At 37.4% G+C, this 72,089-nt stretch overlaps 1 long non-coding RNA gene across 1 annotated transcript; it reads right to left on the bottom strand.

The window, feature by feature from the left end:
- Positions 1-17,354: 17,354 nt before the first annotated feature.
- Positions 17,355-40,714, bottom strand: LOC138752705 (uncharacterized). The gene is made up of 4 exons (XR_011350856.1): positions 40,562-40,714; positions 40,011-40,058; positions 20,404-20,452; positions 17,355-17,813 (listed from the first exon to the last, which is right to left on the bottom strand). It is a non-coding gene; the product is annotated as an uncharacterized lncRNA (long non-coding RNA).
- Positions 40,715-72,089: the final 31,375 nt, after the last annotated feature.

The following is a 72,089-nucleotide window of genomic DNA, read 5'->3' as shown; positions in this document are numbered from 1 at the left end:
AGAACAAATTACCACAGCAAGCCTAGTGTTCTGTGGGTAGCATGATAGGACCAACCAGGTTTCATCTCAGAAATCTTATTGTAAACCGTACTGGATAAATCTTGCAATCGCAGTCATCAATCTTTTCTGCTCATGAGTGTGTGCAACTGTAAGGATTTGTGACTGGACGGTATGGTTTTGGAATTAACTGAGAATGTCATGAATCCTGATAAAGAAAAACCATGGCGTTTGATTTTGTTTATTTGGCAAATTCAGTAGCACTTTCTTAAAATGATGCCAAATTTCTTTGCAATTTTATCTATTAGTGAAGAAAATAAATGATGTAGTTTAAAACAGAAAAGTATCATTATTAAATAGTTAATAGAAATATCAAATTGGTAAGATGTTTTTGCATAATAATTTCTACTGGAAAATAATCATAATTGACAAAATATTATTTTCAAAAATTTTAAAAGAATCGTAAGCTTTATGGACAATTTACACACTGCCTCTAATAAATTTTTCTCAGTAGCAGTGTCCTTATTGGCACAATAACTCATTCTTGCTAAATGGTGATACATCTGATTCACCTCAATTTCCTCAAAGTATTAACGATGTAAGTCATCTGATTTTATTCATATGCAGATACTTACTTAAAGGAACAATCCTGCCTTCAGCCCATCTCTTTTATATATAACAAAGAATGCTCTTACTGGGATTTCAAAGGTGATACTGGCTGTCATTAATTACAAGGTTTGTATTAGCCCTATTTCTTGTATTCAACAGAGAACAAAATGAACCGCCTTATGTTTCCACCACACCTGAAGATGTGAAAACAGGACTGGGGAAATTGATGTAAAATACTCCAATCGCCACTCTAGTCAGGTCTCTTTTACCTGACACATTGCGACCTCAGTTCAAAGATACAACACCCTAATTTAAAAGCTTTAAAAAAATGAATGCAAAGAATTAAACCAGCGTCACCATCAATGACTAAGATATAAAATGGCCACTTCCTCAAATTGCAATTCATTATTCAAAATCAAATTATAGAGTTTAATGTACATTTAAATATATACAATTTAAGTGTCTGAAAGTCTATAATTTGACCTGCTTCGTTAAAAGAGAAGAGTATGCATTGTGTATATCTGTCAAAGTGACAGCATTAAAACATTTTTTTTTGTCAGAGAATGAGCAACTTCTGTATTTTTAATAACAATTAGTTGACTACAGACAGTGGCCATTTCAATGAGTGTTGCAGTGGGAGGCAGGAGACTGCACATTAAATGAGACTCACATCTGCTTGTTTAACAAATTCAGTGCCACAGGGGTATTAAAAAACAGAGCAGGCAGTGAAGGTATAACCTGTGAACACATCTAAAATAATATGAGATTTTTGTTCCTGGAAAAGGTAAATTGCTATATTATGGATAATATATTGAGATGGAATAATGTTTCTTTTGGTTTACATATTCACCTGATAAATAATTATGTTGAGATACTAAGGAAAAATATCTCTAACATAACAGTACTCGGTCTGAAGCAAAGATGCCAAGCATCTCAAAATTCATCAAGCAAAAATGACAATGCTAGCTCAGCATGTGCACAGGATGAAGGATGGCCACATCCCTAAGGATATGCTGCAAGGGGAGGTAGCCCAAGTCAAAAGACCGGTAAGGTGCCCAAACCTCCACTTTAAGGATGTTATTAAAAGGCATATGAAAGTCTTTGACATTGTCTATGATATGGGAAATGATAGCTGATGACAACATTGACTGTGGGTAAGAATGCACCATAGTACAAGCCACTGCCATAAACAAGAGCTCCAGAATTATACATCACTCTATGTCACTTCCAGTTCCAACACTTGCAACAGACTCTGTTGTTCAAGAATCTGCTTATTTAGCCATCAATGGAAATTTTGTGTGCGTGCGTGTGTGCGTGCGTGCGTGCGCGTGTGTGGTGTGTGTGTGTGTGGTGTGTGTGTGTGTGGTGTGTGTGTGTGTGTGTGTGTGTGTGTGTGGTGTGTGTGTGTGTGTGGTGTGTGTGTGTGTGTGGTGTGTGTGTGTGTGTGTGTGTGTGTGGTGTGTGTGGTGTGTGTGTGTGCGTGCGTGCGCGTGTGTGTGTGTGGTGTGTGTGTGGTGTGTGTGTGCGCGTGCGTGCGCGTGTGTGTGTGTGTGGTGTGTGTGTGTGTGGTGTGTGTGTGTGTGTGTGGTGTGTGTGTGTGTGTGGTGTGTGTGTGTGTGTGGTGTGCGAGTGTGTGCGTGTGTGTGTGTGTGTGCATGTGTGTGCGCGCGCGCATATATATTTAGATTTTATAAAATCTCTCTCTCACAGGGACAGAAAAATATCAAACAATCAACTGCCTTCCTTTGTATTATATGATAGATGGTTTTTGCCACCTTCCTCTAATCTGGTTCTACAATGTAAATTATAGCATTTGGGAATGAAAGTTAACCTAGCAATGACATAAAGTGGGCAGTAATGAACTGGTTGCCTATTTCAACCCTATCCTCGATTTCCCTTTTAAACAAGCCTTGCAGTAAAGCTGCCTGTTATTTAGCCATTGCTCATTTTAAGCTGAGATCAAAGTTGAATTTCATACTTTTTAATTATTACTTGCATCAACATGTTATTTTCCAATGAAATATTCCATTAGTTCTTGTGGTAATTCAGTTAATTCTTCAGCTGTGTTTAAAACATCATTCTAAATTTTTCATATTTTACACATCAACAGCATGCTGAAGAAACATACTTTTATCAAAATTATTGTTTGTTGTCAATGCTCAATGAATAAGCTGCAGACTAAGTAAATAATTTAGAACTTTTATGTGTTATTCATCTTGTGTCGATAGTTTTATAGAACAGGCTTTCAGAGAGTTGATTGAATGAACATGCATTTCCACATACCTGTTTTGTTCGGTGCCTCTATGAATTGCTTACTAATATTTCTGGAGAGAAAGGATTTTAGTTAAATTAGTTTCAACATTTGTAATTCCATTTTTGTATGAACTTTATATATTATAACCTATTCTGCTATATTAATTGAATGAAAGATAACTGGAATGCTATTTTTTTGAAGAAAAAATATTTTTTTCCATGTTCACAGAGATGATCCATCAATTTCATCCAATACCATTCTTGCACAGATGAAATGTCATAGTTTTTATGCCTCTGTTCGCATTTCAGGGTAATTCACAAAGCAAGTCTTGCAATCAGATACAAATGCCAGATGAGAAATGCTTGTCTTTTTTTGTTATATCAAAAAAATCTTAATGTGGACAAAATAATGTGGTTGCAAATATTCTGAAGTATTGCCTCTTTTTTGCCATTGTCATAATTTTCTTTTGGAAATAGGGAGTGTTCATATGAAATCCTTTTCAAACCCCACCTCCTCTCTCGCACAAAGGGAATTGAAAGCAAGAAAATTATGGGAGATCAAATCACCCATCAAAATCATGTCTTTTTTAACCAGGATTATTTTTAGTGTTACTTCTGCCTTTTACTGGAGGGAAGAGTTGCCTGCAGGAGCGCATCAAACATAAAACCCATATTAATTGTTTCTGTGATCTTTGCTGAAATGACTTCCTCCATGGTTACAAATTTAAATTTTAGGTTCTGCTTTTGTTTGAGGAAGGGTCAATTATTTTTTTCTCTTTTCAATATTTTTATTGATTTCATCAAGTAAATGTAACATAGGTACATAATAATATTGTGTTGAGACCTACATTACATTGAAAGCAGTAAAAAAACTAAATTAAAACACTATTGCGGTAATGCACAAAGTTGCAGCAGCAAATTGGCCCTGCTTGTCACATGCGGTCAGATGGCGTCGCAGACCAGAAGAGCGCATGCGCGCTTATGTGAGCATGACGTTAGTTCCAGAACACAAGGGGCGGGCTGAGGACAGCCTTAGCTGCAGCGCGAACTTCAAAGTAAATCAGTTGTGCTAAACAAGCTCACAGCCTGTTGTCTCAGTCTTCCTGCTCCGCTTATGCACAACACACTACACTATACTAATTATCAACCCCCTCTCTTCAGAGGCTACTGGCTAAACAGAAGCAGTCCACTACCTGATAATAAAAATGAAGATAATGTTACACCTAAAGCATGCCACAACAGAAGACGCGATTCAAAACGGTTAAATTTTAACTCTAAATTTATTAATGACTATTACCAATATAGCATTTTAACCCAATTATCCCCACTATAAGTAACTATAACAAATATACAAATATCAAATCTTCATAAACAGTGTGTATGTAAAAAAAAATCCAGATCATTATAGTCTGCGTCCAATATTTAACAAGAAAAAAATCCCCAAATAACCCCAGGTCAGTCAGTCCAAACACATAGACCACAGAATTCAATTCCAAAGCTAAAGGTCCAAATTCAGCTCTGCCAACTGAATAACAAAAGGATGTCATATTGAACGTTGGAGAGAGAAATGACTGATGTGGAGTTGCCGTAAGTTTACGAATCCTTTTATCTTATGAGCATAAGTCTTTCACACAGCTCTCCTGCTCGGTCTCCGATGCTCCAACTGTTGCAATTGGGCTGTTCCAACTGCCATTCCAAACGTTCCATTCTCTTTCTGTCTGCACAGCTCGACCCAGCTACACCACAAGTCACACAGAGTTCCCAGCAGAATGCCATCCTTTATGATGACAGTCCAGTCTAAAAGGTCAGTCCATGGTCAATAACAATAATCAAAGGGGTAAAAAAACCCAAAAGTTAACTAATCTTATGAATTTTGAAAATAATTAAGAAAATAACCCCATAAAGAAACAAAATTAGAAGTGAAACATTTAATTTTCTCCGAAGTCAAATATACCATCTTTGCATCTCATTAATATGGCCCTTCTCACGATGAGAAAACAAGGGCAACTACGTGGGATTGTGACGCAGTCAATGTCAGACCTGTTGGCTTACTTATTCCAAAAAGAGCAAGAACAAGATTTGGAGTCAAAGTAATGTTAAGAACTAAAGATAGGGGGTGGGGGTTGGCGGGGTCACATGACGCTGTAGGTTCATGAGGACCTGACTCCCTTGGTAGATTAGTTTAAAAAGTGATAATTAAATATTGTTTTAAACAAATTAATACTTTTAAAATACATCTAAGTACTTATTCTTTACAAGAAAAATGCTTCCAAAAAGAGATAAATTAGCTCCAGCCTTGGCTGGTGCCCAACAAAAAGAAAGGACAAGAAGAGACTTGGGGCTTATCTTGGTGACGAAGCAGGGAGCTAGCAGCTGAGCTGCTCCCTGGGTGAGTGATCCCCTTGAAGTTCCCTCCACCAGCATCACTCACCTGCAACTGTGGAGAGATGGTGTTGGAGGAGAACCCAGAATTAAACTGTACAGAAAAGCACAAGGCACTACTGGGAGTAGGGCCACAAACTGTGGAGAAGTTGGGGATCTCCACTTCAGTGCCGACAACAAGGAGTTAGACTCTAGAGGAGGATTACAAGTGAAGATGAAGAATAAAAAGAACAAGTACAAAAGGAAAAAGAGGCAATTAAAGGAGTTAAGACTAGTTCACAATGGAAGACTTAACTACAACAATAATGCATCGGTTTAAAGTAATGAAAGTGGAAATGAAAGAAGAAGTGAAGGGATTGAAGGCAGAAATGAAAGAAATTAATGCAGAAATTAAGGAAGAAATGAAAGGGAAAACTTACAAAGTGTTAGAGGTTGTGAATAAAATGAAGATGAAATTGGATAAAATGGGTAAGAAAATAATGAGGGTACAGGTGGAAATGCAGCATGTTGAAAGCAGGGCATCGACTGTGGAAAATATATCTACTAGTTTAATTATGGTGATAAAGAAAGTGGATGTATTAGAAAACTTCAGTAGAAGGAATCATGTTAAAATAGTGGGGCTTCTGGAAAGGAAAGAGGGTCTAGATTCAATTTGTTTTTTTTTCAAAACTGTATCCCTGAAGTTTTGGGAGAGCAAAATTTTGAAGATCCAATTGAAATTGAAAGACCTCATAGGGCTCTAAGAGCAAAACCTCTTCCAAACCAGAAGCTGCGCTCTATATTAATCAAATTTTTACATTACCAAGACAGAGAGAAGGTTCGAAGTCTTGCTATGACAGGGGCAAGGGAACAGAAAGGCTGCTTCAATGGGATGGAAATAGAATTTTATTTATCCTGATTTGAGCGAAGATTTACTGAAGAGAACGAAAGAATTCAACCCAGCTAAGAAAGCTCTTTTTGATAACAGCTACAAATTTGTGCTGCATTACCCTGCAACTATGAAGATTTTTGTGCTGGGAGACCAAGATAAATTATTTTCTAATTTTTTTTTAAGCTCAAGAATTCATCCGGGGTCTTTTTCCTGTTAATTATTGGAAAAAGAGAAAGTTTTTAAGGTGAGAGAAATTAGAGTAAGAATTTTTTTTCCTCTTTCTTTTTGACTTCCAGGATGTCATTTTAGTTGTGGATAACCAACTAATTAAAAATTATATAGCAAATGTACCAAGGGAGTTGGGAGGTGGGAGGTCCTGATTGCGACAGGATCATGTGTGTTTTTGTGACCTTGGTTGCAGCCCGCAAAATGGAGGAAGGTAATGTTGTACATTATTTAACAACATTTACAGAGAGGGTTTTGTTATGTCTATATATAGTTATGTGTGGGCTTATTTATTTTTTGTGTGTTTATCTGGTTTCTTCTTTCTTCTATTTGGATTGCTGGAGGAGGTTAGTACTGACACATAAGATATTAAATAATGGAATTAGAGGGAGATTTGCTGGGAGAGGTAATCAAAGTATCAAGAAAGGGATTGATTATAGTTTATCAAAATGAGTAAGGTAATGAAATTTGTAAATTTTAATGGTAATGGGGTTAAACGGACTATAAAAAGGAAGAGAGTGTTAACAGATACTAAGAAAATGGGAGTCAATGTGGCTTTTCTCCAAGAAATACATTTAACTGAAAAAGAACACTTGAAATTAAAAAGGAACTGGGTTGCATATGTAGTGTCTTCTTCATTTAATTCTAAGGCAAGAAGTGTGGTAATTTTGATAAATTAAAATTCAAAGTGTTGTGATGGACCCAGCAGGGAGGTATGTAATGGTACATTGTCAAGTATATTCTGCATTCTGGACTTTTTAAAATATGCATGTTCCAAATATTGATGATGAGAAATTTATTCAAGAAACATTTTTTTAATTTAGCAGAGGTACATGAAAATATTTTAATAGGAGGGGATTTTAATTTCTGTTTTGATCCATTATTGGATAGGTCTACTTGAGTAGCAGTGAGAACAAAAGCAGCTAAAATTACATTGGTATTAATGAGAGACTTTCATTTTATTTGAGTGGGTGGGCATGATTATTAATCTAGAATTGATTTATTTTTAATCTCAGCACAAATGCAAGCTAGGATTCTTGAAGCTGATTATAAAGCGAGGATCTTATCTGATCATTTGCCTTTATTAATAATGATTGAAATGCCTGACAAAATGAAAATAATTTATAGATGGAGACTGAAATGATTCTTGTAAGTTTGTTAGAACACAAATTCAGACACTTTGTGACATAAATTTGAACTCTGTAAATGATAAGTTTATTATATGGGATACTTTGAAACCATATCTAAGAGGTCAAATTATGTTTTACTTCTAAAATTATAAAGGAGTATATGAGAGAGATAGATCAGTTGGAGAAAAGAAATAACAGTTTTAAAAAAATATCTTCAAAAATGGAGTTCTGAAGATAAACAGGCAATTAATTAATAAAAAATAAGTATAATATATTGCAAACTAACAGAACAGAGAAAACAATTACAAGAACAAAACAAAAATATTACGAGTTTGGTGAAAGATCACATAAAGTACTTGCTTGCCAGTCAAAAACAGGTTTCAAGAACAATTAATGCAATAAAAAAGGACACTAATGTTATTACTTATAAACCTTAAGAAATAAACAAATCCTTTCAGAATTTTTATTCAAAATTGTATAGTTCTCAATCTTTAGAAGACAATAATACAATATATCGACATTTATCACAGATAACTTTGCCTAGATTAAGTTTGGAAGAACAAACTGAACTGAGTGCTCCTTTTACTCAGAAAGAGATGAGCAAGGCTATGAGTTAATTACAGAGTAATAAATCTCCAGGCAAGAATGGATTCCCATCTAATTTTTATAAAGAATTTAAAGATTTATTAATTCCTATTTTGATGGAAGTATTAGATTAGGCTTTAGTAACCCATACTCTCCCAGAATCATTTTTATGGCAATAATTACTGTGATACCTAAAAAAAAGTAGAAGCCCTTTAAATCCTTCTTCTTATTGACCTATTTCACTACTAAATATAGATTGTAAGATTGTTGCAAAAATTTTGGCAAATAAAATAACTAAACTGCTGCCAAAATTAATAAAAACAGATGAGACAGGTTTTGTAAAAAAAAATAGACAGACTTATGAAAATGTTGCCATTACTTAGTATAATTCACTAAGCACAAAAAAAGAGAGATTTGAATATTGCAGTGGTTCTAGATGCAGAAAAAGCATTTGATAGATTGGAATGGGGCTTTTTTTTCAGGTGTTGGATAAATTTGGATTTAGATCAACCTTTGTAAACAGGATTAGGGCATTATATAATAACCCTAAAGCTGAAGTAGTGACCATCGGACAAGTACCTGCACCATTTCAGTTGGTGAGGTCAAGTTGACAAGGATGTCCCTTATCTCCAGCTTTGTTTATTTTGGATATAGAACCACTTGCAGAAGAAATATGGAGTGATTTGGAAATTAAGGGATTTAGGGTTGGTCAAGCAGAGCATAAAATTAGTTTATTTGCAGATGATGTTTTAATATATTTGACTGAACCTGAGAATTCTTTACAAAAATGGGAAAAATTTGGGGTTATAAAATAAATTTGGATAAAAATAAAATTGTGCCATTAATGGAAGGGGATTATAGTTAATGCCAAAGGGATATCCAGTTTAAATGGCTAAAAGATGGTATTAATTATTTAAGGATTTGTACAAATAATAATCTGAAGAATTTATATAAAGAATTTACCATTACTCTGAAAGGTTGAGGAAGATTTTAAAAATTGGATCCATTTACATATAACTTTAGTGGAAAGGGTTAATTGTATTAAGATGAGCATATTTCAAAGAATTCAATATCTTTTTCAAACATTATCTATTTTAATACCTCAAAAATATTTTGAAGAATTGAATAAATATGTCAGGAAATTCCCATGGAAATATAAAACGTGAAGAGTTTCTGTAGAAAAGTTAACATGGAAATACAAACTGGGAGGCTTCCAGCTTTATAACTTTAAAAACTACTATTAAGTGACACAAATTCAATTTCTTCTTTCTTTTTGAAAGAGAAGAAAAACACACATGGGTTAAAATAGGATTGAATAAAATAGGAGAGAGGAAAGCAGAAGGATTCATATACAAATGGGATGCAAAATTGATGGTTGGTGTAAAAAAACACCATTATTGAAGCACCTGATTAATATTTGGAATAAAATAAATGATGAAATTGGTGCAAGAGGGAGGTATATCACCTAAAATGCCTTTGACAAAATTCTCTTATTCCTTTTTCAAAACATAATCAATTTTTAGATATTTGGTTTCATAAGGGGATTATAAATGTTGAAGATTGTTATGAAAGGGGTCAATGAATGTCATTTGAACAAACGAGAAGAAATATGGAATAATCCACAATACTCTTTTTCATTATTTTCAATTGAGACCATATTTGAGGGACAAGCTAGGACCAACCATGTTGTTACCTGGTTGTAATGAAGTAGAAATTCTTATTAGAAGAGGAAATGTTAAGAAGTTTACTTCTAAAATGTATTCTTTATCACAAATAGAAACTCCTAAGCATGGAGTTCATAAATCTAGACAGTGTTAGGGACGAGATTTGAATATTGCAAATGACGAGCAAAGATGGACAGATCTACATAAGAATTGTATGACTAACACTATTAATGTAAGGTATAGATCAGTATAATTTTTTTACATCAGTTATATCTTACACCACAATAATTGAATAGATTAAAAATCATACTTATCAGATCAATATTTTAGGTGTGGTGAGGATGTAGGAAAATTTTTTGCATTCAACTTGGATTTGTCCTAAGGTAAGACCTTTTTAGAGTGAATTTATGGATCTTTTTTGGAACAGGTTACAGCAGTTGTATTTCCACAAAACCCAGATTTATTTTTATTGGGAAATAATGAAGGAACAATACATAAATTAAAATTGTCAATATATCAATTGGAATTTGTTAAAGTTGCATTAACAGTGGCAAAGAAATGTATTGCCATTACTTAGAAATCAGATATCCATTTGGGTACGGCAATGGAATGCAGAAATTCAAAGTTGTATTCCTTTGCAAAAAAAATATATAATTTGAGAAATAAATAAAATTTACAAATTTTGTGCCCGTATAATCAAATATTAGGTTAAAATTTGTAATATTTTGCTTCCTGTGCCTCTGGACCTGTGAAAATATCCTCTGACTTGTATTAAAGAACTCTGTTTAAACCTGTGTACTAGATAACATCCCTCTGTTTATTTTTTTTCTTTTCTTCATTTTATATTGTATTTTTTATATTAATTATTTTAAGGGTTGGAGGTTTTGGGGGATCTATAATATCATGTATGTAGTTCATAGTTTGTTTTCTTTTTTGAAATTTGTATTATTTTATCAATCTTTGACTAATCCATGTGTGAGAAATTTTTCAATAAAATATTTAAAAAAGAACTAAAGACAAGGTACGAAATACACCTTCCCAAAAATTGGAAAGAAAAGGACATAACATATGGGACAGTGTACCTTCTTCAGTTTTACATTTATCACATTTAGAAGATAGATTAGAGCAGAATTTAGCCAATTGGACTTTGGAAAATTGGGCCCTCCGTGTGTACTACCTTAAATTGTAATAATGAGGATGAATGCACCTGCCTCAAAACAGAATCCAAATGTAGTTTCAGAAATTAAATGTTGAAAATCTTGTTCACATAGTTATTTACTTCTGTCCAGTAAACTATCCCTAGATCATAAAAATAGTTGAAAAAGGACTGATAACACCATTTATGATCAAGTTTGAAATTATAAATCTTCCCTATCATATTAGGTTCCAGGACTTGAGGGAACCTCAAAATTAAAGAATTCAAGAAGCTCCTAACCTGTAAATAACAAAAAAAGTGATGTTTAGGCATTATAAATTTGGTGGATAATTTTTCAAAAGATTCAAGATTCTGGTCAATAAAGAAATCTTAAAAGGATTCAATACCTAAATTTGACAATTGATGGTCACTGATATCTTGAACCAAAGGTGAAAAAAAGGAATGACCTAAAATAGGACTAATTAATAAGAATCTATGGCACCCAAGATGTTTCCTAAATCAAACCCAAATTCTCAAAGTATGTCTGACAACAAAATTATCAGCCGAACAAGGTAAAGGTGCTCCAAGTATCAAAAGAAGAGAATACTTTTTAGTGGATTTAATTTCTAAATTAATCCATCTTAAAGCATCTAGATGTTCCTTATGATGAATCAAAAAAATAACATATCTAATATTAGCTGCCCAGTAATAAAACCTAAAGTTGGGTAATGCCAAGCCCCCATTCTTTTTAATATTTTGAAGAAAAAAACTTTTTTAAGACAAGGGCACTTATTTTTCCATATAAAAGAGATAAGAGAGTTCAATGAATCAAAAAAGGATTTAGGAACAAAAACCAATACAGCTTGAAAAATATATGAAAATTTAGGTAAAATATTCATCTTGATAATATTGATGCATCCAATTATTGTCATCGAAAGAGGGGACTGCTGTGTCAAGATTCATTAAGGTAAGAAAGTTTCTTTAAACAAATTATTAAATTTCTTAGTAATGGGAATACCTCGAGAGTTAAATGATTTTTACTATTTTAAAACGAATAATGGAATCTAAAAAGCAGGAAGAGTTCAAAACAAACTATGCTTTTCTGCAAATTTAATTTATAACCTGAAAATTGACCGAATTGACAAAATAGATGGAATTGATCAATCAGGATTCAACATATACAACAAAAGATCATCTGCTTAAAGAGACACCTTATAGACACTCCCAGCTCTTGTGATTTATCAGATATCAGCCAATTGCTGAAAGGCCACTGCAAACGGGTCTAAAGCCGAATTAAATAATGATGAACTATCAGGTTCCACAATATAACTTAAAAGGTTTATATTTAATTGAGTTAGTAAAACAAAATGATGCTGTAGAAGATAAATATATCAAATTAATCCAAATGATAAATTGGGGGCCAAAATTAAATTTCCCTAGCACAGTCAATAAGTATTCCCATTCCACTCTATCAAAATCTTTTTCAGCGTCTTGATATGAGGCCAGAAGACCCCAAAACCCAGCAGCAATAGATATTCACCAAGACAAATGGTTACTTAAACAAAAATTGCTTTTAATTATCTTTAAATATGAAAATAGAATCAAACTTTAACTTATCACTATTAACTTACTGAGCCTAACTTAACCCCCTTCTAATTCTAAGCGCACATGTATGTAATGTGTAACGTGTATGTAATGTGTAAGTTTAGAAATGTTCTTTCACTTCTCATTCCTCCAAGTTCATTGGTTACAGGCAATTCTTATACTGTGCATAATTTAACATTTATAAAGTTCACCAAGCTTTGATGCTTGAAAGGTAAATGGTTACCACTCAGGAAGGTTCTTGTTGGTTTTCAGAGAGAGATTTGTTGTTCCAGGACATCCACAATTCCTATCAGTTACTTCAGTGTCTTGTTTTTTTTTTTTTTTTTTTTTTTTTTTAAATTTTTCACACCATAAATCACAATAGCCATGATATACACTTTTTCTTTTCCACACATTTACAGTGACTTTTTCTCCCTCCCCCCTCCCTCCTCCCAAGCCACCCCCCCATCCCCCCCCCTCTCATCCATTTTAGTTATACAATCTAGGTTGCATTAATTCAGTTAGACAATGTTGTCATTCAACAAAAATACACCAGAAATTCTACTGAGTCCATTCTTTTCTTTTCTTCTCCTTCCATCAACTTAGGTAATGTTTGTTCCCGGTAGGTTTTCGCTATTGTATTTAATGTAAGGCTCCCATACTTGTTCGAATATTTCAATATTATTTCTTAAACTATATGTTATTTTTTCTAATGGAATACATTTATTCATTTCTATATACCATTGTTGTATTTTCAAATTATCTTCCAATTTCCAGGTTGACATAATACATTTTTTTGCTACAGCTAGGGCTATCTTAACAAATCTTTTTTGTGCATCCTCCAAGTCAATTCCAAATTCTTTATTTTTTATGTTACTTAGGAGAAAGATCTCTGGATTCTTTGGTATATTGTTTTCTGTTATTTTATTTAATATCTGATTGAGATCATCCCAAAATTTTTCTACTCTCTCACATGTCCAGATTGCATGAATTGTTGTTCCCATTTCTTTTTTACATCGAAAACATCTATCAGATACTGTTGGGTCCCATTTATTTAACTTTTGCGGTGTAATGTATAGTCTGTGTAACCAATTATATTGTATCATACGCAGCCTCGTATTTATTGTATTTCTCATCGTTCCAGAGCATAACTTCTCCCATGTTTCCTTTTTTATCTTTATATTTAAATCTTGTTCCCATTTTTGTTTAGTTTTACCATTTGTTTCCTCATTTTCCTTTTCTTGCAGTTTAATATACATATTTTTTATAAATCTTTTGATTAACATTGTATCTGTAATCACATATTCAAGGTTACTTCCCTCTGGTAAACTCAAGTTGCTTCCTAACTTCAGTGTCTTGTTGACGAAACTTGTCCCTTCAGGGTTCTCCAGATGATAACCTCTTTCTTTCAGGTCACCACAGAGTTCCTTCTTGTTTCTCTTATTCCAAGTGAAACATTAGACAGCCAGTCCTCTCTGCTTGCGTGAACCACAAGGGCTTTGACCATGCTGTCTTACAACTGGGCTTTCCATAAGCTTGTCAGCTTGATCTATTCCAGTCCCAGCTGTCTGCTGGCTGCAACACTGCACAAGTGATCTCTGTCTCTTTCTCTCTCTCTGAGAGAAAACCTGTTTGACTCTCTCTGCTTGCAAAACCACATGACCCTCTTCTTCAGACTGTCTGAGGCTCCGACAAGATCTTTCATCTGTTGCCTTTTGTAAACAACAATCCATTAGTGAAGTCTAACAACAATCCATTTGTGAAGTCTCTTGAGCACTCTTCAAAGCTCTTGCAAAAGCTGTGAGGCCCCGATACATTTAGCATCAGCAGAGCTCCAGTATTTCAAATAAGATCTGTTTTAAAGTGTTTGTTTGTGACCTACTCTAACAAACCTTTCCAAATTTATCTTCCAAAAACATATCTATATACTCTGTCAAAGTTAAAGAAATAATACATTCAGAGGACAAAAATTATAGGGGAGTAAAGAATATCTAACAAACAATGAATATTAAATTGTGAATCATGTCCCTTAATAAATCCAGTGTGATCCTCAGAGATGAGAGTTGATATTTTTGCTGCGACCTAACAGAAGTCTGGGTTTCCTAATAGTGATTTGTTCACTTGTTATGAGTCTGGGAGTTGAAGGGGGATGAACCTCTTTTTTAATTCTCTCCAAATTCAAATAAATTCAGCAAATGGTGCAGTTGAAGCAGTGAAGCCTCCTGACCCAAGCCAGACTTCCTCCCTCAGGATTTGTTAAACCTTTTTCCCCTTCCAACACCTTAAAAACAGAACTTCACAGCAAGCCCAAGACTCAGATGTCCAAGAAATGTAAAATCGTTTCATCACAAAAGAAGACAATTGGGCCCTTTAAAACAATGCTGGTATTTGCAACTGCAAAACATTAGTACAATCCCAACACATTACAAGTTTGCAACTGCAAAACACTTAGTACAATCCCAACACATTACAAGTTTATTACTTCAAGTATCTAGTGAATTCCATTTCAAAAGAGACTATGAAATCTATTTTTAACACTTACTGTTGCAGGTAACAGCTTCACAGTTAGCACAGGAATTAGCATAACATTTTTAGAGTGCCGTTTGAATCAATGCTGTCTGTAAGAAATTTGTATGTTCTCTTCGTGTATATGTGGATTTCTTCTGGATGCACATTTTCTCCAACATTCCAATGATGTATAGGGATTAGTAGGTTAATTGGTCACATGGGTATATTTGGCTTGAAAGGCCGGTTACCATGCTATCCCTCTAAATCCTCACTGAGGAAGAATATTTTTCCTCATGTGCTATTCGTTCTGCCAAACATTTTTCTTTTCTTCTCCTGGTCCTGTTATAATTATTTTATGTTAAGAGGAAATGCACACATTTTTTGATCTGTCAGAGCGGCACAGGATAAAAGGTATAGGATAAAAGACTGCTTTGAGATGAATGAATCCTACCTGTATCTCTGGAGTCAGGCATGCCCCATTACAACATTTTATGGCACGTATGATTGATCAATTTCCAAGGAGTGAAATGACTTGCCATCCCCAAACATCTTGGGTTTTTCATACTCCCCCCAAGATGGTATGAATGTAACTGATGGCTCTCTGCACCACAGACTCCAAGGATTTATATGCACAAATGCCTGCTGTGGGTTTTCAAAAGGAGATGACAACAAAAATCTGCTGGAGCAGGAGATGTGCTCTCTCAATTTTTCAGATGATCAATTAAACGTTCCCCAATTTCATTCCTATGTACTCTTTTCTTCATATAAATGATGTCACTGAAAGGCTTTTGGCACTTTATCGTCAGCTCTTCCTTATCCTCTCATAACTCTTCTCAGCCATCAAAACAAACCATTCTGAAGATAAGAGGAGTATTATCCACAAGTGCCACAACTATTGCTGGATATTGGGATGAATAAAAAGAAAGAGCAATGGAATGTGAATTATCCAGAATGATCTTATAAACGACACTTTCCAATTAATCCATCTCTTTTTCATTCCATTCCGTGGACATCAAAGTACAGTGAAATGTGCTGATGTTACATCATAATACATTTGGCGAGATTGAATGGGGATAAAGTTCTATGCATTTGTTTCTCTAAGATATTCAATGGAAGAATTCCATGGGTACATCTTATATCATAACAACACACCTCTTGCCAGTTTCATTTTTACACAAAAATGCTGGAGAAACTCAGCAAGTCATGCAGCATTCTTTATGTAGGAGAGATCAAGATACATAACCAATGTTTCAGGCCTCAGCCCTTCAGCAAGTTATGAGCAAAAGGCAGGCAGGTGCCTGAATAAAATGTTAAGGGAATGAGCACAGGCCCACAGGCAAGAGATCATAGGTTGATATGGGTTGGAGGGCACTAGTGAAAAAAGTTTAGAAGTAATAGAGGGAGGGAATAGTTCTCTGAATGGAGAGGCAAGAGGGTGGAAGGCTGAAAGAAAGGATACAGAAGGATGGGGAAGAGAGGTAGACAAGAGAGTGGCTTAACTAAAACTAGAAAAGTTGATGTTAATCCCATCCAGTTGGAGAGTGCCCAGATGGAATATTAGGTGTTATTCCTCCAATTTGCAGGTGGTCTTAGTTTGGCAGAGCATGAGGCCATGGACAGACATGTCATCACAGGAGTGGGCCAAGGAATTCAAATGGTTGGTCACTGGGAGATCCCCACCATTGCTGCGGATAGCGTGAAGGTGCTCAATGAAATGATCTCCCAGTATGCATCCAGTCTTTCTGATGTAGAGAAGTCCACAACAGTTTCTACACTTGGAAGGAATGTTTGGGGTGCTGAATGGTAGTGGGAGAGGAGGTGTGAGGACAAGTATAGCTCTTCCTGCAGTTACAGGGGTCTGTATAAAGGGGCAATTTGTGGGAAGGAAGGAGTGGACAAGGGGGTCACGGAATAAGATATCCCTGCAGAAGGCAGAGAGTGAAGGAAAGGGGAAGATGTGCCTGGAATCATGTTGTAGATGATGGAAATTACAGAGGATAATATGTTGGAGGCAGAGGCTTATGAGTGATAGGTAAGAACAAGGGGAATCCTGTCCTTGTTGCATCTTGGGGCAGAAGAGGCAGGAATAAGGCCTGAGATGATGGTGGAAGATAGAGTAAAGGGGTGATGTGGTTGGCGTAGCAGTTAGTGAAGCATCTTTACAGTGCCAATGATCGGGATCGGGGTTCAAATCCCACGCTGTCCGAAAAGAGCTTGTATGTTCTCCCCATACAATTCCTGGTTGGATGCTAATTTGTATTTCATTGGTTTTGTATTTTACTTGGATCAATGACAATAATGTTGAATCTAATCTAATGTTAATGATGGAAATATCAAGAGTAGATAGTAACACGGTCTTGTTAAAGAAATGAATGCTGATCCTTTTAGGTTGTGAATATTACTTGCCTTGCATGAATATTTTCTTTGTCCTGCTGCACGAAGGCATGGCTTTTTATTAGCTGAGGATTTCAAACAGAATTGAATATTGTATAATATCCCCAGTCATTGGTGCAATAGCAGACAATGATTGGAGCAAGAACATAACAGTTCTATCTTGGATGATTGACCTCCAATCACAACCATCTTCCTTCATGCAATATGTGACTCTGTCTATTGGAATGTTTACCCATTAATGTCCTTTGACCAATCTCTCCTTCATTTCTTCCCGATTTCTGAAACTTCACCTGCCCCACAAGCCCCAGCCTCGATGCCTCCACTTTTTAAACAAGGTGGCGATGTCTGGAGAGCTACTGCTATTCTCCCAATAGTTGTTCATGTCTACAATCTTGTTTCCAATGTTCCTGATGTAGCTCTGCTCCCACATGAAAAGACAATTTGATCTCATGTTCCTGAAGTTTGTAGCATCAGGTCTGTGACAGAAACAAGAACCACAATTTTGCTTCAAACAACAATGTCTATGCCACAGAATTCAAGTTAAAGCTTTATTCTCATCTTGTCTCCCAATTCTACCTATTGTACTTTTCAATTATATAATTTGATTGTAAATGAGGTATTTTTTCAATACATCAACATAGAGCTAACTCCAAGTTTAAATATCCAGATCTATCATGCTAACCATGCAGAAAGTAACATATTTCACCCAAATTAACTACCTAATTAAGGCTAATATGCTACTCTTTATTTCTGATCTTCTCAACATACAAGAGAATTAAATCCTGTAACTAAAGCATTCACAAAAATGGTGTGTAGTCCTTCAAGTTTTCAAATTGTAATCCTTTAGACATTTTGTAATCAATGAGCAGTATGCATCATGGTCAATATGGTTTATGGTGTGAAAAATAAAAAATTACAAAAAAAAAAAATTGGTTATTTTGATTGCCATTCTAAAACTTTTTTAGGCTATTGTCTCCTTTGGTTTCTACTCAAAATTTATGAGGTCCCTCCCCTGTGAAGTAGTCAAGTTTAGTTGGTTTCTTCCGATCTTCACTCCTACCAACAACAAAATAAAAATATTTATGATTTCAATCCATTTCTCCCCTCACCAACCCTTGAAGTGTGGGAGTGGTGGAGGGTGGGGTACATATGATCTCCATTGAGAATGGCTGGTTTGGAGCATAATTATGGAGAATTGTAACTTTCCATTTATTTTGATTCCCGAAAAAGATTAATTTTTGCATTTCGAATTTTCTCTAATTTTTATAAGACATTTTTTCATGGATTTGTTAAATCTGTGGGAGGTTTTGGTGCTTTGTTAATCAATTTATGTGAAGATGCAAATCATTAATTAGCTACACGTCCAGGTGTAAATATTGCATTAATTGTTTTAGATTTAATAATGCTAATACATATATTTATAGAGAGTGTGTGTGTGTGTCTGTGTGTGTGTGTGTGTGTGTGTCTGTGTGTGTGTGTGTGTGTGTGTGTGTGTGTGTGTGTGTGTGTGTGTGTGTGTGTGTGTGTGTGTGTGTGGAGTAATGCCATTTTGCTTTTCTGAAGTGAGGTAGTAACTGAGTCAAATGTTCAGGTCGCTGGGAATAAAACTGAAAGATGGAGTTTATTTCAGTTACAAATATAACTGTACTTAATTACTGTAAGATCTGTAACTGAAAGATGTGGGCTGGGCACTTTAGACCAAAGTTCTGTAAATGAGAGCACGACGACTTCTTTTGTGGATATCTATGCCTAGAGGAATAGCAAAGCTTTAGGTATTCTGGAAATCTATTTTTTAAGGTGCTTGGAAGCTGACAGAGAGGAGCATCAGAACTCTAAACTACTCTGCCTGCGCCTGTCAGTGAGAGCAGCCATTAATTTTCTGGCTACTTGGTTCTTTCAGGCACCAGCAGATGATTTATTTTCTTGTATATAAGATAAGGCACTATGTCCACCTGCATTCAAGAGGTGACTGATGCAGTGTTCTAGAAGACTCACAGGTCCATCCATTTCAAAAATATGGATAAGGAACAGTTACAACATTATGCAAAGTGGTAGATCCTTTGTAGTTTACTGCTCCCTGCATTCTTTAATCATTCAGTAAAACATGCACCTGGACATGAATAAGGAATGTCTTATGGCAGGCCCGTGTACCAACTGAAGAGATGCCAGTGCTGTATGAGGCTTATTGAGCAAATTAATTTTTATTTTAAATGAAGGAGACACATTTGTCAATGCAATTGTGGTTATCATGTATTGAATACTGTATCCATTTTATCTGATTCAATGTTAGTCATTAATCAGATGGCAAGGACAAACTTTATGTCGTTAACTGAAATCTTGTACCATTTAATTCGTGGTAAGGACAAACATTTGAAAAATTGGAAACATCCATTATTAACTGGTGTATGGCTATTGTGATTCTTAGACTATTTTTATGCCCATTTTATTTTATCATTTGACAAATGTATGCTTCTCACTGCATTTCGAGGGCTATTTCCTTGGCCTTTCCATGATACCAGTTTCATTGATGGAATCTTCATGATGTAATTTGGAATATGAGTGTTATAAGAGAGAAGCATCAACATACCTCAAAACATGTTTACAGAATGGTCCTTAAGTGGATATATAACTTGAACTGTCCAATTCAAAGATTAAATAGGAGGAGCAGCCAGTAAAGTGCAGTATATATCACAAAAGGAAACCCTCTTTGACTGTCAGGATGCAATCATCTCCCTGCAATTTGGATAAGGATCCACTCCACCCCTTGATGGGGCCTCAGATAGTGAGAGGTTCTGTGCACAAATGTTGTAAAATGTAATAGGTCCAGTCAGCTTTGCAGGTAGAGATGGGAAGTCAAGGCAGAACTGTCAAGGAAGTCTGCACTAAATTATAGAATCACAGCACAGACAAATACCATTAACCCATTGATCCCACATTAAATCCCCTCAAGACCAATCGAAACAGTCCTATTTTCAACTCTTGAATCATAATTGGATCTGTCCCCACCATCTTTCATGCAATGAATTCCAGATCATTACCACATTCGTGATCAAGTTCTCTTCTTACCTCTGCTTCTTTTGACAATCAGTTTAAGTCAGTCATCAGTTTCTTCACCCTTTTATCAATGGAAATATGTTTTATTTACCCTCTGTGTTGATATCCCTACCAAAACAATTCAACCTTCTCTACCTGAAGAAAAATTCCTAAATTCTTCACTTTATTAAATTTATCTACTCTAACCTTCGCGCTTTCCTTGCATAATCTTAAATAGACAAAGTTTTAATTTTTTTTTAGTTCTTCACAGTATGCTTCAATTTATAGAGCTAAAGACCTCATATACTTCTATTAACCCTTTGGACTTCATGATCCTGTTTTCAGGGACTTCCAACAACCACATATACTCCATGTCCCTCTTTTCTGGGACTGCTTTTATACCCAACCACCAGCTGGCTCGTAAAAATTATCGGAGTCCAAAGGGTTAAACATGATTCCCAACCCCTCTTGCCTCCCTCATGGACTTCTCGCATCATCTTTAGAATTGTACCCACCTGGGTCTTCAATCTTTCCATCAAAATGTTTCATGCTGCATATTTAGCCCCCTGCTTTATGCACTTTACACATATGACTTCATGGCTAGGTACGACAACATCACCATTCTACAAATTTGCTGATGAACCCACAGTAGTGAGCTGTATAAAAAGAGGTGATGAAGCAGCAAACAGGAAGGAGATTGAAAACTTGACTGTATGGTGTACTAACAAATTCTCACTCTATGTCACCAAAATCAAGGAGCTCATTGTGGACTTCAGGAGGGGAAAACCTTAGGTGTATGATTCAGGGATTATTGGGGGATCAGAGTGAAGAGGGTGAGCAAATTTAAATTCCCAGCAGTCACTATTTTGGAGAACCTTTCCTGGACCCAACACACAATTAGGAATGTACATCAGAGCCTCTACTTTCTCAAGAGTTTGCAGAGGTTTGGTATGACATCACAAATCTTGGCACACCTCTACAGATGTGTAGTGAAAAATGTGCTGACAAGCTGCATAATGTCCTGGTAGGAGGGCACCAACCCCTCTGAGTGGAAAACCCTGAAAAAGGTAGTGGACACAGCCCAAATCATCACAGGTAAAACACTCTCCACCATTGAGAAAATCTATATGGGATGCTTCTGTGGGAGAGAAGCAGCAATCAAGAATCCACACCCAGGAAATGCTCTATTCTCATTGCTGCCATCAGGAAAGAGTTACAGATCAAAATCAGAATTTATTGTCTTGAATATGTCACAAAATTTGTGTTTTGTCGCAGAATTACAGTGCAAATATTGCTATAAGTTACATTTCAAAAATAAATAAATAGTGCAAAAAAAAGAAATGAGGTAGTGTCTGTGCTTCATTGTCCATTCAGAAATCTGATTGGAGAGGGGAAGGAGCTGTTCTTGTGTTACTGGGTGCTTGCCTTCAGGGTGCTGTACCTTTTTCCTGATGGTAGCAGTGTGAAGAGGGCATGGCCTGGGTGATGGAGGTCCATGAAGATAGAGGCTGCTTTCTTAAGCTACCTCCTCTTGTAGATGTCCTCAATAACATGAAGACTGGTGCACAAGTGGGACTGGCTGAGTTAACAACTCTCTGGAGTTTTTTCCTGCCCTGTGCATTGGCAACTCCATACCAGATAGTGATGAAACTTGACAAAATGCATCCCACAGAACACCTGTAGAAATGTTCAATAGTTTTTGGTGACATACCAAATCTCCTCAAACCTCTCATGAAGTACAGCTGCTGGCGAGCCTTCTTCGTGATTGCATTGACCTGGAAGCTCCAGGACAAATCCTCAGTGAAGATACATTCAAGAATTTGGAGTTCTTTACCCTCTTCACTGCTGACCCCTTGATGAGGTTTGGTTCATGTTCTCCTGAAGACCACAATCAACTCCTTGCTTTTGCTAATGTTGATCTCTCTCCTCCTGTATGCCACAAGACATGTTCCACTAGGAACAGTTGCTACCTCTCCACCATCAACTTCTAAATAGCAGACTCACTCAACAACTTATTTAAGGGCTCTTACTTTGCACATTATTTAAGACTGAATATTTACTTTTTTCCTGGATTTGTACAGTCAGATTTATACATTTCTTTCTTCCTTTACATTTCTTGCTTTGTATACATATCTTTTTCTTGTGTGCAATTTGCACTACCGCGAAGCCACTGTGTACCATCTGACACACAGGAAAAAAATTCTGAACGTTGTATGTGATGTAATGTAGGTATTCTGACAATGAATTTGAACTTTCAAGTGTAAATTTTTCACTTCTTTTTATTATATCTTCCTCTAGTCCATCTGCCAGGAGCCATTTTCCTCCCTCTAAATATTTGTCCTTCTATCACTGGTGCATGGTAGCTGTGGCATTTATCATCTTCAAGGCTTGCAGGACCCTATTTCAATACTTTCAGATAACACAAAGCTTGGACATATGGTGAACAAGACCATTGTAAAGGATATTTACCAGAAAATAACTAGCCTGTAATTTCTCCTGAAGTCATTTTTTAAAAATAATATTTCTCCGGTTAAGCTTCCGCTCAACAGTAAACTCCAGACTGTTCTATTATTTGATGATCATTTCAATGTCACTTCCAATGGAAATAGTCATTGTCTGACAATTGTGTGCAAGAGTGCTTCTTGCCACTTGTCACACCAAGCCTAAATATTTTCAAGGTTTCATTATCTAAATGTTTGTGAATGGAACCAAGTATTTTGCAATGAGCATATATCTGATCTCAGGATAAATAGAAGATCATTGATGAAGCACCTCTGGACAGCTGGCCTTAGGATGCGTTCCTAATGAACTCCTGTGGTTCTAGCCTGGGACTGAGCTTACAATTCTTCAAAAGGTGCATCCTTTGTCCTTTGTGTAAAGTTCAACTTCAAGTTTGCTGGAGGCCCTTAATAAAAATGTCAAAAGAATGTCTCAGTGTCAAAGTAGTCTCTCTCATGTTACCACTGCAGTTCAGTTCTTAATAAGCATTTGGTCATTTATGAAGTTAAGAGGAGGAAAGATTAAAACAAGAGGACATGAGTTAAGAATTAAGGGGCAGAGGTTTAGGTTTAGAGGTAACATGAGGGGGAACTTCTTTACTCAGAGAGTGGTAGCCGTGTGGAATCATCTTCCGGGAGAAATAGTGTCGGCGGAGTCAATTGTATTATTTAAGAAAAGGTTGGACAGGTCTATGGATGAGAAGAAGATGGAGGGTTATGGGCATTGTGCAGGGAGGTGGGACTAGAAAGGGGTGTTTGGTTCGGTGCGGACTAGAAGGGCCTAATGGCCTGTTTCCGTGCTGTAATTGTTATGTTTATGTTTATGTTTACAGCTGATGACCATTTTCTGTGCTGGTCACTTCAGGAGAATGCTGGCATTAATAATTCACTCAACTCATAATAGCTGAGAATAGTTCCAAATATTTTAGTCTTAAACACTCATATGTTAAACTGCATCATTATAGAAGGTGGGCTTTTCATGAAGTCATCTCTTCTTCATTGCTTCATTGGCACCATCTTTTATAGCTCTAGATGCCAGGATGATTAAGCGTTGATGTAATCCTTTCGTGTGGGATCAGCTCATCACATCTATATGGTACTGATTCCATTGTTCAGGATACATGCTGCAGCTTCACCAAGTTGGTGCATCATCATTAGGTTTGTCTGATGCTGACTCATGTTATACCAGCATTCATCTGCTTTCTTGATAGCAAAGATAATGATGAATATGCAGGCTATGAGGTAAGAGAAGGCAATAGAAACAAATATTCTACTGTTACTGGCAGCTCACAGTGGTTCATGGATGCCCATTTCAAGCTACTGGATCTGTTCCATCCCTTCAAGCACAATCGAAGTGCGCACAACATCGTGAGAAAATGGATCTTCACCTCCACAAGAACAATGTGATGGTTGATCTCAGAAGGACTGAAATCTATTGCTGTATCTATGACCAATCATTTGGTGAAGAGGAACTCAAATACTTTGGTTGGCTCTCTCACAAACAACTGCAGTTTCTGACTGGAAACCTGATATTCATGTTTCGACCCATGTAGTTGGTGGTGGTGCTGCCAAGCACTACTGAAATGGACATTGAGGTCTCCCAGTCTGTCTACACTTGTCAGTGGTTCCTGCATGGAATAACAGTGATTCAACTGTTGATGGAATGGGAGGAGGGATGTGGCTGACTTCTTTGTCAATGTGACTTCAACAGTCAGCTTTGGCAAAAAAAAATTGCTTGGATCAATACTCTTTTCCTCCAGCTTCCAATCCCTTCTCTTCCTTATCCCATCTGAGAGCTACCTTTCTTAGTCCACTGCCCTCTCCCCATCACTTCTCAGCTTTTACTCTCTCACCTGTAACCAGCTACCTCTTAAAAGTCAGCCTATGCGGATTTTCTGTATATTACAGAAAAACATGAGAAATGTTTAAAGTTATTCTTTTGAAATGTAATCGTGTCCAGATGTTGTTGTTCTAATCTTTTTAGAGACTTCTTTCAATTCAAGCATACCTCCAGATGTATGTGGAGAGGATCTTACATGATCAGTACGTTGGTACTAAGTGTGTATTGGCCTATAGGACAAAACTTAACCAAACAGATTTAGATAAAGAAACAGACAGGTTCAAAATAAGATTTCCTGGCATTAATGAACTGGTAAATTTTGTGACAATCTGATAATTTTATTGGTGTAGCCATTGGCACTAACATTTATTTAATGGATTAATTTAAGTTTCCCCTGGTTCCATGATGGGATATATCCTGATGAATGACTCAACCCTCTTCAATCAAGCAAAGATAATACTAGTCTTATTCACAAGGTGTATGGTCTTGCTGAGATGAAGTGCTTCAGAGGGCATTAGCACAGGTAAAAAGACGTCTTGATATAATGTGGCAAAATGAATAAATTACCTCCTTTTTATACATATCAAAAGATGCCCCTAAAGCTTTTACACTCAAATACCTTCTAAGCCATCTCATATGTTATAATGTACATAAATACAGCCACCATTTTACATGCAGCTTTACATAAAATTACCCAGATTTTCTGTTTCAATACTTAGTTGAGAGATACATCCTGATCAGGACAATTTAACTGCCCTTCTAGAAATAGCCCTACAGTGTTTTTGGTATGGATGGCCTTCCACTTAATACCTCAGGTGAAAAAAAAACAATGGCTCCAAAGTGGCAGCTTTGCTCTAATGCAGCATTGAAAAACTACTTGGGATATGATACTAAATTCTCCAGACTGCGATTCTCAAAATTCCAACTTAAAGAATGCAAAACCACTCACATTGAACCAGAACTGGTACTCTCTGACAGTGTTACATGGCCTAACATGGGTAAAGGATAATATAATATTTTGAACTGCTGACCTTCCTTAGCTAATTAATTTTTGTTTTCACGTCCATGCCCAACATGTAGCTTGGCTTCAAAAGGACTGGGGAAATTTGTACAGGTACTTCCATTGGAATATGGACCACTAGTGCTTTTCAAACAGTTGTCTGGGCATTGCTTAACTATCATTGCCTTCTTATATCAATTGCATGGATTGTGAAAATAGGAATACAGCCGTGTGAGACAATTGTTCAGCAGGAATGATTTTAGTTAAAATCCATCCTTGTCTTGAATTTATACCATTATGAAATTTCAAATGTTTGGAAGACCAGTTAAGCTGAAGATCATTTATTTTTTCTTTCAGCAATTCTGCACATGTTTCAATGTTGAACCTCTAAATATTTTGAGCAAGGAAACGTATGCCCTTTGCAAAGCAATTGCATCTTAATTTCAGTGTATTGAGAGTTGCTGGATTGTGAACACCGTTGAAAGTTTGCAGTCACATTGTCAGGGACAGTGGTTTCACTGAAGGCTTTTAAAACTTGCAGCAGTATCTGAACCAACTGGGAAAATGGGCTGCAAAATGAGCAGATGGAATTTAATGTGGACAAGTATGATGTGTTGCATGTTGGGAAGACTAACCAAGGTAGCATATACATGATAGGGCATTGAGGAGTGCCCTATTTTTGTTGATGCATCTAATAACCAGAAAACACAAAACAGTAACCTCTGACAAATGCTTTACTGTTAAATTCCACAAATACAATGTATAACAGGAGCCCCTGGAAATGGCATCCACCACCAACCAAGCACAATACCATTGTAGCTAGTACAGTGGCTGCAGCGGGTCCAGACAGCCAATAAAAGTGGCTGTCTACATTCCCTTTCTTGGGCAACCCCTTTCACATATCACAATCCATGTAGGTGTCGTATGTTATAATAATTATAATTCAGCAGTGAACAGTTTAATGCCGATATTTTGGGTTGGGCTTACAAGTGTACCTGAAGCGCGTTATGTAGTAGCCATGGGTGGAACTGGATGCTTGGGGAGCTTCAGCCTGAAAGGAGGTGTCACCCGTGGTCTCAGGGTTGTGGCCATTTGTTTCATGGGTTGTTACTGAGGGAGCTCCAGCTACCCTGGGTTTATGTTCCAGATCCTGGTTTATAGTCTCACCAGGAATGGTTTAGGATGGGGGTGGCTCCCTTACAGGTAGGATGTGTCGTCGGTTTCTCCGATACATCCTTTCTTCTGATTTTACCAGGTATGACCTGGACTCCTGACAACTCCTTTCGACTATGTCCATATGGTCATAGCTCTTCTGCTTTCCCTTCTGCTAATGGCACGAGTGACTGGCTGTTTCTGTCATAGCATCTTTTCTGTATTGGCCTCCTGTTTAGCAGTTGGGATTTAATTTCTTGCAGGTTCTTTAGCTGAGGCTCCAAGAGTCTCCTTGCCACAGGCAGAGTCATGGCAAGGCATTCATGTCTGCCTGGAAAAGAATCATTGCACTGGAGAACCCAATATTGTGTCGCCGGGGATGTTCCTTAGGTTCAGCAGGTTTAGGAACACATCCTAATTTTCCCTTTGGGACTTCTCCATGAGTTTCTTTGCACTCCTCAAGGCTCTTTCAGCCAACTCATTTGACTGTGGATATTCTGGGCTGCTAGTGATGTGGTTGAAATCCCATTTTGTTGCAAAGCATCTGAATTTCTCACTGGTGAACAGGGGGGGGGGCCTCATGCACTGAAAAGTGTCTTTTTAACTTGATAATGACTGCCAATGAGGTGAAGTTAGGTAAAAGGTCCATCTCAAACCATCCAGAGTATGAATCGACAAGAACCAAATACTGTTGACCATGCCATTTGATGATGCCTGTTGCCATGGTTGACCAGGGGAGGTCCGGCACCACGTGAAGCTGCAATGGCTCTTTCTGTTGTTGAAGTCTGGTGCTATTGCACACAGCAAGCTTGTATCTCCTGGTCTATGTCTTTGGTCATCCCTGGCCAAAAACCTATGTCTCTAGCCCTGCGTTTGGTTGCTTCTGCCCTTGGGTGTCCTCTGTGCAGGATGTTGACATAAATATTTTGCAGTGAGCTCTGAACTACTGCTCTCAGGCCTTTCATTATGACTTCATCATCAATGAGTAATTCGTCTCGGAGTGATAAGTAGGGTTGCATTTCAGGTGGTAGGCTACGGTGCTTGATAGGCCAGCCACCCTTGATAAAAGTGTTCAGGGTCCTCAAAGTTGTATCTTCAGCTGTGTGCTGTCTTAGTTCATCCAACCGGGAGGAGGAGATATGCATTACTGTCATTATATCAAACGTGTCCTCTTCCTCAACTTGCTAAACCATGTATTTTCTGGGAGCACGAGATAGTGGATCGGCTAAGTGCATTTCTTTTTCGCAATTGTAAGCTGAAGTCACGTATTTCTGAAGCCTGAGCATCATTCTCTGTAATCATGCAGGGGTCGGATGGATTGGCTTTTTCAGAATTGTGACCAGAGGTAAGTGGCCTATCTCTATGGTCATTGGTCTGCCATAAATGTAGTTATTAAATTTTGAGCAGGAGAAAACTACTACCAACAACTCCTTCTCTATTTGGACGTATCTGATCTCTGTGGTGGTGAGTGACCTGGATGTGTAGGCCACTGGTTTCCTATCCTACATGTATGCTGCACCCAGGCTGTACTATGATGCATCACTGGTTAGCATGACTGGTCTTCGCACGTCGTAATACAATAGAACAGGTGGGCCTGTCATGCCTTTATGATGCATGGAATGCGTTTTGTTGTTGCTCCTCCCAGGACCAAACCACATCTTTATGCGTCAACTGGCTTAGTGGGGCGATAAGATCACTGGTGTTTGGAATGAACTTGGTCAGGTAGTTGACTGTACTCAGGAAATGTTGTCACGTCTGTCGGTACCAGCATTTCACTGATTGCTCTGGTCTTTGAAGGGTTTCCCTTCAGACCTGCGCCTGTGGAAACATGGCCTACATAACCAACCTGGTTTAGCTGAAACCTGCACTTACGGGGTTGAGTTTAAGATTAACCTTCTGGGTTTTGTCAAGTACCTTTTTAAAATTTGAGTCGTGCTCTTCCATGTTTTTGCCACCTATAAGTACGTCATCAACAATGATGGGAAGGAGTCACGTGATGGAGTAGTGGCCGGACGGTGAACTCCAGCCCTCTCCAGAAAAGTCGGAAAAAACAAAGGAAAACACAAAGGCACAGAAATAAAAGTTAAAGAAAAGTGAGTATAAAGGTGGAAAGAAGATGGCGACAAAAAAAGAAAAATCGAAATCAACGGTAAGAAGAGAGGAAGAGAAGACAACGGAGGAAGAAGGAGAAGGCCTTACCTGTTCAAAGAGGCCCGCGGTGGAGAGAGAAACCCGCTCCCTCAGGTCGGTAGAAATTGGACTACAAAAATGGCTCGCTGAGCCGAGTAAAAGTGCGCAACCGCGCATGAAAAAAAACACACCGATGGGAGGGGTGACCAGCTGGGGAGTCGATCTCCACAGCCGGCAACGACAGCTGCAGAACACCTGCAGCAAGAAGAGAACACAGAAGACAATGGAAACAAGAAAGAAGAGAAGAAAAGGGCAACAAAGAAACAACAGATGGCCAACCCAGAGGAAGAAGAAGAGGAAGAGTACAGTGAAATAGAAGAAGAAGGGAAAGGCAAGATAAAGGATTTACTTTCTCTTATTAAAGAATACATGGAGTCATTTAAAGAATGGCAAACACAGGAATTTAATGATTTAAGAAGAAGAATAAACAACACAGAAGAGAAAATGAATAAAATAGATATGACCTTAACAGAAATGGGAAAAAAAATGGACAAGATGGAAGAGCGGGCAGTAGCAGCAGAAATGGAGGTAGAGGACTTAAAAAATAAATTAGAGGAATCTAATAAAAAAGTTATAGAGACACAAGAACTGTTAGCTCAGAAAATAGATATAATGGAAAATTATAACAGAAGAAATAACATAAAGATAGTGGGCCTTAAGGAAGATGAAGAAGGCAAGAATATGAGAGAGTTTATAAAAGATTGGATCCCTAGGATCCTAGGATGTCCAGAACTACAGCAAGAAATGGAAATAGAAAGGGCACATAGTGCATTGGCCTTTAAACCACAACCACAACAAAAACCAAGATCTATTTTAGTAAAATTCCTAAGATATACTACAAGAGAAAAGGTACTGGAGAAGACAATGGAAAAAGTAAGAGAGGGCAACAAGCCACTGGAGTTTAAAGGGCAAAAAATCTTCATTTATCCAGATATAAGTTTTGAACTCCTAAAGAAGAGAAAGGAGTTCAATACAGCAAAGGCGATTTTATGGAAGAAAGGGTATAAATTTATACTAAAGCATCCAGCGATATTGAAAATATTTATTCCAGGATAACAAAACAGACTATTCTCGGATCCAGAAGAAGCACGAAAATTTGCAGAACAATTACAAAATAGACTGAGGGATGAAGACGTGTAATGAGAGTAAAAATGATCTCGATTGATATGTATGTGGGTAAAGAGGTATAAGAATGTATAGGTATAATGTGCATATGTGAATGTATCTGTATTTAGAGGAAAATATAGATAGTATAGACAAGAATTAATAAGGGAAGGTAATGGAATAGAGAGAATAAGGAGGGAATTAAAAGAGTGACCTTTGTTACATATGAAAAGTGAAATTTTTTCTGGGGGGGGCTGGGTGGGGGGGAGTTGCGGTAACTGCAAAATCAGTTGACGCTTGCGAGTGAATTCGCAAACCCAAATGGAAAGGGGAGATGTGGTTGTCCGACAAGGGATAAAGGACAACTCAGGAGGGGAAGGGGAGATTGGAGCTAAAGAAGTTATAAATAGGAGAATAAGGAAAATGTTTGATGTTTTAGGAATGTTGTCTTATAAAGGGTTTAAAATAAGAAAACAGAAATGGAAAAGGAGGAAAGGTAATGATGGAAAAACGGAAAGGGAAGATAAACAAAGTGTAAAATGGCTACGTTGAACTATATGACTTTAAATATTAATGGAATACACCAAATTAAAAGGAAGAAACTGCTACATTTACTGAAAAAAGAAAAAATTGATATAGCATTTGTCCAAGAAACACACTTAACTGAATTGGAGCACAAGAAATTAAAGAGAGATTGGGTAGGACATGTAACAGCAGCATCGTATAATTCAAAAGCAAGAGGAGTGGCTATATTAATTAGTAAAAATGTGCCATTTAAAATAGAAGAGGAAATAATAGATCCAGCAGGGAGATATGTAATGATAAAATGTCAGATATATTCGGAGTTTTGGAATCTACTCAATGTATATTCACCTAACGAAGAAGATCAAAAGTTTATGCAAGATATCTTTTTGAAGGTAGCTAATACGCAAGGGAACATACTAATAGGAGGGGATTTCAACCTGAATTTGGATTCAAATATGGATAAAACTGGGAAAAAAATTAACAGAAAGAACAAAGTAACCAAATTTATAATTAAATCAATGCAAGAAATGCAACTTTTGGATATATGGAGGAAACAAAACCCAAAAGAAAAGGAATATTCATATTACTCGGCTAGACATAAAATATACTCAAGAATAGACCTATTTTTGTTATCAGCTAGTATGCAAGATAGAGTAAGAAAAACAGAATATAAAGCGAGAATACTATCGGACCATTCACCCTTAATATTGACAGTAAAGCTAGAGGACATCCCTCCAAGAATGTATAGATGGAGATTAAACCCCATGCTACTTAAAAGGCAGGATTTTAGAGAATTTATTGAAAAACAATTAAAAATGTATTTTGAAATCAATACGGAATCAGTGGAAGATAAGTTTATACTATGGGATGCAATGAAAGCATTCATTAGAGGGCAAATAATAAGTTATGTAACCAAGATGAAGAAGGACTATAATCAGGAAACAGAGCAGTTGGAAAGGGAAATAGTAAATATAGAAAAAAAATTAGCAATGAAGGAAGATACAACTAAAAGAAGAGAGTTGGCGGATAAAAAAATAAAATATGAAACATTACAAACATATAAGGTAGAGAAGAATATAATGAAGACAAAACAGAAATATTATGAACTGGGTGAAAAAACGCACAAAATCCTAGCATGGCTGCTTAAGACAGAACAAGCTAAGAAAATGGTATTGGCATCAAGGAAAAAAGACAAACAAATTACATATAATCCAAAAGAAATTAAGGAAAACTTTAGAGAATTCTATGAACAGTTATACCGAACTGAAAACGAAGGGAAAGAAGGGAAAATAGATGAATTTTTGACTAAAATTGAACTACCAAAACTACAAATAGAGGAACAAAATAAATTAACAGAACCATTTGGAACAGTAGAAATACAAGAGATAATAAAAAAATTACCAAATAATAAGACACCAGGAGAGAATGGATTTCCAATAGAATTCTACAAAACATTTAAAGACTTATTAATTCCACCCCTCCTGGATGTAATCAACCAGATTGATGAAACACAAAGCTTACCAGATTCATGTAAAATAGCGATAATTACAGTAATACTAAAACAAGGGAAAGATCCACTCTCACCAGCGTCATATAGACCAATATCTTTACTAAACACAGATTATAAGATAATAGCTAAACTATTAGCAAACAGATTAGCAGAGCAGGTACTGAAAATGGCAAATTTAGACCAAACTGGATTTATCAAAAAAAGACGCACAACAGACAATATTTGTAAATTTATCAACTTAATTCATGCAATAGAAGGAAATAAAGCACCTGCAGTAGCAGTTGCTTTAGACGCAGAGAAGGCCTTCGACAGAGTAGAATGGAATTATTTGTTCAAAGTATTGCAAAAATTCAGTTTACCGGAGAAGTATATTAATTGGATTAAAGCATTATATAAGGGACCGTTAGCGAAAGTGACACTAAATGGACATGTGTCAAAGCAATTTAACTTAAGCAGGTCAACGCGGCAGGGATGCCCACTATCACCTTTATTGTTTGCGTTAGCTATAGAACCACTAGCAGAATTGATAAGAATAGATAATAATATAAAAGGAATAAAAATAAAAGACAAGGAATATAAAATCAGTCTATTTGCGGATGATGTTATAGTGTACTTAACAGAACCAGAACTATCAATAAAAGAATTATATAAGAAATTGAAGGAATATGGAGAAGTGTCGGGTTACAAGATAAACGTAAATAAAAGTAAAGCAATGCCTATGAATAATGCGGATTTCTCAAAATTTAAGAAGGAATCTCCATTTAGATGGCAAATGCAGGCAATAAGATACCTAGGTGTACAAATAAACAAAAATCTCGGCCAATTATATAAACTCAATTATTATCCACTAATGAAAAAATTACAGGACGACTTAGAGCATTGGAAAGATTTACCACTAACACTAATAGGAAGGATAAACTGTATTAAAATGAACATTTTTCCAAGGATATTATACTTATTTCAGGCATTGCCAATACAACTGACAGAAAAATTCTTCAAAGAGTTAAAGAAAATAATAAGGAAATTTTTATGGAGAGGGGGGAAACCGAGGATATCACTAGATTAATTAACAGAATGGTATAAACAAGGAGGATTACAATTACCAAACTTTAAAAATTATTACAGAGCCGCACAATTAAGATACCTATCAGATTTTTATCAAACAAGGGAAAAACCAGACTGGACGAGATTAGAATTAGATAAAATAGGGGAAAAGATACCTGAACACATTATATAAATGGGATGAAAAATTGGTACAACATAGAACTTCTCCAGTATTACATCATCTCCTCAATATTTGGAATAAGATTCATGTAGAAAGAAATAAAACAAATTATCAATTACCAAAACTAATATTGATGCAAAATAAGTTACTCCCTTTTACAATAGATAACCTTTCCTTTAGAGAATGGGAAAAAAAAGGGATTAAAAGAATAGAAAATTGTTTTTCAGGAAGTAGATTCTTATCCTTTGAACAAATGAGAGATAAGTACAATATAACTGGAGATACAGCGCTGGCATATTACCAATTGAGATCCTACTTGAAGGATAAATTAGGAAGCAGTTTGAGTTTGCCAGAGGGAAGTAACCTTGAATATGTGATTACAGATACAATGTTAATCAAAAGATTTATAACAAATATGTATATTAAACTGCAAGAAAAGGAGAATGAGGAAACAATTGGTAAAACTAAACAAAAATGGGAACAAGATTTAAATATAAAGATAAAAAAGGAAACATGGGAGAAATTATGTTCTGGAACGATGAGAAATACAATAAATACGAGGCTACGTATGATACAATATAACTGGTTACACAGACTATACATTACACCTCAAAAGTTAAATAAATGGGACCCAACAGTATCTGATAGATGTTTTCGATGTAAAAAAGAAAGGGGAACAACAATTCATGCAATCTGGACATGTGAGAAAGTAGAAAAATTTTGGGAAGATCTCAATCAGATATTAAATAAAATAACAGAAAACAATATACCAAAGAATCCAGAGATCTTTCTCCTAAGTAACATAAAAAAACAAAGAATTTGGAATTGATTTGGAGGATGCACAAAAAAGATTTGTTAAGATAGCTCTAGCCGTAGCAAAAAAAATGTATTATGTCAACCTGGAAATTGGAAGATAATCTGAAAATACAACAATGGTATATAGAAATGAATAAATGTATTCCATTAGAAAAAATTACATATAGTTTAAGAAATAATATTGAAATATTCGAACAAATATGGGAGCCTTACATTAAATACAATAGCGAAAACCTACCGGGGACAATCACTACCTAAGTTGATGGAAGGAGAAGGAAAGAAAAGAATGGACTCAGTAGAATTTCTGGTGTATTTTTGTTGAATGACAACATTGTCTGACTGGTTTAATGTAACCTAGATTGCATACCCAAAATGGATGGGGGGGTGGGGTGGGGGGGGTGGCTTGGGAGGAGGGAGGGGGGGGGGAGAAAATGTCACTGTATATGTGTGAAAAAGAAAAAGTGTGTATCATGGCTAATGTGATTTATGGTGTGAAAAATAAAAAAATTAAAAAAAAAACAATGATGGGACAGGGATACCCCGCAAAGATTTGCTTTATTGACCTTTGAAATACTTCGCTGGCTGAAATTATTCCAAAGGGCATTCGCAGGGATCTGTATCGGCCGAAACTCGTGCTGAATGTAGTCAGCAGTGATGATTTGTAATCAAGTATGATTTGCCAGAAAGAATTCTTTGGATCCAAAACCAAAAAAACAGTTGTGTCGGCCATCCGTGCAGCAACTTCCTCCACGGTACACATTGCATGGTGTGGTCATTTTAAAGGTGCATTGAGGTCTTTTGGGTCAATGCAAATCTGGAGCTCCTGTCCATCATTTTTCTAAACAGCCACCATGGAGGACACCCACCCGGTGGGCTGGAAGACTGGGGTAATCAAGCCCAGGTCCTGCATCCTGTCCAGCGCAGCCTTAACCCTGTCCTTCATTGCTATTGGTATACGACGTGCTGAATGAACCATGGGCCTCACTTCTGTGTTGAGCCGCATGGAGTATGTCACTGGCAGTTTTCCCACTTCTTCCGTATAAAGGTTACTGTACTCAAATAAGGTTCTGTGCATCAGATCATCTTCAGCCGGACTTATCTGGTGTATCTCTCTGCTGAACGAAACAAGAACAATGTCCTTGCTTGCGTTGAGGCCCAGCAGAGGCAGGATGTCTTCTTGGATTATGAAAAAAGTTAGTATGTGCATCTGTCCTTGAACATAGCACTGCAGTTGCTCTTTGCCATCAGTTCTAAATGTTGCTGTCCCCGTATGCCACTAGACTTGTGGACTTTGAGCACGGTATAACCTGTTCGGTCTTCCTCAGTAGGTTGAACATTCTTCGTGACATGACGTTACATTTGGCTCCAGTGTCAATTTTCATGTCTATTGCTCTACCATTGATCTTCATTGTTACAAATGGTTCTTTATTAATTCTGATTCTTGTTGGGTCTCCTACCATCTAGGGAGTCAATCCATCTACATAATACTCATCATCCGAGTTGGTTTCTCCTTGCTCAGGTTCCAACTGGTTAATCATCCTTCTGTATCTGGGTCTCGGGGTGAGTTGCTGCCTAGCTGGGCAGCATCTGCTGAAATGGTTCAATTTCCGGCAGGCTCTGCACTGCTGGCCGAACACCAGGCACATCTCTCGTCTTGCCACATGGTCGCTGCTGCAGTTGCCACACTCTGTCCTGGGTGAGAGTGTAGTAGGGCTCGGGGTTGGTTTCGACTTCTTCTGGCTTCCGGCCACTACCTGTCTTGCTGCTGTGGAGGGGCTAGCTTTCTGCTGTCCTCTTCCATGGTTTCATAAGCCAGACACATGGAGATGGCCTTTGCCACACAGCAGTGGTTTTCTCATGCCTTTGTCACAGATGCTGCAGACCATTCGGTCTTTAATCAACTTATCACAGAACTCTTCAAAGTTACAGGTCCTTGCCCTGATTTTTAGGTCACTGGCATACGAGTGAATTGAGGCCTCTGGATTCTGGTATTAAATCTGTGCCTTTCCATCTTTAAGTTCTATTGCGGATTGCACATTTCTTGATACACTTGGGGTCCTCTCTTGACTCAGTCGAGTTGATAACAATACCCCCTTCACTCACCTCGTTTGCATATATGAATGACCTTTCCCTTTTGATGGCCTCAAAGCCCACCAAATTTGGTAAAGTGCATGCTTTGACTCGGGCAGACTTATCACTATGAACTGCCACGATGAAAATGTTGTATTCTTGTTCGAATACGCGTGAATTCTCGGCCACATTGGCTTCAAACATGAGTGGATCAGGCCCTTCTGAATTCATCAACAGTCACAAATGTGTTGCAAATGTGCCGTTGGTTACTCATTTTCACCTGAAGGCTTCAGGTTCAGACTTCTGACACCATGTTTGTTGATGCATCGAATAACCAGACAACACAAAACAGCAATCTCTGACGAATGCTTTACTGTTAAATTCCACAAATACAATGTAATGCAGGAGCCCTTGGAAATGGCATCCACCCACCAACCAAGCTCTGTCTTCTTTTTCAACTAGCATGCTTCATGGGGACTCACGCATGCACAATAGCATTGTGGGGAGTACAGTGGCTACAGCGGGTGCAGACAGCCAATAGAAGCGGCTGTCTACGCCCTACAACAGAGGGATCTAGTATTACAGATACTTAATTTCCTGAAAATAGCATTACAGGTAGATGGGGTTGTTACGAGCCCAAAGGACTCCAAAACCCAGCAGCAATAGACATTCACCAAGACAACTGGTTTTCAAACAAGTTATTTTTAATCAAGTTTAAACATTAAAATAGAATCAAACTTTAACTTAACTCTATATTTATACTTAACTATACTCTATACTAACCCAAATTAACCCCCTTCTAATTCTGTGTGTAAACTCAAGAAAAATTCTTTGGTTCACAGTTCAATCTCACTTCTTCTTCCATGTTCTTTGGTTGCAGGCAACTCTTACACTGTGTGCAGAATTTGACATGTATAAAGTTCACCAGGCTCAGGAAGGTTCTTGTAGGGTTTGCAGAGAGAAATATTTGTTGTTCCACCATTAGTCACTTCAAGGTCTCACTGATGAAACTTTCCCCATCAGGGTTTTCCAGATGGTAACCTCTTCCTCTAGGCCACCACAAAGTTCCACTCTGTTCCACTTATTCCTAGAGAAACATCAGTCAGATAGGACTTCCAGCCATCCACTGCTTTGGAACTTTTCATCAGTTCTTCCTGGATTGCACTGTTCAGTGTCCCACACACACTGACTGTGAGAGCTTGTGACCTCTCTCTTTCTCTCTCTCTCTCCAACTGAAACTCCAGTGGAAAGCATGTGACTTGCAAAACCCCCACCTTCTCCAGCAAATAACAAGAGTTCTTCCTTCTGCTCAAGCTGTTATCTTAAGTATAAACAAAACCCAGGTGTAACCTTTCTGTGAGCACTTTGCAGAAAGGGTACTTGTAGTCAACCTGACTCCAGCAAAACAGTGGTCAAGCATTTTATGAGCCATTAACACCTACTTGTGAAATGTGCCTAACATTTTCCAGAGATCCTGCAATGTGAATTCTTCAGTCTTTCAAATAAGATCTGTTTTAAAATGTTTGTAACCTACTCGAAATCTTATAAATTCTCCCCAAATATTATAATCATTACAGGGTCGTAAAGAGAGGTTTTGACACGTTGGTCTGGTTCTCAGGGATTGGCAAATACATGAACTATGAATCTGGCAGACCAGATATCTACTTGGTACTACAAAAGGGCCTGCTAGCTCTCTTAGTGACATCACATAGGAATGTTGAAATTTAAAATTTGGAGTTCTGCTGTCATTGAATTGGGTCTAACACTATCCTGCAGTGTCCTATAAGACAAATTCTGTACTAAACATAATTTCAATATTTACATCACCTTTATACCTTATGTAAATCTATGTAAATTATTCAAAGCAGAAAAGGAAACATCCATCTGAGTTTACCTTTAGTGTGAAACTGGAATATGAGGTGGGAGGTTGTTACAAATATTATGGGATAATTAGTCCAGCAGAAAAGGAGATGAATAGATTATGAACTTGTACTAACAGATAGATGGGACTATCAAAGGGAAATGAAAAGTGATAAAACCTGGGAATGCGAACAGGATAAGAGAGAGTCTGAGTCTTGTACCCCGAACAGCAGGAGTACAACTACAGGTGAACAAACTATGAAATTTATTTATGGAAAATAATTTAGTGCAATTCCAAGTTTTTGTACTGTTTAGAGGACCAGATTTTATTAATGATATCATATGGAAACGCAACCACAAGTCTTTATATTGGTACAGTGTTGTGGAAATTTCTCCATAATCCCCTCCCACTCTATTTTTTCTTCTTCTTCAAATTTTATTCAACCTACCTCTTTCATGGGGTTTCCATCATCCTTCCTAATCAGTTTTCACAAAACTCAAAGCTGCTCATGAATTGTGTCATAAACAAACTACATTAACATACTTAAAAACTCATAATCAAAACTCTGTGATCTTGACTTCAGCAATCCTTAAAAATTATTTTTGAAACACACTATAAAGATCAAAATAGATGGTTTGTAACTGATTTTTTTGTGTTCTCATGCAAAATCAATTGTGTCTGAATTTCTTAACTTCTTTTAACATTTGTTCTCTTATCCTCTCCTTTTATGTATTCCAATTTGGCTATTCAATTTTGGATGACAACAGCAGCATGCAGGTTCTGTTCATGCTCTGATCAGGGCAGGTAGAGGTAGCAACCATTGGATTCAGGCTTCAAGGATGGCTGCCCTTTCTCTTATTCCAAATCCCAGTGCAGGATTAGCAAGATGAAGTGAACTGTAAATGAAAAGTGCTCACCTTTATAAAATAACTACCAAATGAAAAAGCCAATCTCTCAGCAGGGCTTTGAAATTTCAGAAAGGAAAAATCATTGATTGCATTGTCAGATTCCAAAGCAGAATTTGTCAAGAGGAATTGGTCCAATGATTTTCATGTTCTGTCATCACTTTTAAAAATTTCCATAAGATCATGACATATCTGTTACCAAATGAACCAAAAGATGGACCTCTGCAGGTTGATTAAAGTCTCAAAATATGAAGGCTGGGCAGTCAGTTTGCATTTAACCAGATTTTAATTTAAAGGTGCTGAAAATTTGGAATAAATTCATTGAGGGAAATGGTAGAACTGCATGGAGCTGTAGAATTGAAAAGGTGCCATCAAAAATCAAAATATTGAATTCAGGAGTTGTGATGTAACCAAGACAGTGGTGAGGGCAATATTGGAGTACTGTATGCAATTTTCATCATCTGCTTATAGAAAAGATAGCCTAGGATTGAAAGAGTGCACACAATATTTTCATCAGAGTGCAATTGGGTGGCACCTGTTTCAATGGCTGGAATGGAGTTATACTGCATTGTATTGTTAAAATGTTTAAGGTGAAGAAATGACATTGCAAAAGAGTGTAATTTTATAGAATTATGCTTGCACAAGAACATAGGAGTAGTCCACTGCCTTTCCATTTATAAAGATCACAGTCTTTTTACCGCCAAGTCTCATCTCTTCTGCACCAGTTTCATTCGCCTCTCAATTCCAAGATCTTTCAAAAGTATATCTAGTTTGTCTTTAAATAACCCCAAATGGGCTAGCACCTAAACCTAGGTTCTCTCATTTGAGAACCTACCACCAGTGAAAAAATCTTGACATCTACCCTGTCATTTCCCCACCTGGAGTCTAATATGTTTCGATAAGTTCAGCCCTTCATTCTTCTAAACCAAGAAAACAGAACTTACTGTTTTAGTCCTTTCTGATTGGACAATCGTCTCAAACGAGTTGTGTTCCTGCAACAGTAGAGAATTGTTTCCCAGTTGGCCAGGATGCAATCCACCAACGTGACACCAGGAAAGCAAGAAGGCCTCGAGGTTAGACTCCGAAATATGACGAGTGCTACTTAGGCGGATTATGATTTATATCAACCCCAACGCATTTCCAATTTAAGCATGAACCGAACAGGAAAAGTAGAACAGAGCGGAAAGGTTTGGGAAAAAGGAGTTGCGCCTCGATTGGTGAAAGGGGCCCTTCAGCTCGGAAAGGATGCACGGGTGAGATCAGGCAGAGGGTCCCAGAGGCTTTTGGTGTTCCCACCCTGCCGGTGAAACGAGCGCTTTGCAGAGTGTGGGATTTATCTTATTCTTAGGGACCCCCCACCCGAAACGGAGGTTCAGAAACCCGTGTCTGAGCGGTGGGCACCCGGCACTGGGTGGACCTGCTCACTTGCTCTATTGTTAACCACGGGTGGGAGGGGGGGGGGGCGGTGATGGAACGGGGAACTTTCAAACCCCACCTCTTCCTTCTTTCCCCCTCTTTAAACGTTTTCACGAGGCGGAAAGGACAGCGTTGCGCCCAGTGGTGGCATTCATTATGGATACATATACACCTCCAGGCGTCTGGGATCCGCGGCAGTTTCTTGCTGCGGCAACAACCTGTTTAACGGGGGCTGGCGCGGGGATGGGGATAGGGCAGGGCAGGGCAGGGCGGGGATAGGGCAGGGCAGGGGCAGGGGCAGGGCAGGGGCGGGGATAGGGCAGGGCGGGGCTAGGGGCGGGGCTAGGGACAGGGCAGCAAGACTCAAAACCCCTCCTCTCTTGATGTCACGAAGCGGTGGGTCCGCCACCTTTTCTGGTGAAGGCACCTTGTGTTTCGCATGGACAATGACAACGGTAAATAATAATGGCGAATAAATCATCATTCCCCCCTCCCCAAGTCTAAATGAAATAACGAGAAATTTTTTAGAACACTCTTCAGGACTTCAAAATGTCCCAAGTCGTTACTCAATCAACGAACTACCGGGATCCAGTGTCTCTTCCAAAGGAAATGCTCTATTACTTCTATATTCTTTAAAAACTCAACCAATGCCAACATACACCAGAACACGTCCCAGTCGTGCGGGTTGGGAACTGGGATGTTTAAGATAACTTCGAATCGTGCGACGGGATCGGTGCAGCCCAAAGTTGGATCCCTCCCATTGCTGGAACGGAGCATCAGTCCAGATGAGGAATCCGCTGCTCAGGCAACAACCTGTTGCAGCCACAGGCGATATCGTGCAAACGAAAGCAAGTTGGGTTTTTTTTGGTTAATACCTATATTCCTCTCCAGGTGCGGCGGATAGGGGTGGAAAAGTTCGCGCGGTCCAATCGGCGGATTTGGGGCATTTGTATTGGTACGTCGCCCCTATAACGGGGAACGAGATGGAGTGAAGGGCTTAATGTTGTCCCACGACAAACTGCTCAGGAACCAGTTGCTCGGTCTGTCTCGGGCGAGGCTGGAGAATGTCGGGTTCTGAGTGGGACCCCTCGGCCACGCAGGCCTCTGCCGTCGACTCTGATCCCAAGAGTAAACTCGGGCATTGGAGAACCTGTATTCAGGTCGCTGCTGTGCGACGCTCAATTGGTTGATACTCGGATAACGATGACCAGTTAACGAAAGGAAAGATTTCTCGCACTGACAAAGGTTAAACAGACAATAGTTGCTCGAGTTTAGTTGGAATATTGAATACACCCCAGGATTCCCAGAAATGAGAGCTAATTTTCTCCATACCACTTTTTTTTTTAGCAGGGAATGATACGGATTCATGCTTTAAAGGGATCGGAGTGACATGTTCTCGGCCAGTCTCGTTAGTTAAGGTATGTCGATTTGTACCATCTACAGAATAGAGATTACACAGTAGGTTTCATGAGATCTGGTGTGCTTCACACCTAAAACATCCCTGGCAGATGTGGTCTTTCTGCATTACATCCAGAGTGGAAAATCTTGGAACTCTGATTCATTTGAAGTTCTGGTGCTGCCTGCAACAGGACAGCGAGGATCGCATGTGCCGTGGGACTAATCTTATTTACCTACACCCCGTGAGAAGAGCAAAATTGCTTCCCGCTTTGACACGTTTGCAAAGTTAATGGAATTCTGATTTTTTTTTTCAAATTTTGAAACTGTCTTGGCATTGCTGGTGGTGACTTTAAAGACTCAACAAACGTTGATGCAACATCAGTCTCTAGATTTGTTGAAAGTGTCACTTGAAACTCTTCAGTCATGATCTGTCTCAACTCTTCAACTGTAACACTCAAGTCAAGTCTATTGAAACTCTCAATCTTCCTCAGTATTCTTTTGGGTATGTTGCACAGATATCAAGTGGTAAACTTAAACGGGTCTGGATCTCTTATTAACACTTGCAGGATAGAACTTCGTTCTGTAGTTCTCAAAAACCTCTCCAATATCTTGCTTTCTGGCTACCTGGAGTCATTGTAATTTGAACTTTTTTATTTATTTTGATATTTCCTTTGTTTCATCTGCTTTTCCTTCCAGATTTGACTGAACCAGGTTTGAGTCTTTTGTGTTTCTGTGTGTCTGTAGGAGTGCATGTTGCAGTACAGTGAAATATCAATAAATAGTTCAAAAGGAAATCTGCAAGACAATGTTTCAATCTACTTTTCATGTTTCTTAGTGTCTCTTTCATGTACAATTGATCTCTCAACTTCTGTCTAAGAAGTGAAAGAGATGTGAAGTGATGACGTATCCATGTCATTTCACAAATTTTGTAAATTGAAAAGACCAATGTTTGCATTATCCAATTACAGTCTAATCATGAAGCTTGTGAATTGGAAAAATGAATGTAAATTCACCTGTATGGTAGTGGATTAAGTAGTGGTTTCTAACTCCATTTTCATCACCTCATTCCAGTTTGAATGACAATTCACTAAACTAGTAGACTATCCACACTTCTGTTATATGTATTCATCTGCATGTGTATGACATCATTACACTCAGCATAATGACATCATCACTCATATATGCTGTGTGCTGTGGGGAGCCATTTTTGATTTGTATTAAACAATGAATGAAGCATCACATCTCCACGTGCAGTGTATTTCTAAATCTCAAATACATAACTGATTGGCGATGAGGATCGAAATGGACTTCCTGGATGCTCCAGACATTGGAGTGAAGATTTTTCAAAAAGAATCACAACATTATCTCCACAGTGGACCCCACAAGCTCAGGCACAGAGAACAATGAGAAAAGAACAAAGCCTCAAGATGGTGGAGTCACACTTTGGCAAGTTTGTGGACTCTGAAGAAAACTAGTAGGTCTATGTAGAAAGATTTTATTATCGCTTGTGTTGCCCATAATATAACTGATACTGTGCCTTTTAATCGAAAACAGTCACTATTTCTAAGCCAGAAGTAAAACATTTCAACTGGTAAAATCTCTAATAGCATCAGGAACAAAACCTTATGCAGAGTTGTGTACTATAATAGGGACACATCTAAGTCCCAAACCACCTGTTATGGCAGAAAGACAAACATTTTATTACAGAAAAAAGGAGAATCAGTAAGCACATTTTTGGCTGAATTATGTAAACTATCAATGTGAGTTTGGTGAATTTTTAAACGAGGCATTAAGAGACCGATTGGCAATGGGTTTATCAGACCACAGGGCCAGACAATGATTTCTAAGTTTAAAAAAAAGTAACATAATTTAGCTTATGATACAGCCTTGGGTTTCGAGATGGTCGATAATAACTTGGACATCTGCCAAAGCGAACCACTAGTGGTAGGCAAATTTTCCCGCCAAGAATGCTTTTGCTGCGGTAAAAGCAACCACAGTTGTGCTAGTTGTTATTTCAGAAGATCTAGATGTCATCACTGTGAAATAGACGGGCACATCAGAGCCAAATGCCTGAGAAACAAAGGTTAAAAAGGGTAAAAGAAAGGACCAAGATACAGAAGGCATCCCACCAGAGTAAAACGGTGGAGAAGAAGGATGAAAGCCCCAGCACTGAAACAAACAACTCAGAGGAAGACAAGACTGTGGAAGCCATGTATATTCGTGAATTAGAGGATAGAAAATTGGAATTCTACATCCAGGTGAAAATCAACAATGAACCTCTTCAAATCGAGTTGGACACAGGGGCAGCAGATTCACTAATGCCATTAAATTTCAAACAGCAACTGCTACCCCAACTTAACATTAAAGAGAATGACACGGCGTTACTCACGGTCACAGGGAATAAACTCAAGGTGTTTGGAAAATGCAATGTAAACGTGATATGTAAAGAACAAACACTGAAAAGCTTACCCCTCTACATCATGAACACCAAGGGGCCAACATTGTTTGGAAGAAACTGGCTATCACACATTGAACTAGATTGAATGAAAATTAGATCCATAATGAACTTATGCCTAGAAGAGAAGGGCAAGTCAAAACTGGATCCAGTTCTCAAGAAGTACCAGGCGGTTTTTGAAAAAGGCCTGGGAAAAATCCAAGGAATCCAGATGAAATTACACCTGAAATCCAGTGTTGTACCCAAGTTCTTTAAGCCCAGAATGGTACTGTTTGCAATAAAAGGAATGATTGAAGCAGAACTTAACAGATTGAAATAGGAAGGGATACTAGAAAGACCCCAGTACAGTATTTGGGCAGCTCCCAATGTGCCAGTGTGAAAAGCCAATGGAGAAATCTGAATTTGTGGTAATTACAAAGTCATCATTAACCAAGCTTTGCAGATACCAGAACATCCTATGCCCAGAGCAGAGGAATTATTCCAGATCCTGAATAGAAGGAAGAAATTCACAAAGCTACATTTATCACAAACATACCAACAAATAGAATTGGATGAAGACTCAAAGAAATATGTGGCAATCAATCCTCACCGGGTTATTCACCTACACCTGAATCCCATACCGAATATTAGTAGCCCTGGCAATATTTCAAGCAGCCATGGATAAATTATTACATGGAATTAATGTTGGATGTTACCTCAATTACATTATAATTACAGGTTGAGATAACTCTAAATACCTGTGTAACCTAGAAAAAGTTCTAGCCGGATTTCAACAAGCAAACTTTCATCTGCTTCAGGACAAGTGTTTATTTATGGTACCTTCTGTAATATATCTAGGTTTTGTTAATTGTAAAGTGAAGGAGTCCGATTGGACACCGCTGGTACCGAAGCTGTCCACAGAGCACCCTACCCAATAAATCAAGTGGAATTGCAGTTGTTCCTGGGTTTGGTAAACCATTGTTGGAAGCAAATTTAAAATATGTCAACGCTGTGCTGCCTGGAAATGATGCTGGAATGAAAAGACTAGTAACGTGGTAGATCTCTTAAAAGATCTACTGACGTTAAGCGACAATGTTCTCATCAACTATGACCCAAACAAAAAAGTGACCTTTGCAGTGGATACTTTGCCAGTAGGATTAGAAGCAATGTTGACACAGATAATGGAAAAAGGAGAGCAACCAGTGGCTTATGCCTCCCTGTCTTTGATGATTTGTGAATGTAATTATGCACAACTGGAAAAAGAAAGGCTCGCATAATATTTGGTCTCAAACAATTCCACCAAAGCTTATATAATAGAAAGTTTACCTTCGTAACAGACAACAAACCACTGAGTTTGATTCTACTCCCTAGCTGCCACAAGAATTCAAAGGTGGGCCATGCTGCTAGCCGCATATGATACGATTTGAAACATAAACCAGCAACACAAAACAACCATGCAGACGCTATACCTTCTTTACCTCTACTGGAAACGGAAGAGAAGCATGAGATAATTAAATGAACGGCAGAGGCTACAGCTATCAATCAAAACAACTTCACCACTTACCCATAACAGCAAAAACAATCAGCAAAGAAGTTGGAAAGGAAGCTACACTGTCAAAGGTCCTATATTTCACATTAAATGGGTGGCCTGAGGCACCATGAGATACCAGTTGAAGAAGTGTGTTTATTGTGGGGGATCAGGACAGTCAGAATGGCAGACTGCCATGTTATCAGAGCTCCACAACAACCACCCAGGGATGGTTCAGATGAAGGCATTGGCACATGTGCATGTCTGGTGGCCCTCAGTAGGCATTGATATTTGAACAGACAGTAAGAAGGTGTGGTATTTCTCAAAGCCCCTCAAGCTGAAGCGAACCCATAGAAATGGCCTTAACAACCAGGGCATAGGATTCACATTGATTTTGATGGTCCTTTTATGGGAGAAAACTTCCTCAGTGTTGTTGATGTACATTCTAAATGGCCAGAGGTATCACACATGAGAAAAACAACAACAGGCCAGAGGCTTTTGAGGTATTCCTAACAGTATTCGAATAATCTTGTCAACCCCCTATCACCCAAGCACTAATGGGGAAGCAGAATATTTTCTACAGACTTTCAAGAAGACCATGAAAACTAAGAAACTCCTAAATGTATCATGGAGTCACAGAATTAGGATATAGAAACACGCCGACTCTACCACCAAATGAACACCAGCTGAATTCATGTTTGGGCATAACTTAAGAACAAGACTTTATTGAATAGAACAATTCATATCTCCAAGTAAATCTACCAGATCTCTAGAAGTGGAAGAACCAGTAATGGTACGAGACTACTGGGACAGTAGGAAGCCATGGGTGAGAGGGGATATTCTTAACAAAACTAAGTCCCTGTTCTTGTTCTATACTAGTGGGAACTAAAATTTGGAAACAGCACATCGACCAACTGAGAGCAGTGGATGATCCTATGGCCACACCCATTGCTCATGATCCTGATGAGATTCCTTGGGCTCATTCTGCTATCAATGTTCCCGAAATATTGTCGAGAAATGAGGCTTTGTCTCATGGAGTAATCTGTAGACTGATGGGTCTTTTCCTGATGGTAATGCTCTTGGTACCAATGATCAGCTGTATTGGCAGATTTGGACATTCAAATGGTCACTGACCACAACTATTTTTAGCGCATTCTTGGATCTGATCAGGTAATTCCCACATGCTTTGTGGCTTTCTGTTATTAGTGTTTCTCTTGACTTGAAAACCTACTTGGAGGATATTATCCTGATTTACCATCTTTGATATTGCTTGACTAATGAAAGGTGAGTGCTCTTTCTATTTGCTTTGGAAACCTTTTCTTTGAAATGTTTCATTTGTGATGGTGGTCTCTGTTACTTCAATTGTAGCTTATCTCACCTGGGTTAATGCGGATTTCCCACCTTTATATTTGCTCTGATGAATGACTGCATTCTCACTAATATTATGCACTGGTTAAATTCATTGGGAGTGTAAACTCCATCAATGGGGCAATTTTACATGTGCTTTCAAATATTAAATCTGGATCATTCATTAATTTAATCTGTTAATCAAGTATGGCCCCAAAGTGCTTAGTTCAGAATTTATAAACTATACAATATCTGGGAGTATGGGATCAGAATGACTTTGTCTATCCATCACCTCATAGCGCAATCTTTTGCCTTGCATGGGCCAGAAAACATGTGAAAGTGACAGAAGCAAGTTTATTGTCATCTGATTGTACAAGTACAATCCGATGAAACAGCATTCTCTGGTCCTCGGTGCAAAAACATGCAGACACACAACCAGACATAACACACTTACAGACAAATAATACATATGCAGGACAAGTATTGTATCTTTAAAAAAATCAATCAATAAATGCATATTGTTTCGTACATATGAGAGTCCCAGATGGTTAGTATGAGCAGTTACTTTGGTAAATCAGCGTTCTCACTGCTTCTGGGAAGAAGCTGTTCCTCAGCCTGGTGGTGCTGGCTCTGTTATTCCAGTATCTCCTCCACCAATGGGAGCAGCTGAAAGATACTCTGTGCAGGGTGGAAGGTGCTCTCAAAGATTTTGCACATTTTGCATGCTCTCTTCAGCCAACAATCCTAGTAGATCACGTCAATTGGGGGGGAGGGGGTGGGGTGATGGTGGGGGAGGGGTTGTGGGAGAGAGAGGGGAGGGGCTGGGGGAGTGTGGAGGGAGGGAGGGAGGGAGTGGTGGGTGCAGTGGGGGGTGAGGGGGCAGGAGTGTGGCGGGTGTTGGGGGAGCTGATGGTGCTCTGATACTCCTATATCTCTTTCCCAACGCGAGCAGCTGGAAGATTCTGTATGCAGGATGGAAGGGGTCCTTGATGTTTTTGTGCACCCTCCAGTCAAACATCCCAGTAGATCATGTCAATGGAGTGGGGGATGGAGACTCCAATGATCTTCTCTGTCACTCTTATGGTCCTGTGGATTGACCTCCAATCCATTTCTCTGCAGCAACCGTACCGCACTGATGTAACCAGCCAGGAGGCTCTCGATGGAGCACCAACAGAAGAATAAAATAGTGGTGCCTGGCAGCCTTGCCCGCTTCAATCCTTTCAGGAAGTGCAGTCGCTGTTGCACCATCCTGACAAGAGTGGAGGTTGTGAGTATCCAGTATAGGTCACTAGTTAAGTGAACTCCAAGAAATTCTCTCTACCACAGAGTTGTTGCTGTGTAGTGGAGCGTGGTCATTCCTGGTCCTGAAGTCCACTGTCATCTCCTGCATTGCGTCTACATTGAGACTTAGGTTGTTGATCTTGCACAATTTCTTGAGTTTTTCCACCTCTTAAGTGTGACTCATTGTTAATGAAGCCAACTACTGTTTTGTTATCTGCAAACTTGATGACACAGCTGGATCTGGCGATACAGTGAATTGCTTTATGACCAAGTCAAAGAATCATACATGGTGAAAACAGGGTCTTCACCCCAACCTCTCAGAGTGTCCATCTATACTAATCCCATTTCCAGAGCTTGGCTGTCTGATTCAAATTCTCATCTTTCGACTGAACGTTGGGAGAGCACCTGCTGCCATGACCTAGGCAGCGTGGTCCAGATTCCAACCACATTATGGATGAAAGACTCCTTTATCAATGTCTTACTTCAGTCCACTTTCTTCCTCAGTTCTAAACTTAAGTCACTTGATGTTAATTATTTAATTGTTTCTTGCATCTTCAATTCTTTTTGAATTCTTCCTCACCTGGTGTTGTGCATTTACCCTTGTGGGTTCTTAGTGTAGAAACATGAGGAACATATCAAAATTGTATCAAAGTCCTACTTAATCTGGGTATGTGTACAACAATACAATTAAATCACAGTTAAATATGTTATAATGATGTCAACTTTATTTACAAATTTTAGAGCAGAAGAATTGGAGATCTGACTCCACGTAGGGGCAAAATCTTGTTGGTGATGTTCAAAATGTTTGATTAGCCCTGAAAATTCTGACTTGTTCATTTCAGAAATAATTCACAACAAATGACAAAAAAATTTGAAATAACAAATTATTTACCAGAACTAGTCAATTTTGTAAGTTAACCAGTTAAAAAAAAACAATTAATTGGCTTGCATTTCTAAATGATTAAGATACTGAAGTGAACAAATGCTCGACTGGCAACCTATAATATGGATTCCAAGCTTTTGAAACACTCTCTAATTTTTCCCTTCCATTTGGTTTACTTGATTTGTTGGAATAAAGGAAATAACAGTTTTGCTTGAACCTTGGTATTAAATTCCTGTTTGAAAAATAAATCTTTTCAAATTACTTTGTTTGGTCTGGCAAATTCACATCCAGACATCTATCACTGGAAAAAAAAAATCCATTTTGCCAAGACAATTGGCTCAGAGTCTGCAGGGTCAGCCAGGATGATATCAAAGATTCAATCCATTGTCTTTGGGGTTTCATGATACAGTTTATAGGAGATAGTAGAACTAAAAAGTGAGTGGAAGCCTACCGTCATTCTGCCCTTTGTTAGTAATGATCTTGTGCTGCAACATTTCTTCCCACTCCTCAACAACCTACCTTTTATAGAGGGAAAAGGATTATAATGGCCTCTTGTATATTCAGCTTGGCAATTGCCTTGCATTCAGAGAAAAATTCCACATCTCTTGGGCCCAATTTACTAGTTGGTGTCCTCATTTGGTTAGAGAGTGGCAGCCTGTCATCATCAAGAACCTGTCGCATGCCAGTAATGACTTCCTAGCTTAAGGAAGTATGTTAGGGTTCCAAATGGTTTTGGCAGCTTGTTGGAGTTCTGCCCATTGCCAGTAACGCCAGGTCTCTTTGCTTGCATATCATTCATTTGGCTGGAATCCTTGGACGTTGGGAAAAAGAAACACATCTTTTCTGCTGTATCTACTGTAAAAACATTATATTACCAAAACCAAATTCAGTGTCGTGACTTTGTAGACTGAATACAAAATAAATGTTGTGCAAGGAGTATGATACTAATGTATATATTGTATCAAGCTGATTTGAGGAAACACCATGCTTAAGCATGGCCAAAACAAATACAAGGTCCAAGTACATTTTTTGGCTTTATAACTATCTGCTATTTTATACCATCAGTCCTGTTCTGAACAACTCTGGTGAATAAAATTCCTGTTATGTGCATTTTCCTACTCTTGAAAATAAAAGCTGTGAGGCCTCTTGTATCTTGACCTTCCTGTCTAGCATGGCCAACAGCATATTCAGCACCAATCCTCTACTTTATAGGATGCTATTTTTTAATTTCCCTTGCTTTTTGTGAAGAGTGGCTGGCACCTTGTCAACATAAGTTGTCTATACAGGTGAGGAGGTGATTGGTAATGAAAAACAATTGGTAGGAGGCATCGGAAATACAGCAACACAATGAACATTTAATGTCAGAAGCATAAATGACAGGAAAATAATTTGCACATCCTGACACAAGATCGTTCACTTTGCTGGTATATCATTTTTAGGAAATGCAGAAGGACGAAGCATCTCATAGTTATTATAAACAGAGCGGATGATTTGTGAGGAATGATGTATGAAAACTTTCCCCCTTTTGAGGCAGTCAAGGCACTTGTGAATTATGAAATGCAACATCATTCAACAATATATTTTTTATGACACCTCCAGTCCACTTCCCTTGCTACCTCATTGTGTATTCTGTATTGCCTATTACTGGAGTAATTTTACAGGGTGTAGACGTCATTGCATTTTTCCCATATTGATGTAATTCAGGAAAAGATTTTATATTTTTATATAAGTTCTATTGTTTAGAATCCTTGTTATTTTGGCAAAGCATTGAGCAAAGCTACTTTTAATGCTTTGATTAACCCATAAAAAGAGCTAAACTTGTCATTATATTTATGAATTGCAAATGCTATGTAGATAAATCAGTATTATTACCACTTAGTCATACCAATAATCTGGTCCATTATAATTTTTTGATATAAATTAACTGCAAAAAGCAATTTCTTTCTGCAGCTGCAGAACAGGTAATTTCAGGATCTGGTAGCAAAAACTATGACCAGCTGGTACAGTTTCAGCCAAAGAAGCTTTGCATTAACAAGCAGATCATGCCAACTTAACTAAAATTAACAGATTAGCATCAAAGTTTGAGTTAATCACAGCTAGCTTTCTCTGCCATGTTGGCTTGATTAAATTTGGAGTTTGATGATATATTGGCCAAAATTCATTAATGTTCCCTCAGCACACATATTGGTCAAGGTCAACTGAGGCACTCTGCTTATGGGATTTTGGGGGAGGGGAAAAAACTGAAGAGGTGGAGCTGCAGGGGTCAAAGGTTGCAGTGCAAAACTCTGATACTTTTTAACGTAATAAATCTTGACAGCTTAATCATGGTGAAGACTTAGCAGCATTATCCGTGCAGATGGCAAACCTAGACACATTTAAGGAGATTCCAGCAGCTAGTGGTGGGAGGGCATTGACACAAGTGCTGTCTGTGGTTATGAAGAAAGTGCAGGGAGGGAGGATGAAAGCCTGCACAGCATTTTCCATCTCCTGACATCTCCTACAGCCACAGATAGAAAATATGATAAGGCTCAAGCTGTGTTAATAGGCCCAACAAATGCCTTGGCCTGCAGAGTAGATGAAGCAGGGATCAAGTAGTGGGAGCTGTTATATGAAAACAGGGCAGCACCCAGAGTATAATAGAGCTGAAGAAGTCACAGTGGAAAGAAGATGGAAAACACCTAGAACAAATAGGGAAGCTGTCAGTAAAGCTTTGCAATGTGCTGGCAGCTTGTTTCACCATCATTATTGACATTGTCTTTGATTTCAAACAGTAATGTTGGAGTGTATTTACAAATGGCGGTGATAATAATTAAAGCATTAAATACATTGTTCATAAACTCCCTACCTGGATTTTGCACCATTGTTTCCAGGTAAAATTGCCAAGTACTGAAGGTACTGTAAACTATAGAGAGATGTAACAGCTGATGATCATTTGCTAGATGCTATGCATTAGGTTTTTGAACATTTGCTTGCTCTAATTGAGAACAACTCGAACTATAATTATGGGCATTCTTGCTCAAAGTTAATCATAGATCAGATTAAAGGAATACTCACAGCCACACAAACCATCTCGATATTTAGAAAGACAAATTTTAATTGCAGCAGGTGAAGTATATTTTTCAGCATCCAACGGTTTCCTTTGTTTCTGCTGGCATGATTGCTCCTTATGAAGAGAACATTATTTCAAAGCACACCAATTAAAGGGATGTCCAGGGGGGATTAAGAGAACATAAATTCTGTACATATTTTATATTTCCCCTCAACAGTGAGTGCAGTAACATAGTTAGTGATGTTTGAATATAGCCTTGGCTTGTTATAAAATGTAAATTGGATTCTTTTGGGAATAAATCCGTATTAAAACATTCTATATACAGTATTTATGAAAAATGCAATAGCTAACTTGTTGATTAAATTTTCATTTCTCCTTTTGCAGATTGATAAGTTTTTAATATTTATGCTCTTGCTTGGTTAGGACAACCCAGGGAATGCCAGTAAACTGTGTAACTAATAAAAGGAATAAATATCAGCATTAATCAATGAAATTGTAATAAAGATTTTGCCAGATATGATTTGTGATATTATATTAGGTGTTCATTAAAATCAATACTCTTGTTCTGTAAGATAACCATTTTTAATGAAACATGTTAATGCACTCTGGACCAGATCTTGCTGACCTCTTTCCCTGTGAAGAATCACCAGCAAGGTTCCCATGTAGATATCAGGGAAATCTTGCTGGCCTAAAGCATTCTGAATTCTCCTGGTTGGTGACATCCTCTGGATGAGTGAACAGGATTTGTCTCCAAAACTGCCCAAAAATCTTTGTCGTCAAACTCCTGAACTCCAGCTTTCCCACCTGCCAAAACTGTGAGTTAATTCTAATTATTTTTAAAGCTTCTAATATCTAAATTGATTGGACTGAAGAAGAAAAAAAAATTAAAATTGTTAAAAATGATTTTATCACATAAAAGTGAATGAAAATAGTTGAAGGATCAACTAGAATCATTTTCAAAAAGTAATATACTTTCCTCTCTTAGAATCAACAGCTCTCCAACGCCCATTGAAATCAGTGAGAGCTTGGATTTTGCCCCAGATCTAATCCTACCCCCAGTCTGGATTCCACCACTGGATTCAATATGGAGCTAAATATGATGAGAAAACAGGTTAATAATGTGTCAGTGTGCTAGGAACGTTGGTTTGTCAGAGCAAGTCTCAAATCTATTGCCATTATAATGTGAAATGCCAGTCATGGTAATCAGAATGGCCAGTGATGCATATTTCCTCTTCTATCAATGGAAATGTTTTTTTGTGCACATTTAATCATTGCGCATATTCAGATCGTTCAGCTAATTTTGTGTAGTCTTGTTCAAGTCAATTTTTCCAAAAACAATGGTTCTCAAAAAGAATTCTTGATTTTTTTTTTCCTCCAAGTAATATTAACTTCTAGGATTGATTAAAATTAAGTGTCTTTTCATTTAACATTATATAAAGTCCAAGATAGTCATTGATAAAGCTGTTGGTAGATTTTGGCTTCGAGCCAATCTGGATGACATGAACGAACGGGGGGAGCGTCGCATATAGATCTGACAGGTAAAACAAGTTTTCAGGTAAAATGCTGCGTTCTGAATTGGAATTAGGAGCAGAGATGTCGAAGACTCAAATTTTCAACGACTTATTGTAATTTCGGCATGTTTGTTAAGTTACCACATTGTACTGAGTCACTATATTTTTGTGACTGCCATTTTGCTGAATTGCTAATTAGAGATCGATAGCTGTAAGGTATAATTCAGAACCAATAGCCCCTGTTCCACAATGCAAACTTTAATTCCTGTGCTAAGGAAGTGGACAGAATTCTCTTCCCTGGCAGTGTAATTTATAAACTGAGATCGGGATATTATTTAAAATATTATTTTAAAATATTATTGAAACATCTGCTTAATTTTAAAAGCTATCTGGGAGATCACTTATAGCAATTTTAAACCTGACCTGACACAATTTTATAATGCCAGCAGGTATGTGATGGGCTTCGAGACAAGATGAGATCAGCCAAGTTTTTTAAAAAATTTTGCAGACATATTGTCACCCCAGTGTTCTGTTGCAAAGGCAAAAATTTCATTTTAACCATACCTTCACAAATTTGAAATACCATTTAGAAAGTAGATCAGCCCATAATACTTGCTGTAGTAGATGAAAGGAAGTCTTAAGTCTATGATTAAATATATTGAATGTTATTTTTGTGATCACACAATTGAACACTGAAAGGCTATCCTCCAGCTAAGTCTGCTGCTTCATCAGTGATTTATCTATGTGATGTTACAGGTTGTTTAAGTGTCTAGAATGTTGAATCTTTTTGTTTAATTTTCTCACAGTCAGTTGGTAATTATTATCGTCTTGCAGTTTCTGTGGAATTCTGAGGAGGGTCAAATGCCAATGGAAGCCAGCTTTATAGGGTAATTAAAACAGTCAACATCGTTATTAAATACATTGTGCTAAACCAGGATGGAATGTTGTGCTGTGGAACAAGAAAGGAAAAAAAAATAAAATCCAGTATCATAAATAAAAGCTGACTGAATGAAATACATTTGTAACTGCACATTGAGATGGGGGCTGAGAAAGAGACTTTGCTGCCTATTCAGTTTAATTAGAAACCTTAAATCCTTGGGCACATGAGGCTAGTTGGCAGGAGGCAAAAATGCGAGAGAAAAGCGGAACATCCAGGAAAGCATGGCTCAAAATGTTAACATTCATGGAGGCAGTGAATCAGATAATTATTCCAATCTCAAGCGAGTAGGGAAGGGGGAGGGGGAAGGGGCTGTTCTTGGATAAAAGAAAATGAATGAAAATGTATTTCCTACAGTAATTGCAGAAGTGGAAGCAAAAGTGAATATTTGACAGGCAGCAAGCCAAATCATTTCAAGATCACTGGTCGTTTTCCCTCACATTATTATTCTGATTTCCACATGGAACAGATTTGAGTTAACGATGTGTAGTTTGGCATCGGATTTGTTTTTCTTTGGCGTGCAGCACTTGGTCCAGTTTTGAACATTTCTCTTTTCCGTCTGCCCATGGGTGCGCTGTTGTTGAGTTACTCCTAAAGTGCTGCTCTGAGAAAGGCAGCTGGGGACCGCTTACTAGAAAATGTTTATATATTATATATATTTTGTTGTAAGGATCAGCTGTTCCCGTTTAGACAGACTCAGCTGATGGCACTGAGTGAATGCAGCTGATAATGGGTGTGTGGGGGAACCCAATCCCTTCTTAGGCCTTTCTGCCCTTAGGTCAGAAATCAGCCTTGGCTATGAATAGGGAGGTGTGATGAAACACTACCCAGCTGAACCTTCACAGATGATTTATCAGTGACCTGCTGCTACTACAGGCAGCTGGGGAGGGCAGAAATGCAAATCTTTGGACATTGGTTCCACATGATCTGTGGCGAGTCATCACATCAGTTACCACTGCATCTGACTGGAAGCAGATAGACCTCTGCTATGTACATACAAGAAATGGACCTATTCAAAGGGAAATTGTTTATTTCTGCTGTTGCAGCCATCAAACACCAGCATTGCTGCTACCTATATGCCAGTTCTGCCGCATTAAATTCCAGCACCTTGCTGGCCTTTCCTGACTAACCACTGGATTTGATACCCCTGCGGATATATCTTATGGAAAAGCTAATCTATCCACAGTGCAGATGAACCGTTGTCCACAAATCCAATTACGGTACTTGAAAATAAACACACACAATATTATTTTTTAAATGACTTGGTCTTATTCAGTATGACTCACCCCAGACAATAGAGTTTCTTTTGCAGCTCAGCACACTGCAAGGAATTTTGTTTGGAAGTGATAGCTACTGTCAATGTGATATTTAAGGCCTTTTTGCAGACCATTGGCAGACAATGAAAGAGTTCCATCCGCCAGCATATGCTGCGAAAGGATGTGGTCCCTATGCCTGCTCCTCCTTTCCTGACTTTTTGCAAATAGTCCAACATAAGAGACAGTTGTTTCTGGCTGCCCCGCTGCCTGTCATGGCTGTCAAGTAAAATCCTATGAATTATTGCTTCTCCAGATGTAAGAGATTTCCAGGCTGCTCGAAACAGGCTGTGGTCTGCGGTGCAGAAGCGAGAATGAGATTAGACTCGCTAGCATCAGTAGAAATCTAAAAAAGATTGCAAAGAGGACATAATTACACCTTCTTCATTCCAAACCAAGACTCAGGATGTGATGGTTGTAACAACAGAATCAGTTATTTAGGTTTAGGTTTTGGTAACGAAAGAGAAAATGGTGTTTTGAGGAGGTTTTTACATCACTGTAAAACTGATGGAAACAATGATTAAGGTCAAATAAATTTGATGAGGCTTGCAGTAAAATAAGGTAAGGAATGCCAAATAGGCCAAGTTCTTCTGTTTTTCTAGTTGTTGACAAAATTGTTAGCTGAATAGCTGGAACAATTTTAGCTGTGATGTGTGAAACTTGTATTTGACTGTTATTAATGCAGGAGAGTTAAACTTGAAACTATTCAGTCTGGGTTGCTTAGCCCATTATTTTTCCAGCAGCCAGATGTAAAATTAACTGCAATTATTTGTAGGCTTTATATACTGCTGTACACATGTCTTAACCTTTTGCCCTCACATGAGACTTTTTTCAACAAGAAGCCATTCAGTTCAATTGATTTTTTACAGGGTGAAAACAAAAAGATAAATGACATTAATCGGTTGAACTAATGAATTGTATTAATTGATTAAAATGATGTTCAACAACTTTGAAAAAAATATTATGCACCAGTCATGAAGCTCAAATGGTTTGTTAAAATATGCTGTTAAGATGAATTTGTTTGTGGAAGGTATACACATTTTAGTCTGCTGGACTGGGATCTGCTTGGTTAACGCACTATGCAAATACTATTGAACATTTTTAATTAAAAGAACTAAATCAAAATTATTCTACATCTTACTAACTATCCTTTTGCCTTGTGCAAAAATACAGCACCTGGAGATTATTACTTCAGATGATGGGCGTGACACATGAATACACAATTATGGTTGAATTGAGCAATTTTAGTAACTCGCACACTTTATGATGTGACTTCATTATTTATGTAAAATTAGATATGTTTAGGCCTGTCATATTTTGGCAAGGGAAAATTAACAGAATAAGATTAATTTTAAGTACACAAAGTATATGTTTTATTAAAAACACATGGCAGTGATTGACATAAAAGTATATATATCCAATGTTAGCCAGAAACATTTTGCAGACGTAATTGCTTTAATTCAGTTCTCCAACTTTTTGAAACCTGACGTAACTTATTTAACTGAATGAGAGGCAGAGTGGTGCCTACCAGATGTAAAGGCTGTCATTCTTGCTTCCCTCTTCATTTGAAGTCATGCAGTTCAGATAGACTCACTCGTGTAAGGAACCCCAGTCAAAAGTGATGAAAACCACAGGTACAAATGGCTGCAGTGTCTCATGTGAACGCATTTATTGCTTTTCATGCAACCTTACAAAAAAGGACTGAGTCCTGTTCTTCTTGCTGCTGATTGTTTTCAGTGAAAATACGTTCATTTTTTGACACTGATTTTGCCTTGAAGTCATTTTGTACGGCAGGACACAAATGATAGATTGCAGCTGAAAAAAATCATCAACATACTTGAGGTAGGCTCTCTGGGTCTTTTTTTTAATGTTCTGCGTGAAGTTATCTTGAACTGAAACCTCTGCTCCACCAGGATTAAGGGATTGGAGAGCAAAGACTTGAGATGGTGTAATTTAAAACCTACTGATTCTTTAGCACAAGACAAAAATGTACTTAGTCAATCTGCTATTTTGGTGCTGCAGCTTTGAAATCATTTTGTTATTTGCAAGTATTATGAGAATTCAAAACATATCACTAGCATTAAAGTACATTACTGCAAATGTTTTAGTATGAGATCAATGATGCCAAACAAAGAAAACTGACGATTTCATCTCATAATATTGTTGAAAAACTGTACCTTTCAATAGCAAAGAAAAGACGATGCATCCTTAACTCTTTGTCACTTCTACCTCAGTAAAACTGTAATACATTGTAACATGTGGCCTCAATAATTCCATGTTATCATTGAAATATTGTGTCAATATATAATGTATCATTTATTTAGTTGAGATTCTTTATCAGCTGCTTTTCTATTTGTAAAACCAGTCATGTTACTTCATTCCTAACATCATATATTTTAAATCCTGGGATGTAGTCAAAGTGAATACTTTCTATAGGCAGTTCAAATAAGGTGAATATTAAAATAATGCTTCTTACTTATTTAAACTTAGTTATTTAAGAATTATTTAACATCAATCATATATTTGTAGGAATATGTATGTGTGTGTGTGTCTTATATATAGACATACACATATTTTCAGTGTTAACTATTTTAATATGTAATGCAGTTTGCTGTGATGCCCTTTATAAGGTATTCATGCTGATAATTTGTATACATGTGGTAATGAATCTTGCATAAAAGCTTTAGCTTTCACTTAAAAATTGATTCTGATGGATTATATCTGAATAATACCTGGTGGAAGAAAATTGCACACATTACTTTCAGACCAAGATTTGCTTTGCTCCTTTTTTAAAAAAAATATTGTATTTCTTGATTTTTTTTAAAAATGTTAATGCTACATCCTGATAAAACAAACAATAGATTAAATTTCAAATGCAGACTTTTGTTAAAGTAACAAAATTTACTTCTGAGTGCGGTTCTGACGCCACCTAATCAATGCTGCATTTATTTTTAAATATTGTCATTCGGAATCTTTTATGGTACTTTAAAGACAATTAGTGGAACTGCTTCATATCCAGCAAGCAGCAAATTGAAATGTGAAATTTCTCATTTCAGTTTAATTGTCATATCTCTGTTTCCTATATCTAACTGACAACACCATAAAGCTTAGTGTTAGAGGTTCGTGAAAGTTGCTATTAGCTGATTGATATAATTTGAAAATGTATTTCTGACAGGAAAAAGCTTAGTGCATATTTGAAACCAATTTCAATGTAACTATTTTTAATTGATTTAATCAAAGTCTTGCATCTAAAATATGCATACCTTGTCTGGTAACAATTTCAGACTGAAAATGTCTTTTTTCAGAATGTCTTTACAAATTCAATGATACTCTACTACCATTTTCTTTCTGTTTTCTCCTTGATGTAAAGTTGCCATAGTCTAATTGAAAGCCAAGAAGTAAATTAGATTTAGGCACTCAAAAAAAACTTTGGATGATTTGTTATGCACAGCGCTATTTGGTTTATAGTTAATAGTAATTACTTTTTATTTTCTGCTTACTCCTTTTGAAATGATTTTAAATTATGATCATAAACAAATAAAATACAGGTATTCTGAAAATGAAAGGAAATTAATGGTTTTTAATAGTCTTGACAATGCAAAGTTGGCAAGTATAAGTGAAGTTTTGAATTCTGAGGGACTGTATATCTTAAGCAGCATACTGTACAAATAAAAATTCCCCATTTCTACAGCTGGTCAATTTGGGAACATTCCACTTGTATTGAAATTCTTCAGATTATAAGTTTAAGTGTAGCGGACCACCTACAGTTGACATTGTCATTTTGTAATGGTAGAAAATTGTTTTTTTTTCAATACGTGGTAATCTAAATGGCTGGAGACTTGGCATTACATGTCAGATTGCTTTTCTTTCTCCTCTGGGACCTGAGTTTGAATGCGACTCATGAATTCAGTGAGAGTCTCCACTAACTAATGCTGTCAATGCTTCCATGTGAAATCATTTTGGCCATTCTCAATTGAGTTTTAGTGAGAATATGTACATAGATGAAATTGCATTCTTATTCATCAATAACTATTGCATTGTGAATCTCATTGAAAGTGGCACAAATAATAGATGTATATATAAATGGCTGCAATGTGTTTGAGCATTTCAGTCCTAGAATGAAGATATATGGGTTGAGTTTCATGCCATATTGCTGATAGTGCAAAGCTTATAGAAAGAGAGTAGAAGAGTATTACCTTTCCTATCATTATCATTCGATCAATTGCAAATAAATATCAATGTTTCATAAGGAAGGAAGCACATGTAGAATATAATGAAATACCCTGTATAATATTCAAGTTTTAAATCATTAATGTTTGGGAAGTTATGAAATGTTTTATCCAACCAAAAAATGACTTTGCTTGTAATTGGCTTGACTGAAGGATCAATACTAAGAAAAATGAAAAGAAGAAACTGTTAGTTTAAGCAAAGAGCAATTGAGTGGGAATATTATGCAAAACAACCACTAATGTGTTTCTGGTGCTTGTGTCGGAATTCTCCTATTTCATTTATCAAAAAAAATTGCTCTTCTGCCTTCATTAAAACAGTAAACCTGAGACGAATGATTGAATTATGTAAGATTAGAACATAGTATTGTTGCAAACATAGTTAGAAATCCTTAAGAACTCTAGCACTTCTCGTATTGAAAATCAGTTTTAGTAAATTTTGTAGTAATAAAAATTAGATGCACTGTCACCTTGCAAAATAACAAAAATATATTAACATTAACAATGTCAACAACAAATAAATAATATGCATCTCATAATTTTTAAGAACTAAATTGCTGCACTTTGGGGTGGGGGGGGGGGGTGGTATGAATTTCTGCTTTGGCTTATCCTAACTGACAGCAAAGGAATTGTTTCCTTTTTACTTTATGAGGTTCCAATTGAAGTATCCAAAGCTATTTTTCCAGGCCAAGATTAATTTCTCACCGTCACACGCCAGCCTATCCAGTGGGCCGACTGAGAAGTGAGAAAATGTGTATAGTTATAGTGAATGGGTTTGAATGACAGGCAGCTTGAGGCTCAAACATAGGACCTTCTGGCTGAAAGCCAACTCCTTAACTGCTTGAACAACTGGGCAGCCCCACTAGGGTTGAATCTTTGACAATTTACCCATCACTTGAAACTGCCTCAGGCACTGTGCAAAGTTCTGATAGATTTCAAGTAACTTTAATCGCCACATATTAAGATAACATTGCAAAGATCTTTCAATGAATTCTGTGTTGCTTTAGTTGCACAAGTTTCTTTCGACTATTCTGGATATATGATTGTAATAGCGTCACAAATAGGAGTAATACATTCGAAAGGAGTAGCCAAGAAAGATGGTGCTTTATTACATTAAGTATTATTACTTCCTTACACAATGAGATTACATTTTGCATATAAATTGAAGAGTAGCGTCAAGTATGGCCAATAATAAAGCTTCTCTTTAAAAAAAATTGTATCGAGTGACAGCCATGATTTGGGTCAGGAGCAAAGCACTCTCACATTTCTTTGATAATGGTAAATGAAATCCTAATCATTGAAATATACCTTCCACCTTTTTCAATCATGTCATTTACAATCAAACACTATGACATTGAACATGCCTGTATTTATCTTACTTATATAATTTAAGATGAAGCACTAAATGTGGATGTAAGGAATCTGGGGGAAACAATGTCAAACACATCAGAGGCAATTATAGCACTGTGGCCAAATTAGGAATGTTATCTCTATGTCCAATCAATATCACAATTATAAAAGTGAATTTACAGAAATGCACTAGTAAATACATTTAAAATTATCTTTGTATAGTTGTTCATGGCATGGTTATGTACATTGTCTAAGATGTCAAACACTTCATAAAGTGCAACCTCAAAATGACCACTCCAGGCAATTTACAAACGAGAATTTCATCTGGATATGTGTCAACGTAAATCAGAAGCTTACAGGCGTAGTTTTTTTTTCTCTATGCATGCCATAACCTTTGCAAGCCCCATTTCTTACTAGCTGCCATAAATCTACCCTATCATGCTGTCTCGTCACATTCCACCCCAAATCAGAAATAGTCTGGATCTTTAATTCTTCACTGAGTCTGAAGCATACATAAAGCACACATATCGGAGCTATTTTGTGATTACACCAAATGTAATTATCAGAAGACATTCCGTTTATCTATTGTGCAATATACATGAGCTGTTATTCAGCGCATAAAGTGAATAAGAAGCTGCCCGTTTAAATACCCTGCTTTCATATTTGTTTCTCCTGTGGCACTATTAAATTAATTCATTGTTTTTTTAAAACATTGCGCTATTGCTAGTTTGAAAATCTGTTGAATGCCTGTGCATAAATAAATGCCTGAAGATAAATTAAACCAATCGTTGATTCCAACAGTGCAGAATCATTACTTAGTCCCACCTCAGTGTACTAGATTATTACCCCTGTCTGCAAACACTTTAATTTCAATTTTTAAGTAACCAATGCGCCTAAAATTTGAAATATGTAATCTTAAGAAATGCACAAACTACATAAATTTAATAAATTACTTTCACTTTGTTTATATAATTTGATTTTAAAAAGATCATTTGAAATAATGCATTATGTTCAAATAATTGAAATATGCTTGTGAATACATCAAGACAAAAAAAGTTATTGATGCGTTTAACTTATTACAAGGTATAAACACAAAAGTCAGTTGCAATTATAAGTGAGAATTTTGTAACCAGCATTATTTTCTGCTTTAAGTGCATAATAAACTAGTTTCAATTGTTCTGATGTCTGGAAGTGTTTGCATTTTTTAACAAAAGAACTCAATTTCACTTTTCCTTGACATCGTACTATCATTCAAAATGGATGGTTTTAATTCAACGACGACCAGATACGAAAGGAAACCAATTTTCTGGTATATAAGTGTGACAAAAGATGGAAGTGGCATAATATTAGAAAATTATTTGCTGTACAGATCTGAAAAAAAAATCTAAATGAAATTGTAAAGTGCTTTTGAAAGACTTTTTTTTCTCTCAAATTTAAGTAAAGTACTTGATAATGAACGAGCCTTTTATGAGAAGCTGATGTTGTAAGGTTAACATATGCTGAAAAATAAAATGTTGCATTGTAAATATTAATATCCTCATATCAGTAAAGGCCCTTACAGAAACAGTCTTTTTACATTTAACATTCATTGTCCAAATAGAATTAGGCAAGTTCCAGTTTTAAAGCAAGTAAACACACTTGCATTGTTTGTTACTTTTAATCATAAAACTAATTTGAACATGGTAACAAAGATTAAAAGTTGTTTTCTAATTGTATTTTAAAATATGGATACAGAGCAACTTCTGAAGCACAAAATATTTAAAATGCTTTGGATTAATGTATATATATATTTTAAAGAATATATCCAAATTTAAATTCATCAATCCCAAATTAACATTATATCTCGTTTTAGATTTTCAGATTAAACATCCACATGCCCTTTGCTATCTTTTTCATTTTACTTTTAATGCTAAAAATGCGCCATGATTTTGTATCACCTCAAATATTCATCCTTTTCCATAGACATCTGCGCTGGATGACAGATAATATCATATTCCATCCACCATGGGATCGGCAATGCAAGCGGGAATTTATTTCAACTATTGAGCTTAAGTTAATGGATATTTAACAAGGAAAAGCAGGTTTCAATTTTGAACCTCAGTATGCTTTTTTAAAAAATGCATTGATTATCTTTCCAAATTAAAACTACTGTCAATGTTGTTGTTTTGGTTGAAATTATTTCATGATATTTAGAATGTTGCTCAAGAAAGTTGTTTTTAATCAGCACATTTTTTGCATACTCAACTAAATTTTTTGTTAATCACAGAGGCATATATTTTATTTTAATATCAAGGCATGGATATGAAGATATGTGTATGTTCAATATATATAGTCAAGCTATTTATTCTGGATTACAATGGATTCAAGCTTTTTAATACCTGAATGCTCATCGTATGCATTTTCTGGGGGGGGGGGGGAAGCATTAATTTTGAAAGCAGTTTTTCATAAAACTCCAGTGTTACCTGCTTTAGATACAGTTTTATATTGCCTCAGGGAATATCTGGTACCTTTGCATTAATTTGGTCCCTGTTTGAACACTGGGCTACATATGGACTTCTCTTTTGTCTATTATCCCAATGCTGTGTTATTCCCAAATATTGACACCATCTACTTTTATCAGGACTAAATGCTCTGAAACCTTCAAGTCTCATGCTCATCTCTATTTCCTTGTATTGATTACCTTCCACACACTGTCAGGTAGCCAGACAGCAACTCTGTCCTAAGAAATAGCTTTCAATGACTTTATATGGACAATTTACAGGGAATTGTTTAAAGAAGATATTAGCCTCAGTCCCAATCAGTGAAGTTAATAGTCAATACTGTTAGATGTCATGCTTGCGTATGGTCACAAGTTATGTTTTAAAATCTATCAACCCTAGTTGATATACTAGTTGAAGGTAGTAGAGTTTTCAGGTTTGCCTGAAATTACCACTTTTTTGATGAGAATAATAAATATTTTTCATGGTGTTACTTTTTAGTTCATGAATTATCACAACATTCATCCACAAATTTCATGTTGCAATATTTTTTTTTAAACTTTCACCACGTTAAATATCAAAATGGATAATAATTAAAATGGATATTTTGTTGTCAAGTGCATCAACAAAATAAATATAAGGTTGTGAGAACCACTGAGTTGCTTTTCTTATTTGATGAATATTTGTTTAAAAAAAAGCAAAAATGTGATTTTTAATTAGGGGATCGTTTTGGTGCTTCTTTGCATTTCAGTACAAAGAGAAAAGTTAAATTACCTATCAGTAACAATTTCCTGTACAAAAACAAAATACTGCAGGTTCTGGACACAAAGTGAAAATGCTGAAAGCTTATCGACCCAAAACATTATATCTATTTCTCTCCCCACAGATGTCGCTGACTTGCTGAGTGTTTCCAACGATTTGTACTTTTATTTCAAATTACTTGGATAATTTAAGTAAACATTTAAAGACTTCATATACATTTGTGACTATTGTAATATTGCAATGAGGCAATGAGGTACAAGGACTGCCTAAAGAAATCTCTTGGTGCCTGCCACATTGACCACCGCCAGTGGGCTGATATCGCCTCAAACCGTGCATCTTGGCGCCTCACAGTTCGGCGGGCAGCAACCTCCTTTGAAGAAGACCGCAGAGCCCACCTCACTGTCAAAAGACAAAGGAGGAAAAACCCAACACCCAACCCCAACCAACCAATTTTCCCTTGCAACCGCTGCAACCGTGTCTGCCTGTCCCGCATCAGACTTGTCAGCCACAAACGTGCCTGCAGCTGACGTGGACATTACCCCTCCATAAATCTTCGACCACGAAGCCAAGCCAAAGAAAAAGAAAGAAAATATTGCAATGTATATCTTTTAGAAATTATTATTTTCTTTTATTGTAGCCCTAATTTTGAAGTTGTCTCCGAGGTTATATATTGCATCTACTAGAAAATATTGAAAGAATAGCTGTCGTTACCAAAAAAAATGTAGTCAGCTTCAGGAAACAGTTCTGAGTTTCTCTAAAGATTACTTCATTGGAAATATTTCAATTTTATTGTAATCTAGAACAATATTGTAATATTACTTATTCATTTGGAAGTGGAGATAGTACTATTTTTTAAAATTGCATTATTGACAACTTAAAAATGATAACTACCTTATCAGATTTCAATCAGTATTGCAAGTATGCACACAGACTTCAGAGCATCTGCAACAAAATGAATGCAGCTTTATCAGATTTGAAAGATATAAAATTGCAGAAATTGCTATTTTTTTGTACAGGCCAGTACTTCAGTCGTGATCATATAAACGTTTTGTTCTGCATGTATTTTGTTGTCTGCTGATTTCAATATTACTAACCAATACTCACTCTAATATTCACTGTCATATTTTTATAAGCTGAAATGTATAAGTTAAAACTTTTTTTTCATGGTCCCAGCATTGGCTACCGGAACTTCAATGTCTCAAAAGTCTGGTGTTAGCATCAGAATGTATTTTTCAAAATCTGATTGAAGGCTTGTTTATTGGTCTGTATGAAAATTAAATTTTGAAGGCTGTAAGATGAATTGAGGCCAGTAAATTTGGAATGTTGCAGTTTTAGTCATGAAAACCTAATGAATTATTTTAATATCCGCTGTCTATAAAATACCTTACTCTAATACCTGATTTAAGGCATTTATACTGTGAATCATTAATATAGCTAATAAGGTATATTTGATTATTATTTTGACATTTTCAATATTGTTGTTTAATTGAATAAGCTAAATTTCATGTGAAATTTAACTGAAAGTGCAATCATTCAGAGTTGTTTTTGACTTCGAAAAGTAAGCTTAGTGCAAGATTTTTTTTCAAAACTCAATGTATGCATTTTATATGACCCCTGCTTCTTTCTCTCTTTTTGTTTGCCTTCCCCTAAAGATTACTGAAAAGAGAGCCAAGGGGTAGCAGTGAGACAAACTGAAAGATAACTGTCCTGGCCTTTGCCTAGATCTCCCAATTCACCTGAAGGCAAGAACTCCAAGGTGGATTTTCCAAACGTTCAGCAGCATTTACTGAATCCCTCAGAAAACTTACAACGGGAGAAGGAGAACAAGCATGAAAACGAACAGAAGGCAGGTTTACCAGACAATTTTTTAGTATATTTCAAATGCCGAGTCATCACTATTGTTTTCACTCCCTGAATGAGATTGAAAGCCATTTTGATGCCCTTGATGCAGTGTATCCCTGGTGCAGTTCTGTGAAAGAGAGGCTATCATTTTGAATATTCTGTTTTATTTATTTTGATGCATTTTTTTGTCAGATGTAGTAGCTGAAGGCATTTGTGGCCATGAAATGCTTTAAGTGCTGTTTATATTATAGTTGCACAATATTGTATGTTTCAATTGATTTAAGAAAAATAGCTACAAGAAAATGTTGTTCTAATAATTTGGTAGCTAGACTTGTTTAACCTTATTATCTCAAAAATCTTCAAACTCATCCCATTTCATTTATTAAAAGAATTACTTCTTCAACCAATGCACTATTTGAAAAGAAAAATTACATGCACTTGGAATTTCTTGCTTTATAAGAATATTTTCTTTCCATTTAATGAATTATTAGAGAGGACAGATTAATGTAAAGTGAACAAATCATAGTTTGAATATTGATCTCAAAATATTACATTTAAATGTACTTGTTAGAATGATCTCTATACAGTTTGTGATTAACAGAATTTTAATTAATATAATTTATGAGAAGAAATATTAAAATCCTGCAAAACATTGCTGAATATATATTACACACACTGAAAGAAAGTACTGTGCAGAAGAAAAGTTGTTTGAAGGTGACATAGTTAATATTTTAGTTTGAGACGAACACTGAATATATTTTTGAAAACTTTAAGAAATAACTAAAATAGTTCATCCATTGGTTTGAAAATATAAAGTATGATCATGTGAAGCTTTATATCCCCAACTCAAAATTAAAATCTGCACAACATAGTCTGAATTCAATGCTGTGAACAAAATCTAGAAAATTTAAGCAGTTTCAATCCTGACGCAAAATTGGGAATCACCCAAAAAAAAGTCCATAGAGTGGGAAAAAAAATCAGTTAACATTTCTGATGTGGACCTTTGGTCAGAATTGGATGAAATTACAGGACGATAACATTTAAAAAGGGGAAAGACAATAGCAAGATATGGTTAGTAGTCAGGTGGTTGGTGATGCATTCAGCAGAAAACATGGAAAGAATCTATGTAATGAAATGGAAAAACAAAGATGGCTAAGGTGTCAGAGGGAAGCAAATAGGTGACAGCGTGAAAGAAACTGTGGATGTGTAAAATCGAGAATGTGTGAACAACTTAGAATGTGGGGGCAGGACCAGTAGACGTGGAAGCAAAAGAAACTAACAGGATATGTGCCCCATGGTCAAAGAGCTTGGGAGATTTTGAAAGAGGGGATTGATCTGAACAGAACCAATTACTGGTGGCACATAGGTCCCTGCTTTTAACATCTGGATCCACTGAAGCATGTGCTTGTCCGTACACATTCTCTCAGATTGGGGAATGTTATGGGCAAAGATTATTGCTTATTAATAGATGGTCCTTGGTAGAAAGGGTGAGTTTGTGTAAACAGCTCACTGGAAGCCATACAAACTGTTCTCACAAAATATCTTACATGTGATTGTTTTTAATCAGAGAGCTGTTAGCCTCAAATTTTATCAGAGTTTTTATTTTTCACACTTGGTCAGGGTTTCCCAAGCTTGTGAATGGCTAAATTCAGAAGGTAAATTTATTTACATATAGGTAGAAAAAAGTGTTCATCATCATGTTCTCTTATTCCCACACCTCTCACTATTCTCTGACCACACTCCACCCCACACCCACCCCCCCCCCCAGTTCCCCTGTTGCTGTATCCCACTTCTGATCTTTAACCCAGTTTCTCATCTCCCAAACTCAGACTCACCTTGTCCCTATGAAGCTCTTAGTTATCAAATCCTTCATCCCCACCCCACATCACCCCATAGCCTTGAGCAACTCCATCTGGTATCAATTCATCTGCTCCTTTTTCTCCCGACAGAAAGACAGCCATCTCAAGAGCAGGTAACAAAAATATAAATAATGTCCTTGCAGTCCATCGCAGGAGAACATTTGTTCAATGGATTTCAGAAATTCTCTGCCAACCATGTGCTAACACTATCCTCAGCATTCATCCAACTACTATCCCCTCAGTATCCTGATGTTTTAACTGTGATTCAATCTTCTGAGAAGGATAAGCTACACAACATCAAACAAGTAATCTGACTTTTTTGCCATTTTATTGAGGAAGAAATATTGGTCAGGACACCAGTTTAAAAACTTCCTTGATCTTTAAAACATTGCATTCGGTTCTGTCATGTACAACTTCCCCCACCCCCTCCCCCGTGTCCTCTTTTAAACAGTAGAGCAATACAACATCCCCTAGGTGCAGCACTGAAGCATCAGTCTTCATTTTCTGTTGCTGAAGTGGGTTGGAACCAAGTTCCAACAGTTCATAGCAATAGCTTCTGCTTCAGAAATTAATGTTATGTACTGAGCCATTGCTTCCAGCACACCTTCATCCCCTTAATGTTCCCAAGGATTCCTTAAAAACCTGACCTGAAATGTTGTCATATTCATGGTTTTTTTTTGTGTCAGAAGGTGGATAATTTAAATAATTCTTGCACCTCTAGCATTCCCGTAAATTTGGTTATGTTCAAGTTCATTGTCATCTACCTGTATATATACAAAATATATTTACTGCCAACTCACCGTGCGACTTTAAACTCTGCTTTAATCTCATTTTTACATCACTATGTTTGGGAAAATCAGGGGCACAGACCTTAACTTTCAGTGTGAGGCTATTTTAGTATATTTAAATTACCTAACCTTATGTTGATGATGCATCCATCTTCTTTCAAATTGACTCTTAAATTTCCTTTCTGAATAACTATTCTCATAATTCTTCTCCCCATGTTCCAATTTATTTGTCATCAACCCAACAAAACAATGTTCAGAACAGTGCAAAACACATGTGCAGACATAACACATAAAGACAAATGATGCATATACACAGTACATGTGTACATTCTATATATCAAAATAAATATTATTAACAAATAGTAGAGTCACAGAATGTTTTTTTAGCCGTCATTCAGCATTCTTACTGTCCGAGAGAAGAAGCTGTTCCTCAGCCTGGTGGTTCTCTCTCTGATACTTCTTTATCTCTTTCCCAAAGGGAGTAGCTGGAAGATGATGTATGCAGGGTAGTGGGGGTCTTCTCTGGTTTTGCAAGCCCTCTTTAAACAACAATCTCATTAAATCATGCTGATGGGGGAGGGTGACCCCAGTGAACCTCTCTGCCATTTTTATGGTCCTGTGGATTGATCTCTGATCTGATGTTCTACAGCAGCTGTACCACACTGTGATGCAGCCGGCTAGGACATTCATGATGGAGCTCCTGTAGAAAGTTGACAGAATGGTGACTGGTAGCCTTGGCCCATCATTCTTCAAAGGAAGTGCAGTCACTGTTGCACCGTACTGATAAGTGAGATGTTCTGTGTCCAGTTTATGTCCAGAGCTGCTGGTAATGTCAGTGTTGCCACTAGTGCATTCCTGTGGGGAGCAAAGTCTCGTGCTCCCCCATGGAGTCTAACCACCCAATCTGACTGCCATCGGATCAGTACAGGCTTAAATGGCATACTAAAGGAGCCAAAGGTGGCTTATCTTAACTTACTGCGACCATGAGGTCTGGCCCCAGATGGCAGTGCCTATGATTGGCAGCAACCATGCGAGGTTGACAAATCTGGGAAGTAAAGGACTGGCGCAGGGAACCAGAAAACAGAATCTATCACCCCCATTTGAGAAGGAGAAGCAGAAGAGAAGACCCATTTCAGTGACACTGGGAGAACTCTTTTGCTTCTCTTTCTCTGGCTGTAAGGGGAGCTTGGTAAATTTTGCTGATAGCAAATCTTTGTGTGCCTTAGGGGTGACTAAAAGAAATTTTTGTATAATATCATATTTTCTGTTTTATTACATGACAATAAAATCATTTTGAAATCTCCACTTCCAAGCTATAAATGTGTAGTGGAGAGTGATTGTCCCTGGTCATCTCCTTTGCCTTATCCACATTGAGACTCAAGATTGTTATACGTGCACCATTTCATGAGATTTTCCACCTCTGTATTTTGACTCATTCTTGCTGCTGGTGAGCCCAACTACTGTCATGTCATCTGAAAACTTGAAGACTCTGTTGGAAATGCATCTGGCAATGCAGTTTTGGGTTGATAGCGTGAACGGGCGTGTGCTGAGCACACTGCCCTAAGATGATGTTGTGAGGGAGGAAACAGGTATGGTAGGTCTCAAAGGCAAGGACTCTGAACACAGTTTTGATATAGGGAAGGATTTTATCTACAGAAGGCAACTGATGCAGAGCACACACACACAATGAACTGGTACATACAATGATCAGGGTAAAATCACTACAATGCCCCACCACCCCTCGACTCAGTGCAGGCATGGCTCTATGCTACAAGGGACACTAATTAAATGCTCCCAACCCTTTTAACAGTGCACATCTTGCCAATAGTTTCTCCAGCACCTTCCACATTTCTAAGCCTGGAGTGAAGCAGGGTGGTCCCAAGCTAGCAAAGAGAGAGAACAAAGAGCACATGGCACCTTTATAGAGCTGGAGGGACAAGCCCACATTAGTTATTGGGGGCCAATAGCTCAGTGGGAGGAGGGTTAATCTAATTACAACAGCCAAAGGCCCAAGACCAAGTACAGACAGTGCAGTCCAAGAAATTTATATGTGGCCAACAGCAAGGTGTGCACTAATGGGTGGGGCAGAACTAAACCTTGATTGGCAGCTGGTGTGTCCTCTGACTAAGTAGGGGGCAATGCTGTCACATGACAGCCATAACCTTTCCAAATACAGATTGACCAGTGCTCAACATAATGGTGCTCAACATATCGAGACAGAATCAGGGCTCTTTAAAAAGTCCAGAGTCCAGTTACAGAGAGGGCTATTCAGTCCCAGCAAGGGCAGTTTCTCCACCAGCCTCTGGGGTATGATTGTATCTTACCTCAGTGCTAATATACTCTGGTCTCTCTCTACTAATCATTGAGTCAGTCCTCCTGCCCAGACCAAGCACATCCATCCATTTCCTGCCACAATATTCTGCTACCCCCCTTCATTCCTCTTCATGATAATCAACTCCCACATTACCTATGCCAATCTCTCATCTCTTTCTACATCTCTCCCTCTCTGCAATATTTTATCTGCCTCTCCAATATTCCTCTCTCCCACCATTTTCTTTATTCTGGCATCCCCATCTCACTTCCTTAACCTCCAATCTTCACAGTGGGCCTGTGGTAGATCAT

This window comes from Narcine bancroftii, chromosome 2 (genome assembly GCF_036971445.1).
Source record: "Narcine bancroftii isolate sNarBan1 chromosome 2, sNarBan1.hap1, whole genome shotgun sequence".
NCBI classification, from domain to species: Eukaryota; Metazoa; Chordata; class Chondrichthyes; order Torpediniformes; family Narcinidae; genus Narcine; species Narcine bancroftii.
Note: the sequence above shows the minus strand (reverse complement) of the source record. Positions and strands in the feature narration are given on the sequence as shown.